At 34.9% G+C, this 72,089-nt stretch overlaps 3 protein-coding genes across 4 annotated transcripts; all 3 read right to left on the reverse strand.

Moving 5' to 3' along the window:
- Positions 1-5,647: 5,647 nt before the first annotated feature.
- On the reverse strand, positions 5,648-22,087 carry LOC110094309 (ganglioside-induced differentiation-associated protein 2). The gene is made up of 3 exons (XM_020819512.2): positions 21,670-22,087; positions 20,456-20,720; positions 5,648-5,930 (listed from the first exon to the last, which is right to left on the reverse strand). The coding sequence occupies exons 1-3, from the start codon at positions 21,926-21,928 to the stop codon at positions 5,699-5,701; spliced, it is 756 nt and encodes a 251-aa protein (XP_020675171.1). The 5' UTR covers positions 21,929-22,087; the 3' UTR covers positions 5,648-5,698.
- A 10,173-nt stretch (positions 22,088-32,260) lies between these two features.
- Positions 32,261-60,235, reverse strand: LOC110094307 (26S proteasome non-ATPase regulatory subunit 2 homolog A-like). Its single transcript, XM_020819511.2, has 25 exons — positions 60,153-60,235; positions 59,933-60,063; positions 59,697-59,797; positions 59,378-59,498; positions 59,229-59,288; positions 58,828-58,895; positions 56,196-56,238; positions 55,367-55,432; positions 55,206-55,244; positions 55,038-55,120; positions 51,757-51,871; positions 51,572-51,646; positions 51,152-51,310; positions 50,530-50,637; positions 50,334-50,441; positions 50,112-50,252; positions 49,878-49,982; positions 49,572-49,793; positions 34,818-34,931; positions 34,524-34,739; positions 33,691-33,750; positions 33,396-33,595; positions 33,164-33,272; positions 32,882-33,060; positions 32,261-32,567 (listed from the first exon to the last, which is right to left on the reverse strand). Exons 2-25 carry the CDS (start codon positions 60,038-60,040, stop codon positions 32,492-32,494), a joined length of 2,676 nt encoding a protein of 891 aa, XP_020675170.1. The 5' UTR covers positions 60,041-60,063; positions 60,153-60,235; the 3' UTR covers positions 32,261-32,491.
- Positions 60,236-66,727: 6,492 nt separating this feature from the next.
- LOC110094306 (26S proteasome non-ATPase regulatory subunit 2 homolog A) lies at positions 66,728-67,867 on the reverse strand. Of its 2 annotated transcripts, XM_020819509.2 has the most exons (5): positions 67,739-67,867; positions 67,519-67,649; positions 67,282-67,382; positions 66,966-67,086; positions 66,728-66,876 (listed from the first exon to the last, which is right to left on the reverse strand). In XM_020819509.2, the coding sequence occupies exons 2-5, from the start codon at positions 67,624-67,626 to the stop codon at positions 66,793-66,795; spliced, it is 414 nt and encodes a 137-aa protein (XP_020675168.1). In that variant the 5' UTR covers positions 67,627-67,649; positions 67,739-67,867; the 3' UTR covers positions 66,728-66,792. The 2 variants fall into 2 exon arrangements, with proteins under 2 accessions (XP_020675168.1, XP_020675169.1); XM_020819510.2 differs by having other exon boundaries at positions 67,519-67,797.
- Positions 67,868-72,089: the final 4,222 nt, after the last annotated feature.

Genomic DNA, 72,089 nt, shown 5'->3' on the forward strand with positions numbered 1-72,089 from the left:
TTTAGTGTGGATCTTCTCTTCTCTTCTGGTCACTTTTTTTAAAAAAGATTTTATCTATATATTTTGATAATTTTTCGGTTCATTTGTGCCTCTTCACTATCATGTAAGTAGATCTTTGGTGCTGTCAAGGAGAATATTTGAGCCTTGTTTTGCAACTTCCTTGTATGTATAGAAAGAGGAACTTTTATTACATCCAGTAAACGTACGCTCCTCTACGTTCGGTTTTAGATCAAAACAGCGCAATACCGAGTTTTTTTGAAAAAACTCGGTACAACTCGGTACTCGGTATTGCGCTTTTTTCGCCTAGAACCGAACGTAGAGGAGCGTACGGTTTTGCAACTTCCTTGTATGTATAGAAAGAGACCCATAATCCAGAAAAAAAAAAACATGACAATGATTCTTTATGTCTTGCAGTATAGATGTCATTAACAGCTGGAGATGATCGCCTTTTAATTATCATAATTACATTAGTGCAGTTATCCAATTTCAACTTGCATAAATGGTGACCTTTAGTAGATTTTTTTTTTTTAAAATAAAAATTAATTTGATCTTTAAATCCTTTTGAATTTAGTTATATCAATTAAACCATTGAAATCTTGATACATTTAGCTTCATTAGAAGAGCTTTCAAATAATATATTTTTTTATGATATTACTTCGCCGGTCGATCATTGGATGATGATCATCCTTGCCTAGGAACTTAAGCGTTAAAAATTTTCTCGACGACCCAAAAAATAAAGATAAAGGGCTTCGCGGAGAGGCCGGGGTAATAATTTTTGGTGCCCACATGGATAAGTGGCATTACTCGTAGAGACATAATATGAAACGAGCATATATGTGAGAAGGTTGGAGTAGCTCAGTGTTAGATAAGATTAGAGCGGGTCATCTTGGATGGTTTGGTAACATAAATTGGTATCTTTTCAATGACTAAATTAGTAGAGTAGATGTATTAGATTCAGTTTATATTAAGAAAGATAAATTTAGACCTAAAAAATTTTTGTTAGAAAATATTAGAAATGTCTTTTCTTTATTAGATTTAAATGAGAATTTGACACTTAATAAGACACAATGGAGTTAAAAGATTCATGTAGCTGATCCCACGTAGTGGGATAAAAACTTGGTATTGTTGTATCAAATAAGGGACATGATTGCTTCTAAATTTATAAAATATACACAACTCTTCATCTAGAGCTCTAAAATGAAAGAAATTGTAGAGCTCTAATAGATTAGCTCATGTCACCCATTCTAGTGTTTTCTATTCTCCCTACATAATAAACTTTTGATAATTCAGGCCATCCAACTCTGTTCAAGAGAACGATTATCCTTGTCTTATATATTTGCTTATTTTGATGATCCACCACTCTTCATTTGAAAAAGAATGTTCGAGCCACCTTATATTGCCCCCCAACTCAAAGTTTAGCCAAGTTTGGATATCTTGATTGTCTCTAATCTTTGGTTAACTTTTAATCATTCAATCACTATTCCATTTAGTAGGACTTTCTCAAGCAGCTCCATGTCTACTAACTTTCAATCATATCGCAATCCCTTATTTAAAGAGAGGGATTATGCCAATGACCTTTATCACCCATTAACTTTTGGTAGTTTAGTTTCCCTTTACTTTCAAAAGAGGGAATGCTCTACTTGGCGTCCTTTAGACCCTCCTTTTAGGGAGCTATTATTATGTGCGGACACCGGATGGTACTCCCGTCCGGTTAATCGCTCGGGTACCGGGCTTGGTATATTTTTGGGGTGACGTGGCACATTTTTATTGGTCTTCAGACACCCTCCAGACTCCTCACAGAATAAGAAATCCCTTTTAGGAGAGGGATCATCCAATTATTATCAATCAATTACAAATCTTTGCTATTTGATCCCCTTGTTCTCTTAAAGAGGGAGGGAATGTCTGGATTGGCCTTCCTTTATTCAAGACAACACCTTTGGATTTTCTTTAGTCGCTTTCAAGATCTTATTGTGACACTTTGTTGTGAATTTTAAGTCATGCCATCTTCATCTCAAAGGGAAAATGGCATCTTCATCTACTGCACCAACTTTCTTGAATCATCATCATTGGGGTAGATGCAACTAATTTTTATCTGTTTGGTATTGGTATTAGCACCATCTTCAAATTTGTAGAAGGGCAATTTTTTAAATTTCATATCTATCACTACTTGACACTATTTTAACCAGACTAAACCCTTCAAATTTTCTTTCTAAATTTATAATGTAAAAAAAAATTATCTCTCTTCCATATTTCAATTGCTTCTTTGATTTTGTATATGTGATTTATCATCCATCATCACAACAATAACATCAAATCTTTATCCCACTACGTCATCATCACTCATGCAATAAAATATTTTCTCCACCAAATCGGCTTATTCTATTAAAGAACACTTTTTTTTTTCATAATTTTGCAGTTTTAAAAGTTTCATAACCATGAAAATTGCATCTATAAAGCAATTCATCAAACTTTATATATATATGAACTATAAACAATTTTTATACATAAAAATATATACATGATAAGCACAACATTAATAAAGAAAATCTCATAATATCTTCATTGTGAATTAAGCTTAATGATAATTTTCTAAGTTCTTATCTTCTAAAAATGTACATGATTTAGAATATGTAATATTGAAATTTAATCTCTCTTAGTTAATAGTTACAATTTTCATCCAACAGATTAAAATGAGTTGTATAGGTAGCTTAATTAATTCACAAAATATTGTTGCATCACCTCACTTAATGCTCTTTTTTCTCCATAAAATTCTATCATAAATTTTAAATTTATGTTGAATATCCCAGAAGAATTTACAGTCCTTTTCACAGAAAAAAAACCTAGATGATCTCTCATTTGAAGCAAACATAAAGATCGAGTTGAGCTGAGTATTTTATTTTTAAAATTTTTTCATTTATTTTCTTATTAATTTCAAATATGATTTTAATTTTGAAATTTTATTCAAATCTAGTTTGTTCCAATTAAAATTAAACGTTAATCAAATCTAACTAACGCTTCGTTTGGGACGGCTTTTTTATTGATTCTTAAAACAACTTTTTAGTTTAAAAATTAAAATTTTATATTATAAAGTTATTTTAAGAAGCAGTAAAAAAGCCATTCCAAAGGAAACCTAATTGTATATTTGATACTAATAATTTAAGCATATAACCTAATTGCTAGTTATTATCAAATTTATAAAATTTAATAAAAAAATTAATATAATTTATTAGGTGTTATGTAAAGTATTAGATGAAATTTAAATAATAATAATAAAATATTTAAATATATCTTGCTATTTATTTAATATTTTTAACATATATATATAATAACATGCATTTTTTTAATGTATAAATCATAAAAAATTGGTATAATATAGAACAAATCATCAAATAAAATTAAGTTATGATTAAATGAGTTAGTTATTATATATTTAAAATTTTTGTTCTTAAATCACAACAACGATAAGCCTCAGGCTTTGTTTGGGACGGCTTTCTTACTATTTCTTAAAATAATTTTTTAGTACAAAAGTTAAAATTTTTATACTTGAAATCTGCTTTAAGAAGCAGTAAAAAAATCTTCCCAAGCGAAGCCTTAGGCCTCGTTTGATTAGGCTTTTTTTCTCCTTTTCCGTTTGAATACGCCGAAATAAATTAGTATTTACTGTTTGGAATCAAAGCTTAACAATAATTTCTTTTTAATAAACATCGTTTTTTCGGCGGTTACAAAATTCTTTTTGTATCTGCTTCTTCGGTCACAAAACGGAGTTTATGAAGCGAATTATGTCTTTTATAATAAAATTTCAAAAGCAGAACTCCTAAACAAACAATTTAAAATTACTTTCAAGTATTAATAAACACTTTTAAAAATATTAGTCAAACATATCTCATTATTGAAACTCCATTTTATTGAACGGCTTTTTCTCAACCTTCTTTTCTAAAACTCCTTTTTATGTAAGCATAAACCGAATCAAACGAAGCCTTAACCTCACTATGGGGGAATTTTTTTTTTCTCCATTGTGTCTTATTAAGAATCAAATTCTAATTTAAATCTAATAAAAAAAATCATTTATAATACATTCTAACCAATTCTTTTTAGATCTACCTCTACATTTCTTAATATATATCATATTTGATAAATCTATTCTTATAACTAGGTCATCGAAAGGCTAACATTTTTATGTGAAGAAATCATTTATAAGACAACTCTCTTTAATCTTATAAGCCAATGTAACTACTCCAATCTTCTTATGCATATACTTGTTTCGCATTCTATTTCTATATTAAAACCATTTATCCACCTAATCATTTTCATCTCTACAACACAACTTAATTTTATACTTAATTTTTAATAACTCAAATCTTTTAATATAATCATGACATAAATCCTTTAATATATTATATTAATTCTTAAACAACAAATAAATATATTCATAAACATGAATGAACAAGGGAGTTAATATTCAATTTTATTTATTTGTATGATAAAGTTTTAAAACTTTGTTTAAACCTATAAATAATCAAACATAAACAAATATTATATGAATGTATATCAAAATTTTCATTGAGTGTATTTATTTGCTTAGAACCCAAATGGCATAGAACATTCATGTGTAAATGGTAAACCTTCATTATCTTGCCAAAAGATAGAAAACTAAGTCCTAAATTATTGTTACTATAAATTAGGAGTGTCAAAATAAGTCGATAGGTCAGATTTGGGTCCAACCCAAATTGACACATGTTCAAACGGATTGATCCTAATCCGACCCAATTTTACAAAAGGATCAAGTTTTCCAATCCGGACCGACCGTGCGGGTTACAGGTTGAATCGACATGACACGCAAACTCGAACGCGTTGTGCAGGCAGGCGAGTGGACTACGATCTGGACTTTGGACATGATTCACGAGACAAGGGTAGGCAGACAGCAAGCAAATAGTGGTCTGCGGCATCAACCGGAGTCCAGTCCGAACAGACCAGACGTGAGGCAAACATGCAAGACCTAAGGCGCAGGAGAACGCGGGTGGTCGGCAGGTGGACTGGACGTGAGGCATAGGCATGAGGCGAAGTGGAAGAGGGTGTGAGGCAAAGCCAAGCTCAATTAGAGCAAAATTGAATGAGCCACCTCAAGCTTAACTTGCTTGCACCCCTCTTTGAACAATTGATTCTAAGATCTATTAAGGCTTCATTTGAGAGCCTTTTTTTTATTCCTTCTTAAAGTAATTTTTAGTACAAAAATTTATTGAACAAGAAATTTTATATAAAAAACAATTTAAAAATTAGCAAAAAAATTATCTCAAACAAACGGCTATCAAGATAGTCTTTAACAAATCCTGTTGGCATGCACAAAACATGAAAAAAGGAAGATCTCAAAACTGGAAATGAAGCACAATTGCAGCAGCGACAATAAATCACAGTTATATTAAAGCATGAAAATTATTTATCGTCAATAATAACCTTCATGACTTGGTCCAACTTTATGGCAAAGATTGCAGTAACAATAGTGCCATTAATCACAAGAATATAACTTATTAGAGCTTGTGTATGTCAACCTGAAGTTCTACTACTTAGATTTATTTTGACAAAAGAGATTCAAATCTCCTCGGCAATAACTTTTTAAGATCCTTACCAACCGGATTAGCCGGAATCCAGTGCTATTCACACTATGTTATCATTATTAGATTTCAAGAGAAATATTTACTAATTACATATAATCCCGGGAAGGCCATTTATCTTCATACCTTCCAAATGAAGACTCCATGGCAGGCACACCAGTTAGATGGAGAGGATCAGGCTCTATGCCATAGTCTGTTAATGGCCTGTGCTCAAGAACTTCGTCGTGACGCCGAACAAACTCGGGGATCTCAACCTGGCCTTTCTTTATGTCTTCCCACAGGTACTGTAATCGGCTTACATACTTTATTTTCCAGTATATGCTGCAAGGTTAAACATAACACATTAGAAGTCGTGGATTCAAATTGTTTATTGAATTCAACTAAGATGCTCCGCCACTCCAATTTGATAAGAAATGTAGTGTCGGACCGGTCACGCGTCCGATACGGTTGGTATACGTGTCAGACACGATAGTGTCCAAATAAAATAATAATTTGAAAAAATCGGACATGCTCCCTCCTGAACTGCATCCCGCTCCATCGTGTTCCTGCAATACAGGCGCAGGCGTAATGATTAGGGTTCCGCTATGGTGATGAGTTCCTCACTAGCGACAAGTTCTACTCCAGTGACGAGGAAGACGATCGACGACAGGCCGATTCCGCTCCAATCCTCCATTCACGATCTCGACGTGCTCAAGTGATAAGGTCAAAGACAAGAAATGGAGAGAAACTCCAGCTCCAGCCGCAGGCCCACCCATCCTTCCGTTCACGTGAAACTTCAGTGAAAATCAAATAAGGTAATACCGTGATAGAAATTTTTATTTTTCTAGGAGTTAAGTTATATACTTTTTTTTTTCTTCTAGTCAATTTTTTTGTTATAGTGTTGTTGGTGATGTAGTACCACTTCGACACATATTCCTCAGCGCATTATGTTATAACTTATAACCACTGTGAGAGTGTTCAACACATGGCACCAACTCAATGGCTAAACCTTAGATCAAACCTTTTTAGATTCTTAATTAGGTTATTTTTAGACATTTACATGACAAATGGACGTGGCAGAACTCAATCTTCATCTCTTTATGCTAAACGGTTAATACTATGGAAAATTTGATAAATGGTTTTTATTGAAACCCAAAACTGATTTGAGCTTGATTTAAATTATGATAATAACTAGACAGTTTATGTATATGTGTTTGATATTATATTAGATATTTTATGCTTAATTTTTTTGATATTATAAGCTATATAACTACTTATGATTTTGCTTTATTATTATTTTGTCATTCTTAATATTATACTTTAATTGTTTTCTTAATTTTGATGCATGATTTGTAAATTATAATATCGTATCTGTGCTGTAATTGTATCCTATATTTTTAATAATTGTCATGTCCCATGTTCGTGTCTGTGTCGCTATGTTCATAACAGTGCAACATAGATTGTCAATAGAGCAGTACATTCGAATGGAAAAATAAAAACACTGGGGGGTAATGTTATCATATATGCTAAAAGTTCCAATACTAACATCATGAATGATGATTATCGTAATTCTTGGCTTCAACATTATCGAATTAATTCAGGTGGGGGCATCTTGGCTTGATCTGATATGAAATCCGAACCAATCATTCACATATTCGTATAACAGTTTAGACCCAATTGCCAATCCAAACAATGAACCAATCCAAAATCTAATGCCAGATTAGGTCACTAAACGCTGCTGGCCTAGGCCGATTGAGATATACACATATATCATCTTATATAGATATATGAGCAACTATAAATATTTATATAATATTTCCATTTAACTATACAAACTTAGACCAATAAAATTTCTCTAATAGTCTAAATCCACTACCTTAGCTCCAATCCTTTTGTCACTTGCTTCGTCAAACCTCATTAGTTTTCCCATCTGCCAACCCCATTTGTTTTCTCTTCTTAGCAATTCAAACCAAACATCATCATTCCTTCTGTTGATTAACCAAGTAGACTGAAAGCCCCATCCAAACATCTTAACATAGGCCATGAGTCAAATTGGGTTTGAACTTGACCCTACTCAAATTATAATCCTATCTAACGGTTATTCAGACCAGATTCATGTCAAAATCACTGGATCCAAACCCAAAGTGCTGATAAGACTACGATTAGTTGGGCTTGACCACTTTATTATCAAGCAACACATGTTGATGTAAGCTCACTAAAGTTCATATATTATTGGAGCTAGGGTTATAAAAAAAGCTGTGTTCATATTTGATCGTGTTCGGTTTGATAATTAGCTTCAGTTTGACTAGTTTTAATAAGCTCATGTGTTAAACAAACCAAACACGAACAAGGCCATGTTCAATCATGTTTGGATTGATATAAGCTTAGTTATGTCTATATAAACATAAATTCATGCATACATATAAAGGAGTTGATATATACTCATATGTTTTATGTATATATGCGTGCATATGCAAGAATAGATTGTGTATGTTCATATTTACATATTTATATTTGTATGAATATATGTACATATATGTGGCTACATGTTTATTCTATAATTTATCCATTGTTTAAAATTGCACAATATGAGTCTCGCCTTGAGGCCCGCCTCTATACAATTCCAGTAAAAAACGCCTTGAGGCTTATGCCTTGAGTTTTTTTATGAGGCTTGCGCCTCAACTTGGTTGAGGCCCGCCTTGAGGTGCGCCTCGCCTCACTGGCATAAGGCTTACGCCTTATATTTTAAAACTTACATAAATCCTAAAGTAAAGCTCCGAACAAATCACACTTCGTGCACCCCCGAGTCGCAGCAACTTACTCTCAACTGCCTTAACCTCCAGCCCGTCACCTTCGCCACAACCACCACCGTCGTAGCCGCCATCAAGAATCACTTAAAAGCCGCACACCACCACCTCTAAAAATTTTAGAGTATTAATCTCAACTTTATGTTGTTGAATAATATTTATGAAAGAGAAAGATGCCTGAAATAAATGAAGAATCATATTGGGAGGCATTTGACTCCACAGGATGAAACGGGAGAGACCAATTTGTCATAATGACGACTCAAATAAAGATCCTCTCAGTGATGACAATACAGATGATTTTTTAGTTGGTGTCATCTATTTCAATCTTTTTTAGAAATTAAATGTATGTGTAGGGAAATGAGAAAGAAAGAAGTTGGAGTTGAACTTAATGTTATATGCTACTTTTATGTAGTTTCTATATTTAATAATTTTTGCTCATGTAATATTTGTATTTTAATTATATTTCATACAATTTATCACTAGCCACTTTACATCTTGTACATTTTTATGTTTCATATGTCATTGTGTTACTTCGTAGTTCAATAGAAAGATAAAGTCATCTTTTAACATATTCTTTGTGTATTATATAAAATTTTAATTTTAACAATTTTTTGCACTTACCACAATTTTTTATTTTGAGGCTCATACCTTAAAGCGCCTTGAGGCTTAACACCTCGTCTCATGAACAAAAAATGTCTCAATACCTAATTACGCAATTTTAAACATTGAATTTATCTATGACTTTCAAATAGTATTCATGTTCATGAATAGCTTGCATGAGACTCAATAAGTTAATGAATCAAACACAAATACTAGTTGGAGCTTCAATCATTCTTTGCAAAGACAGTTGAGTAAGTTTAAGAGAAATATTAAGTGGAGCTGTTATGTCTACATAGTACAGAAGAGAGAGAGAGAATAAAATAATAAAGAAAATAATAGGGGTGATATTGTTACGACCAGTCAAGCAGGACCGGTCCTACAACCGGCCCAGTAGCCAGGGGTGGACCAGCCATGGGGGGCAAAAGGGCTGAAATTTCTTCCCCCTTGTGGGGGCCAATAAACCAATTATTCCATATGTTAGTAGGAGAATTGGAAAGAAGAGTAGGAGCTTATATAGGGATTTTATTTTGTGTAAGGGTTATGTTTTCTTTGGAGTTTTATGTTGTAGTTTCTTCTGTGAGGGCTTCCTAATGGCATCTAGGTTGACTGTGAGAGACGATCTACCTCTCTAGTTGTAGATCGCTTGTATCTTTTGTTTCTTGTTGAGTTATTAATCGAAATCAACCACTATTTCCTCCAAATTCTGTTGTTTTCTGAGGATTTTCTGCTGTGATTTGCTGAAATTGACTCCAAGGTGTATCGAATTGGCATTAGAGCACTTTTTTGGGACCTATGACAACAAAGAAGGTCGAGGCGTTGGAAAGGAAGATGGAGCAAATCAAATCCAATGTGGAGAAAAAGTTCTCAACCATGGAAAGAAGGTTTACATCTATGGAAAACTGATTGGGAAAGGTGGAGGAGATATTAAGGAAGCTCATGGAGATACAATCCGGAACACCAATGGCAGTTTCGATTGCTAAACCTAACAAAGATTTGGCCGGAATTCCCTTGGCCAAATCTAAGGGAAAGGAGATCGGGAGGAGTTCGATAAGGGAGGATCGGGAGGTAAAAATTATGGTGAAAGAATATGAGATGCCACATTTGGAGCCACTTCCAAGAAGGGAAAATGGTGAATGAGTGAGATAGTTGGTGGAGCTACAGAGTTTAGAAGGAGAAAAAGATGGGGGAAGGATAAAAGCACCAGACATGGTTCATCTATTCCTACAACAGTATCGAGAGGTGTTCCAGCCAGTTCAAGGGTTGCCTTCTCTGCGAGAATACGAGCATGCTATCATTTTGAAGGAAGGACTCTCACATATCCGTGTTCATCCGTACCATTCTCCCCAACTCCAGAAGGATGAGATCGCAAAATTGATCAGAGAGATGCTGGAGGCAGGGATCATTCGACCCAGTGACAATCCATTTTTTATTCTAGTGTTTCAGCGACAATTTTCTTTGTTCCACCTTGAGGACAAATAAAAGTGAACCTAAATCCCCAACTCTAATTGTCTCTCCTCTTCTAAGATAGATTCTCCTAAAAAGATGATCAGCAAAAACTTTCTTTTTTAATTCATCGCTGACCATGTTACTTAGAGAATACTCACGTTGGATTTAAAAATTGTAGATCAAAACTTTTTAATACATTCTATAATACATGATGTTGAAAGAGAATAATTTTGGTGCTTTATTTGTTAAACGATAGTATTATATGTAAAGGATGTTGGTTTCAAAGTGCATATAAACATTTTCAGCATTTTAAATGATTTATAAATGGCACAAAAAGAAAGGCAAAAAAGCCGAAGGTAAACAATTAAGATGGAAGTGCTAGCTTTATGATTAGATAGACTTCTTCATAAAATTGCAATCTAATTTCATTGGAGCTAATCATTTTGTTAGTTTTGAGGATAAGTAAAACGGTAAATTGACAACCAAAGAATACTTTTAATCCTCTTTAGTTTATACCTTATTTTAAGTTCTTTTTTGTTTCTACCTTAGTATTACCAAAATATTTGGGTTATAATTCAGTTTTTTCCCTTCCATATTTCCCTCCCAAAAAATTATTAGAAATTTATAGAACATTCCTTGTGTTTTCATCAACCACATATAACATTCATTATCATCATTAGCCTTATCTAACAATTTGGGTTTAGCTCCCTGAATCCTCATCTTCATTTGTTCCTGTGGAGTGTTGTATAAGGAGTTAAATATATTCCTCACAAATCATTTTGAATAAATTCTAGACCAGTAATCTTAGGGCTACCACTTCTTATTAAAACCCTAACATTATTTTCATCTATTTATTTAATTAGAGCATTTTCTATCTTTCTTCATACATGCCAAAACTATTTAAGAAGTTGTTTGGTTGCACACATTTGGAATCTAATTTTAATCTAAATACAGTGTAAACTAAAGTCAATGTATTTGAAATACTTCTTGATGTTGGATTTAGGGCATGGATCAAGTGCTTAGAAGCAACAGAGAGATCATGGTGCTGTTGCATGCGGCTGCTAAGTTGGAGGTGGAGTCACAAAGAAGATAAGGAGGTGGACGTCAATGAGGGCCCAAGCACTAGTAAACAACAATGTCATAAACAAGGTTGAGGGGATGGAAAAGTTGTGTGAACACCGAGATTGCATGGCTGGCGTGAGCGAAAAGTCACATTGTCTGGCACAATGTGTTTGAAATTTGCATGAATCTGAAAAATTCCAAAAAACATAAAAGAATAAACCAGTTACCAATGTGAAACTCCTAAGAAAATACATTAAATTTATTGTACACTCAACCAAATACAAAAAAACATAAAATTCCTGCATTTGAAATGTTGTACGCTCAAAGCTGTCGACCCCTAAAATGTGTTGGATGGTAAATGTGAGGACATCTGATGAAATCAACAACCAAGTGATGTGACGTTGCACAAGTGGGTACGACGTTCCTCGAAGTTGCGCAAAATCATCCAAAACATCATCCGCTAAGAAAAATGAATATCCCCGACATATCTGAAACATCAAAATCATCAAAGAGACGCCCTCCGTGCACAACCTTAGTGGATGGTGAAAATGACGAACTACGAGTGCACTTGTAAGTGAATTTCTGCTAATAACCTTCGATTATGAAACATATTGCATCATTGTAGCCGAAATGTCAAAATTACTCAAAGAGAACTCCTATCAATCAACTCGAGCTAAATGGTCGAAAATATCAAATCACGTGTGCAATGTTACGCGTCTTGATGACCTCTGTTTGAAAAAGGAACTGAACAACCGTGTTCAGAACATCCCAAACACTAGGAAACAACAACCATATTGCCTAGGTGCCGACACGAGAAAATCGATGAAAAACCCACAGGTGCGTATGATACGAGACAAAATTAATGCGCTCAAGCGACAAAATTTCAGTGAGCAAGCCAATACGAGTTTAAATTAAATTTTTAATTATTATTATTATTATTACAAAAATTTTATTAATACATGTCTTCTTTTCTCTATATTTTTTCCTATCTTATCTTATCAAATAACAAACAAAGCAATTCATACCACCCAAAAAAAGGTTGCTATTGTAGTTTAAGTTAGTTATTTCTGAAACCAATCTGGTTAATAGCAGATTTTATTGTTTTTTTGTTCAAACAAATTATTGTTAAAATCAATGACTCAGTATTGTAATGAATTTAGCTAATGTTACAATAAAAATGTATTGCAACCAATGGCAGTAATGCTGTGACCACAAAGTATTTTGTATTTCTAATACTATAGTTTGCTGTCATAATTAATATGATTAGTAATTCCATAGTTATGACTAAACCGAGTCACATTATTACCTAAAGCAATCTGGTTAGCATTGCATACAATATGATTATTGATGCCCGAGAATTTGTTATTTTTTGCATAGAAGTGTCTGATTCAACGACAATAAAGAAAACAAGAAGAGGGTGGCGCAGAGGGGGTTTTGAATGGTGAAGGGTAAGAAGAGTGTTTGAAAAATAAATGATATACACCCCGATGCCATCTCCAGCTAGAGATCGGCGATTGCAAATGGGTTGAACCAAGGAATGGCATGAAGACAACACCAAGTTTTATTATTAACTACTTGGAGATGGGTTCTCCTAGTGTAAGATGTAGAGAAGGTTGGTATTAGGAAATTTCAAATTACCAAATAATATGTCCCACGAATAATGAAGTATTTTGGTTGAAATAGTAAAATATCAACAGGCTTTTGGAATTTTAAAGGAATTTATTTTAATATATGTAAAAGGATGGAAGAACTTTGACAAACAATTGCTAGCAATAGAGAAATAACTACTCATACAGATGATTTTTTGTAGCTACTTTTTATATAATTTAACATTTCAAGGATAAAAATCCCAAAGGATCCAGAGATTTATATCACACTTCAGGTAGGCCCGCATTTAAAATAAAAGCTCCATTTTAATCCCTCGCATAATTCTTTCATGAAAGTCATGCTCTTAACATAATCTTTAATTGAGAGAAAAATGACAAATAGTGCCCCAAATATTAGCTCTCTATTTTCTCATTAACATCTTTATGTTGATCTCATCGACATCACCTCCTCTCTCTCTCTCTCTCTCTCTCTCTCAACATTTCCTCGTGCTCCACCACCCAACCTCTTTCACTCATTCCTCCTCCCCAACTCATACAAACTCAAAAACAGCTTTGTTTGCCTCATTGCCAATCACTACCTTTTTCAATTCCCCATCGTCTACCTCATTTGTTACTCCATCGGCCACTTCCAGTCAACGACAATGATGACCCTTCATGATACCAAGTGAGAATCATGTGAAAGTAGCAACAAATCCTTCTATAAATCTTCTATTTTCAATTCATCCCTTCGCCGCTAACCACACAATTCATAATGGACACACCTACCATCACACAACTAAAGCAACATCATCACAATTCCCTGTCCCACTCGGGTCGGTATTTCGGACCCGAACCCGACCCGCTTCGGGTTCGGGTCAACCCGACATGACCCGAATGACCCGAGGGTGGGAAAATTTGCTAGTTTTCGGGTTGAAAAATGGATCAATCTCCACTTTTCGGGTCAAAACCGGGTTGAAAACGAGTTAATCTCAGGGTTCCCGGGTCAAAATAGGTTTTCGGGTAAAAAAATGTGTCAATTTCGGGTCAAAGGGTCAACCCGAACCCGACCCGTTTCGGGGACAGGTTGACCCTAACCCGGAATTTTCTGGTCGGATTCGAGTCGGGTTTTCGGGTTGTGTCAAATATTGGCATCCATACTACCTTTCAATGGTCGTCAATGGTGCATCAACATATCATAATAATGAAGCGTTGTCATTTTGAATACATACAGGATACGTGCACTTGCTCGAAACATGCTTGACACATACTGAACATACACCTACATGTCTGATTAAAAGAATTAATAAAATTAATGGACATGGGGTTCCAACACGTTTATTAAATATTAATTTCAACTTAAATATATCATATAAATAACTTAACCGATCACTTTACTTTTATTTTAAAGTATATTACTTAAATAACTTAATAGCTTGTTTAACAATAGGTTTTATTTTCCTTATTTTTATATACTTTAGCGTGATTTCTTATAATATTTATTTTTTTATTTTTCTACAAAATAATTAATTTATACAACTTCAAGCCAATTATAATCTATAATATGATGTGCCAATTTCTTTTTCCATCGAGGGAAAAGTTGTTATACATTTATTATTATATGAATTCATTTCACATTTAATTAAATTGTTTAATTATTATGCATATATTTCATTTTTACGATATATTTTATAATGATGTGTCCATTATATCTCATTTTCTATATTTACAATGATAGGTGTATCCCATGTCTATGTCTCATGCTCGTATAGATGCATCTTAGATTATCGTTCATCCGCTACTATCTTCAACGCTGCTTCATTCATCAAACAATCTTCTTCCCCAAACCCCTTTTTTCCCCACTCTTACATCATATCTTTCTTTGCATCATACCCCACAACCTCTCCATTCATACCACCTCCTCTACGCTGTCATGCCATGCTTCACCATCCTCCTCAACTTGGACATCATCATAGCGACCATGGTGATGCAAGGATTAGCATGGGTTTTATTGTGGGATGGTGGTTGGGTGTGTTGAGTGAGGTGATTAGAGCACTAGGGGATTATTCATCTGTGGCGATGAAGATGGGGAGGGAGAAGTGCATTGGAGAGGTAGGGTTTGTCAACAATAATGAGAAGAGAATGATCCAATTAGGGAAAGATGTCCCAAGAAAGCAACATTTTTCCTTCTCAAACTCTCCTCAAATCACCTTTGACCTTCTGCGACAACACTCCTCCCAAACCAATGGCAACACTTAGATTGTTGAAAAAGAACTCTTAACCCTATAACATGATAAGAAGATAAGAAGAGAAAAACTTCACCTTTACTTTATGAGATAGAACATTCTGAATAATAAATGAGCGTGGTCATAAAATTTTATATCATTCAAATTTACGTAAGAAAATTGCAGCATATGAATGTCAAACTAGCTAAAGTATATGTAAAATTAATGCCATTAATTTAAAAAAAAAAAGAAACATTGCAAAACTAGCATTTAACCACAACGATCAATTTAGGGATGTCAATTTCGGGTCACGGGTCGGGTTCGGGTGGAACCCGAAACTGACCCGGCACTATTCGGGTCAACCCGAACCCGACCCGCTTCGGGTCCGGGTCAATCCGACACGATCCGAATGACCCGTTTCCAACAAAAAATTGCTAGTTTTCGAGTCAAAAACGGGTCTATCTCCTCTTTTTCGGATAAAAAACGAGTGTATTTCCTCTTTTTAGGGTAAAAAACGGGTCAAAGGGTTGACCCGAACCCGACCCGTTTTTTGAAACGGGTCGAAATGTTGAACCCGAACCCGACCGGTTTCGATTTCGGGTTGGCCCTAACCCGAAATTTTCGGGTCAGGTTCGAGTCGGGTTTTCGGGTCGTGTCAAATATTGACACCCCTAGATCAATTTCTAAGTAAGAAGTGTTACCTACCAACATAGAGGGTTTCTAAAAGCCAAGAACCTATGCGAAAACCTTAAGGGCATAAGTGAAATTTACACATAGTTCTATTTCAAAAAAGATCCACTTGCACATGCTATTTTGAAGAACTTGACAAAAATAACGATGGAATAATTGATCTTGAACCGTGACTTATCATTACTGTGTTCTTTTTGGAAACTACTACTATAATGGTCATTTTCAACATAGCTCTCCTAAAGACACCAAACTTAAAAAAAAAGGCACCAAATGCACACACAAACATTAATTGTACTCAAGAGAGACCTAGCATTGTTCATGCTCATCTCCATCAAACCAAAATGATATATATCAATAAAATCAACTGATTAAAGAACATAAGCCATTTAAAGCTAGTTAGTTTTAAACTGATAACTATGGAATTGGAAAAATTGGGGCACGCATATCATATTTTAATCAGCAAAGAGAATTTAACTTTGCATAACTAAGCATAAACCAAACTAAATCAGCCATCCTAATGCATCATTCTCGAAATTTCAAACTAAACTTTATTCTAATACCACATTACAACAACAACAATATCAAGCCTTTACCCACTACATGGGGTCGGCTACATGAATCATTTTTCTCCATTGTGTCCTGTTAAGAGCCAAATTCTCATTTCAATTTAATAAAAATTATCATTTCTAATATTTTCTAATCAAGCATTTTTAGTTTTGCCTCTATCTTTTTTAACATAGGTCAAGTCTAATACATCTACTCTTCTAACCATGTCATGGGAAGGTCGACGTTTTATGTGTCCAAACCATCTAAAACACTCCAACCATTTCGCATATATACTCGTTTCACATAAACAGCTTTGTTTGCCTCATTGCCAATCACTACCTTTTTCAATTCCCCATCGTCTACCTCATTTGTTACTCCATCGGCCACTTCCAGTCAACGACAATGATGACCCTTCATGATACCAAGTGAGAATCATGTGAAAGTAGCAACAAATCCTTCTATAAATCTTCTATTTTCAATTCATCCCTTCGCCGCTAACCACACAATTCATAATGGACACACCTACCATCACACAACTAAAGCAACATCATCACAATTCCCTGTCCCACTCGGGTCGGTATTTCGGACCCGAACCCGACCCGCTTCGGGTTCGGGTCAACCCGACATGACCCGAATGACCCGAGGGTGGGAAAATTTGCTAGTTTTCGGGTTGAAAAATGGATCAATCTCCACTTTTCGGGTCAAAACCGGGTTGAAAACGAGTTAATCTCAGGGTTCCCGGGTCAAAATAGGTTTTCGGGTAAAAAAATGTGTCAATTTCGGGTCAAAGGGTCAACCCGAACCCGACCCGTTTCGGGGACAGGTTGACCCTAACCCGGAATTTTCTGGTCGGATTCGAGTCGGGTTTTCGGGTTGTGTCAAATATTGGCATCCATACTACCTTTCAATGGTCGTCAATGGTGCATCAACATATCATAATAATGAAGCGTTGTCATTTTGAATACATACAGGATACGTGCACTTGCTCGAAACATGCTTGACACATACTGAACATACACCTACATGTCTGATTAAAAGAATTAATAAAATTAATGGACATGGGGTTCCAACACGTTTATTAAATATTAATTTCAACTTAAATATATCATATAAATAACTTAACCGATCACTTTACTTTTATTTTAAAGTATATTACTTAAATAACTTAATAGCTTGTTTAACAATAGGTTTTATTTTCCTTATTTTTATATACTTTAGCGTGATTTCTTATAATATTTATTTTTTTATTTTTCTACAAAATAATTAATTTATACAACTTCAAGCCAATTATAATCTATAATATGATGTGCCAATTTCTTTTTCCATCGAGGGAAAAGTTGTTATACATTTATTATTATATGAATTCATTTCACATTTAATTAAATTGTTTAATTATTATGCATATATTTCATTTTTACGATATATTTTATAATGATGTGTCCATTATATCTCATTTTCTATATTTTCAATCATAGGTGTTGTCCTATGTCTATGTCCTCATTCTCGTATCGATGCGTCATAAATTATCATTCATCTGCTACCATCTTCGATGCTGCTTCATTCATCAAACAATCTTCTTCCCCAAACCCATTTCTTACCGGACAAACTCTTACGCCATATCTTTCTTTGCATCATACCCCACAACCTCTCCATTCTCACCACCTCCTCTATATCCGTCATGGCATGCTTCACCATCCTCCTCAACATGGACATCATCATAGCGACCATGATGATGCAAGGATTAGCATTGGTTTTATTGTGGGATGGCGGTTGGGTGTGTTGAGTGAGGTGATTAGAGCACTAGGGGATTATCCAAGTGTGGTGATGAAGATGGGGAGGGAGAAGAAGTGCATTGGAGAGGTAGGGTTTGTCAACAATTATGAGAACAGACAATGACCCAATTAGGCAAAGATGTCCCAAGCAAGCAACATTTCTCCTTCCGAAACTTCCCTCAAATCACCTTTGAACTCCTGCGACATCACTCCTCCCAAACCAATAGCAACACTTAGATTGTTCAAAAAGAACGCGTAACCCTATAACCTGATAAGAAGATAAGAAGAGAAAAACTTCACCTTTACTTTATCAGATAGAACATTCTGAATTATAAATGATATGAGTGTGGTCATAAAATTTTATATCATTCAAATTTACATAAGAAAATTGCAGTATATGAATGTCAAACTAGCTAAAGCAACTGTAAAATTAATGCCATTAATTAAAAACAAAAACTTTGCAAAACTAACATTTAACCACAACGATCAATTTCTAAGTAAGAAGTGTTACGTAGCAACATGGAGGGTTTCTAAAAGCCACGAACCTATGCGAAGAACAATATAAACCTTAAGGGCATAAGTGAAATTTACACATATTTCTATCTCAAAAAAGATCCACTTGCACATGCTATTTTGACGAACTTGACAAAAAAAAAAAAAAAACCTATGGAATTATTGATCTTGAACCATGGCCTATCATTACTGTGTTCTTTTTGGAAACTACTACCATAATGGTCATTTTCAACAGCGCTCTCCTAAAGGCACCAAACTAAAAAAAAAGGGCACCAAATGCACACACAAACATTAATTGTACTCAAGAGAGACCTAGCATTGTTCATGAATATCTCCATCAAACCAAAATGATATTTATCAATACAATCAACTGATTAAAGAACATAAGCTATTTAAAGCTAGTTAATTTTAAACTGATAACTAAGGAATTGGAAAAATCATATCATATTTTAATCAGCAAAGAGATTTAGCTTTGCATAACGATGCATAAACCAAACTAAATCAGCCATCCTAAAGCATTATTCTCGAAATTTCAAACTCAACTTTATTCTAATACCACATTACAACAACAACAATATTAAGCCTTTATTCCACTACGTGGGCGGCTACATGAATCCTTTTTCTCCATTGTGTTTTGTTAAGAGTCAAATTCTCATTTAAATTTAATAAAAAAATATCATTTTTAATATTTTCTAATTAAGCCTTTTTAGTTCTACCTCTATCTTTCTTAACATAGGTCAAAGTCTAATACTTCAACTCTCCTAACCGTGTCATTGAAAGGTCGACATTTTATGTGTCCAAACTATCTAAAATGCTCAAACCTTTTCACGTATAAACTCGTTTCGCATTCTATCTCTAAGAAAGAAGCCACTCATCCACCCGAGCATTCTCATCTCTGCAACACTTAATTTTATGCTTCTCTTTTAATGTCCAACATTATGTGTAATAAAGCATTGCAAGTCTCACCATCATCTTATAAAATTTTTCCTAAAATTTGAGGGGTATTTTTCTGTCACACAACAGACCCGATGCATTACTCCAGTTCAACCATCCAACTTGAATTTTACTAATAATATCCTCATCTATTTAACCATAACTTTAAACAATAGACCCGAGATATTTAAAACGTGAACTCTTATTAATGACTTGATCGTCCAAAGTCACAATCCTCCCACTAGGTCTATTACTACTAAAATTACACTCAATGTATTCGGCTTTAGATCTACTCAAACAAAAACTTTTAGAATCTAGTGTTAACGTCCATAATTCAAGTTTTCCTTCAAGTCCCTCTCTAGTCTTATCAACAAGAAGAATATCAACAACAAAAAGAGAAAAAAAAAATCATCAACAAAAAAGCATATAACATGGTACATTCTCTTGCAAATATTTAGTAAGAACATCCATGACTAAAGCAAAAAGATATGGGCTTAAAACTGATCCTTAATTCTAATACCATATTCATCAAAAATTAATTCTGTGCAAACTACACCACCAAAGCGAACTTCTCAATTATAATTGTCATCATAAATTCTATAGCATGCAGCTCAGGACAATTATTCAAAAGTAAACAGAAGTAGTATTCAAAAGCAAACAAAAAGTAGCATGGTTTCAGCAAATACTTACTCTCCACTTAAGAACAGGCGGCCAAGCGTGGCAATTGCAAGTCTAGATCGAAGGCCAGGATGAAGAAAGTAAACAACCTGAAGCCTTTCTTTATACTCAACAGGTAGATCTTCATATATCCACCTCAAGATAGACATTCCAGGATTATTATCCTCCTTTTGTACCGTAGTATGCATGTACAAAATGCAGAATGGACCATCGCGTAACTCGGCCATTAGCTTATGAAAGACATACCTCTTCAAGCGCTCCCCAGCAATAACAGTAGCTGAGGATTGAGACAAATAAAATGCTAAGCAATGAAGTTGGACAAAATTTATCAAGTAATAAACTCCCCTAACTTTCTTTTGTAAAGAATCATTGTAGAGCATGTCCAGGAATCCTCATCAGTTTATCCTATCTCAGGTGGGTTTTACCTAAACTTCATTTATATTTTGGGGGATTTACATACGTAGCACTCAAAACATTAAGTTTTACACTTAAAACTTTAAATAGCATAAAAAGTAATACCCTCTCAACCTTCCCCGTTGCAATCCAGTCACCTACGGAGAGGGAGAGGTTTGTGGCGGAGAAATCGCAACGGTGTGATTTCGACGAACAGTTGCCCCCGCCTACCAATTTTGCTCAAAACTCCCACAGTTGCTTACACCTTCTGTTACTGATTTTGTCCAGCTCCCGCAGTTGCCTCCGCCTAATCCGTGAGATCCACAGTCGCTGATACCCACTTCTTCCACCCAAAACCTCCAGCCTCCCGCCACCGTCCAACCCAGATCTTGCCAGAGTCTCCCACCGCAGGTGGCCTCTACCCCGATTCACCCATTCAAAGATAACTCAGGCCGCCTCTAGGTCCAACATCTCCGACCGCGGCAGTCCGCCTCTTCATGGTTAACGGGGTGCTAGGTTATGTAAATAATGAAGTTTCGGTGTTAAATTTGCAAACCAAAATATTTTGGATGGCATTTATGTAACTACTGGAAATGAAAAACCTAAACAACAAAACAAACCAATACTCGGATTAATCATTTGACCACAACAACTTTGCGGCATGCTCGTGCAACTTCCATCACCGAAATATGCTTAATTGTTGGAAAAATCAACAGGATGAACAATCTTCCTCTTGCCATGGGAGCAGAAACAATCCACACACAGCCCAATTAACTAGGAAACTAGTAAGCAAAAGAAAACATCTCAAAACGGAAAAGTAAAAGGCGACGTACCAGGGAAATACTTCCCGACGATTCGAAGAATACGATTCCCAGACTTATCCAAACCCTCAAATCGCAGGACCTGAAGCGCTATCAGATCGGAGAAATCCTCTTCTGAGCAGTCGTGCCACTCCTCCGGCGCCTCAGCGGCCGCGTCTTCTGCCACTCGAGCTTGACGCTCCGCCGGACTGAGGAGGGATCGAGCGTCTACGCCGAGGTCTGAAGCCAATACTACCACCGAGAAATCCTCGCCAGCGTGCCGCTCCATCATCAGTCAGTTCGCTTCGCTGTTCCTCAGCCTCTCCAAGTACGGCAATGCAATCTTCACATCCAAATATCTCCGTTACAAGGTCGCATAGCGATTACCCGCAGCGGCCTTCAGATTAATCTCGCTCGTTTGTAGCTAACGGTCTAAAGGGAGAGACTATTTGGTGCGGAGTCACTTCAATTAAATTCAGTCTGACATGTGAACAATTATTAGGTCCAGTGGCCCCATGTAGCTTTAGGTTCGGTCATCATCAAAGTCCTATATGAGGTCATGGTTGAGTACCCATTGAGTACCCATGTTTTACTTGGATGGGCTTCGCCCACGCATACCCACCCATGGTGACTTTCGGGATTTCGGACCCACTTATACCCACCCACTTTCCATGTTTTTTGAATACAGTCTGCCACGGACTGATAGCTTTGAGGCTTGTTGTCATTTGCTATGATGGCAAACTTTCAAGTCACATATCAAAATTTATCGTACTCGTATCGTGGTTAAGTGATGCAAAATACGTAGTGATGATTGCAATAGTATAAGTAAGATATACGGTGATTAACAATGTAAATCGATTTATCCTTCAATATTTAGTACACACCCATACCCACCCATAAGGTCATGGGCGTACCCATACCCATTGGGTATGGGTGGGTACATGGGTGGGTGTGGGTATGGGTACCCAATGCAGGGCTCTGGTCATCATTGAGATCGTGCCACGTGTTCTTATTTTTTATCGCGCGGCCCAACGACTTGCCCCGGAACGGAACCCGAGAATGCTATGTTCGCTTATTGCTAGGTATTACTTTGTATTTGCTCGGTATTGCTCGGTATTGTTTGGCAATAACGAGAAATACCGCTCTGTGAAGACCAATACCGAGCAATACAGAGCAATGCCGAGTTTTTCTAGAAAACTCGGTATTGCTCGGTATTTGTATTCACATAATGGTATTTCTCGTTATTGCCGAGCAAAATCGACAAATACCTAGCAATACCTAACAATACCGGGTTGTCATGGATTTAAAAAAAAGCACGTGCGACATACCCACTATTCGCCGGGTCGGGTCCGCGGTTTTGTGCCTGCTACGTAGCGCGTTCTCAGCGCTTGCAGAACGTAGCTCTACGTCCGGTCACCGGATCAAATAAAAGTTCCTGACATGCAGCGTAGACACGCAAATGTTTAATTGGATTTTAAAAAAAATTATGTCACTGATCCGATTTGGCCTATAATTTTTTACTTTTTTTAAGAAAGATATAAAATTTGACGCTCCATTTAAAAAAAAAAAAAAAGCTGTAAAACTCTCATATCTAAATATTTAAACCTTTTGATTCCTGCTCGTACAGGAAAAATAAGGAACACTGTTGCAATGCTCACCAAGATGAAATGCTCATAGGACACAAAAGGCTGAAAGGAGATAGGCAAAGGTTCAGAAATAGAAAGTTAAATTAATTGGAATTGTTGCAAATTTGAACTTATCGGTAAACTTCTACCACATCCCAAGTTGTTTTAAGGTATCCAAAGTTTTATAATTTTTCAAAGTTATAAAATAAAGCACATCAATTCTCAGTGCAAGAGCATACAACGGCATAGAAAAAGCAAAAGAGCATTGCGCATTTGCGACTACACATTTACTGCATATTGCAAATGTGCTAATGCTGTTTTTTCACTGCATTTTCACTTTGCTTTGATGGGGCTTTCATTGTGCTTTTGTTATCCTTTTACTATGCTTTTGCTAATATTTCACAACAAATTTACTGCGCTTTAAATATGCTTTCGCTATGCTTTGCAGATCTAAATAGAAGTGAAAGCACAATGAAAGCGCATTGAAATACGTAGTGATGATTGCAATAGTATAAGTAAGATATACGGTGATTAACAATGTAAATCGATTTATCCCTCAATATTTAATACACACACATACCCATCCATAAGATCATGGGCGTACCCATACCCACCCATATTCATTGTGTAAGGGTGGGTACATGGGTGGGTGTGGGTATGGGTACCCAATGCAGGGCTCTGGTCATCATTGAGATTGCGCCACGTGTTCTTATTTTTTATCGCGCGGCCCGACGACTTGCCCCGGAACGGAACCCGGGAATGCTATGTTCGCTTATTGCTAGGTATTACTTAGTATTTGCTCGGTATTGCTCGGTATTGTTAGGTATTGCTTGGCAATAACAAGAAATACCGCTCTGTGAAGATCAATACCGAGCAATACAGAGCAATGCCGAGTTTTTCTAGAAAAATCGGTATTGCTCGGTATTTGTCTTCACATAATGATATTTCTCATTATTGCCGAGCAAAATCGACAAATACCTAGCAATACCTAACAATACCGGGTTGTCATGGATTTAAAAAAAGCACGTGCGACATACCCACTATTCGTCGGGTCGGGTCCGCGGTTTTGTGCCTGCTACGTGGCGCGTTCTCAGCGCTTGCCGAACGTAGCTCTACGTCCGGTCACTGGATCAAATAAAAGTTCCTGACATGCAGCGTAGACAAGCAAATGTTTAATTGGATTTAAAAAAAAAATTATGTCACTGATCCGATTTGGCCTATAATTTTTTACTTTTTTTAAGAAAGATATAAAATTTGACGCTCCATTTTAAAAAAAATAGCTGTAAAACTCTCATATCTAAATATTTAAACCTTTTGATTCCTGCTCGTACAGGAAAAAATAAGGAACACTATTGCAATGCTCACCAAGATGAAATGCTCATAGGACACAAAGGCTGAAAGGAGATAGGCAAAGGTTCAGAAATAGAAAGTTAAATTAATTGGAATTGTTGCAAATTTGAACTTATCGGTAAACTTCTATCACATCCCAAGTTGTTTTAAGGTTTCCAAAGTTTTATAATTTTTTAAAGTTATAAAATAAAGCACATCAATTCTCAGTGCAAGAGCATACAGCTGCATAGAAAAAGCAAAAGAGCATTTCGCATTTGTGAATACGCATTTACTGCAGATTGCAAATGTGCTCATGCTGTTTTTTCACAGTATTTTCACTATTCTTTGATGGCGCTTTCATTGCGCTTTTGTTGTCCTTTTACTATGTTTTTTGCTAATTTTTCACAACAAATTCACTGTGCTTTAAATATGTTTTCACTATGCTTTGTAGATCTAAATAGAAGTGAAAGCACAGTGAAAGCGCAATGAAAGCATATTTAAAGTGCACCAAAAGCATAGTGAAAGCTAGGGGTGTCAATATTTGACACGACATGAAAACCCGACCCGGAAAATCCGGGTTGGACCCGACCCGATTTTAAAACTGGTTTCCGGTTCTTGGATTCGACCCGTTTGAAAAACGGGTCGGGTTCGGGTTGACCCGACGGGTTTCCGGGTCAACCCACGAACCCGTTTGTTGTGTGGGCAGCTGAGCAGCGAGCGCGGGTTGCCGGGTTGGCGGGTTGCAAGAGCATACGACTGCCCGAACCCTGCCCGCTCAGCTGCCCGCACGATAAAGCCTTCCAGCGCACGCTGCCGCGCCTGCTAATGCCGGCGCCCCGCACCCGAGGCAGCTCGCGCGGGCAGGGTTCGGGCAGTCGTATGCTCTGTCTGCTCTATTTAAACGGCCCGAACCCTGCCCGCTCACCTACGCGCGCACCCGCGCTCGCCACTCGCCCGCGCGTTTCCAGTCCCGTGTCTGGTCAGGTCAACCTGACAACCCGCCGAATCGGGTCCGGGTTTGAATTTCCGACCCGTTTATCAACCCGGGTCGGGTTAGGGTCGACCCGTTTGAACCCGGATCTGTTCCGGGTCCAACCCGAACCCGACACGTGACCCGAAATAGACACCCCTAGTGAAAGCGTCGCGAAATCGTAATAGAAGCGCAACAAAAACATAGTGAGAGCATAATGAAAACACGGCTGATGTGTAGTTCTATCATTTTAGTGTGCTTTTGTTTTACTTTCACTAGGCTTTAATGAGCTTTCACTCTACTTTTGTTATACTTCTGTTGTGCTTTTGCTGAATTTTTATTGTGCTTTACTTCGTTTTATAATTTGTATATAAAGATAAGAAAATAGCATATTATGCTTATTACAGTTATACTCATAATATTGGCTTTAGTGTGCATAAGAATCATTATAGATTTACATTTACTGATCAAATTTCATAATCATAAAATCCAATGACTTCGTATGTTCAAAAGTTGATTTGAAGAAGAAATTTGATCTAAATTCTCAATTGAAATATCAAAAATTTGATCTAAATTCTCATCTTTAGTTATGTTTGCAGTTGATTGGAAATTGGAATGTGAAAAAAATTTATTGAATCACACAATCATGAATTGGTTAGGCCAGAAGACTAACGCCTCTTGAGATTATGCAGGAATATTGATGATGAGAAAACTTCAATTCTGAAATTAATGACATAAGCGGGGATAAGAATCGTTGATGCATTCTCCTATCTTATAGAGGAAGTTGTATGAATTTAGAATGTTAGATTTTCTAAGAAGGATACATACAACTTTATTTTGAATGAGAAAAGAACAAAAATTGAATTTGGGAACAGTAATTCTTTGATTCAATTATTTAAAGATCATATAGTTGATCACAATATGCTCGCATGGGACGTACAAATTGATGAATTTGATATATATATATATATATATATTCGGTTGATGGTATGGGTAGGATATATTATGACTGTTTTGGATATGTGAATTTTGATACTTTATTTCATGTAGTAACATTTTTTCCACTATGTATTACTTCAGTCATGGTAGTAAGATTTTATTCTAGTAAAGTAGTGAAAAATGATCTAAAATGCATCAAAGCACAATGAATTTTAGTGAAATAATTAACTACGCTTTCATTGTGTTTTTGCTGCACTTTCATTGAGATTTTATTGCGCTTTGGTTATAAGTGTTCAAAATAATTTAATTTTATAAGAAAAAATTTCCAAACTATAAGTGTTTTCAAAATTATTTAAAATTGTAAGGAAAATTTTCTGGAAAATGACTTAATGAATATATATATACATTCATTGTAGTAAAATTATTTTTTTTCCTTCAGCTCGTGTTAGTAATGTTTTTACACTATGTATTATATCAATTAATGCTAGATCATGGTAGTAAGTTTTTACGCTAGTAAAATAGTGAAAGAGTATCTTAAGCACAGCGATAGTGTAGCAAAAGCGTAGCTAAAGTATAGTGATAGCGCAACAAAAGCGTAGTTAAAGGAAGTGAATTTCAGTGAAATAATTAACTACACTTTTGTTGTGCTTTCATTATGCTTTGACTATGCTTTTATTGCACTTTGGCTATAAGTGTTCAATATGATTTATTTTTATAATGAAAAATTTTAAAATTATATGTGTTGTCAAAATTATTTAAAATTGTAAGGAAATTTTTTGGGAAATGACAAATATATGTATTAAACTTAATACTTGAATTACATTCATTGTAATAAAATTAGTTTTTTTTTTAATTCAATTCATGCTAGTAATATTTTTAGTCTATATATTACTTCAGTTCACGCTAGAAATATTTTTAGAGTATTTGTTAGTTCAAATTATGGTAGTTAGTTTTTATGCTAGAATAGCAAAGAAATAGTATCAAAATTGCAATGATAGCCAGTAGCAGAGACATGGTTATTTATCTGCGGGGTCACAAATTTCTAATTTGAAAATTAATCTTAAGCTTTCTCATTCGAGCTTGAAATTGACATTAGGATTTTATTTTATTTTTTAAATATCTAACTTAAGGTTTTAAAAAGTAGAGAAAGGGGGGGGGGCAATATGTTCTCCCCTAATCACTACAGAAAAATTGTCAATTACTGACGATTTTTTCCAGCAGTTAGCATTAATTTTCCAACATTTTTGAAAATTACCAGCGATTTATAAACTGTCGGTATAAAGCGCATAGGAAACGATTTCATGTGGTTAATTTTACCGGCAGCTTTATGGCGGCATAAATAGCTGGTAATTTTTTGCGGTCATAACACCAGTGACCGCCAGTTAATTACTAGCGGTATACCAACCATCTCAAACGCTGATTTTATCGACGATCAAGCCACCGATAAACTGACTATATTTACCAGCGACTATATTAAAATTCTGACGGTTAAAATAATAAGCAACCGGTATCAAAGTTTTCGACGGCCAAACCGCTGAAAACCTGTAGCATTTTCAAAAAAAATGACAGCCCCCTCTATTTACTCCAATTTTTACAATATCTACACAAAATTCAAAACATATATAACATATAAGGGCAACACGCCACTACAATCAACCCATAAATGGAGTCCAAAGTCAACATATATAATATTCAATAGTAAAACATAATCAACAAATCAAAATCCATAATAAGTAGAAACAAATGTTTAAATAAAGAAAAATGCATATGTTCTACAATAAACATAACATATGGAACCCATAATAAGATGTTCAGAATACACTAAAAAGTTCATCAAACAAATAACAACGCTAATCATCCTTCGTGTCCTTGATGTCTTGTGATTCATGTGTCGGGTCTTACTCTTTCTTGTTTTAATTTTCATCTCTATAGGATCGCAACTCTATATATTTCTGTCTAAACACAAGTAATAACTCTTGCATACATATCCTTCTTAATGACTTGAATATAAACATTATTATCCCCTTTCTTTTCTATAACTCTCCATAGCGTTTCTCTTGAAACTTTATCATATACTTTCATTAAATCAATAAATATCATGTGTAGATCCTCCTTATTCTCTATATACTTCTCCACCAATCAAAATAAAAAAAGTATAGCTTCCATAGTTGACCTACCATACATAAATCCAAATTGATTTTGTGAAACATTGGCATCACGCCGCAATCTATGCTCCATAATTCTCTCCCACAATTTTAAAGTATGACATATTAGTAAAAGAAAAAAAATGGAAACCTTCGGTTCGAGGTGTTCCCAGAGTGCTCGATCGACGGGTTTCGGCAGTAGAGTGCAGACATAATCGGCAGTCAAAGTGAGGGTGAGATGTCAGTCTGAGTTAGGGTGTCGACGGCCGAATTTCTACGTAGGCAGTCGGAGGCGCGATCGCGAGTGCGAGAGTCTAAAGAAAAGAATATGCGAACAAATGAGGAGGAAGGCTCGGTTTGGCCAATATTAGGTCGATTTCTGGCTGTTTTCCGACATTAAAAAAATTATTTAACACCGGCAGCTTGGCTGTCGGTAAAGGAGCTACGAAAAAAGAAAATTGCCTGCCTACCTAAGGGTTATTATACCACCGATAATTCTAGTGGTGTATTATTAAACACCGCCATATAAATCGCCGGTTAATACCGGCTGTCAGACAGCCAGTTTAATCGCTAGTAATTCCGGCAGTTATATGACCATCGGTAAACACTGATTTTCCTATAGTGAATTAATCAATGAATACAAAATTAAATGATTAAGTGATATAATATAATTAAAAATACAAAATGTACATAATTAATCAATGAATTATGAGTGGATACAAAATTTACATTTTATTCCTTCTTTGAAAGGAAGAGAGTGTAGGCGAATTCTGCCCTAAATTTGGCATTTTATCTTGTCAATTTTTATATCATGTCAAATCCACTTTCCTTTGAAGAATAATTTTTTTTTTCATATATTTGCAAACAAATATTTCGTAATTAACATTATTCGTCTGGCTTAGAAGTCCACATATGTATATTATATTTTGTTATATTGGTTTCTAAGGATTCTTTCATGTCATTGTATATGTTCTTTTATCTGAACAAAATTAAGAATAAATATTAGTTCATTGGCCCCATATCAAGAAAAGAATTAACATACTATAATGCTCTAACATACGACTCCTGAAAGCATTTGCTTATGTTGCAGATTGGGTAAGGAATCATAAAATTTTCATACTTTCTCCTTCAACCTGCCTACAAGAAGCGTCCAATGCTTATTATTGATGATATGTTGAATTAAAAAATTTCTTTCCTTCACCTAATCATGTGAAAGCGCAATAGTAAATGCAAAAGGAAAGAACAGTGAAAAGGACTATTAAAAAATTTACTAATATATTTTAAAGCTATGCAACCTAGTTTTAAAAACATGAAAAATCGATATACGAACTGATACTATGAAAACAAAAACACAGCTAAAGCACACTTAAAGTGAAGTGAAAATGAGGCTAAAATGAACAAAAATAACTCATAAATTTTAAACTTATGTAGCCAGTTTTTAAAATACAAAAAAAGTTAATATGTAGGAAAAAGCGCAGCAAGTTCTTGTACATGTTTGTAAATGAAACGAATTTTTGCAAAGTCTGAAATGTCCGAGGGATTAGAAGATAAGCGTCTAGAATAATGAACGAGAGAGCTTGAGCAATGAAAAATGTCAGGTGAAAAGTAAAATAACCTAGCTTTGATGTCTTTTGAACTCTTACGAATTTAGATTTTTTGGGTCGGGCCAGGTCAGGTCGGGCGTGCTAGCAAGCCATAAATATTAAACAATTTCTTATTGAACATCCACTTGTCTCCTCCACATGTCATGATTTAATTGGAGTCGGGATGCAGAGCCCCATCCAGACCGCACCAAATAATTTCTCGTCGAAAGGAGAAATTATTATGTGTAGAGTCCGGACGTAACTCTGCGTCCATAAGTCAATAAAATCATGATATGTGGATTGCCTGTGTCGAGGAAGAGAAGTTGAAGCTAACTTGTCAGCCCGATCGACCTGAATTTTTTGTGTCTTGTCAGTCCGACCGACCAATCCAGAGTCCAGGTAAAAAAGTAAAAATGACTTCCATGATGGAAGTAAAAGGAGCTATGGGGGGCGTTGGGATTATCATTAAGTGGTTCAAGGTGGTCTTGATTTTTCATCTTATAAAAGGGGAGACCAACCATCATGAAGGTGGGAAGTGACTTTGATGGAGACAAAATATATCAAACTTACCAGCGATGGAAGGAATTGGTCATGTTGGCAATATCAAGCATTGACAGTGTTTGCAACATCAAACATCAATGTTGTTACATTAGCTTTAGTAGCAATGATGGATGCCATTGTTTTGTATTGATGTGGGTTCGTCTTTTTTGACAATCGTGGGGCATTGACTTGGGTGGCGATGATGACTTTTTCATGGCAAAAAATGTTAACTTTAATGGTAATGGAGGGTTTTAGCCTCGAACATCTACCTCAAAGATGATAAGCATTTGGTGATAATGGGTATAGCTTTAGATTCTTTAAAACTTGCAAGCTTTGATCATGCTGGTAACATTGAGCGTTAACGTTATTGTCAACATCAGGTATCATTGTTATTTGCTACGAGGAACATTAACCTTATTGGTTGTCACAAATCACAATCCTTTGTGTTGATGATGGTGATTATCCATTTTGGCGATATAGGCATTGATTTTCATAATGATGGTGGCTTGTTGGTGGTAACAAACATTAGCTTTGGTGGTGATGGAGGGCGTTGGCCTTGGTAGCAATGCGTAATCTTAGACTCATAAAATCCATCTCCTTGAGATATTTATTTTGACTTTAATTATAAAAGATTCAAATATATTTGATCCCCTTGAATATTTTTGAGAAATGTTTAACTTTGCTTCAAATATTTGAATAGTTCCACTTATGCCTGAATTAAGGAATTGAGATGGGCCCATTTCATTAAGATGCCCTAATACAAAAGAACAAGGAGAACAAAAAAAGAATAAGAAAGATGAATGCAAGAGAGGCAGAGAAATAAGACTTAAGGATCATACATGGAACCATGTTAAATTAGCATATGAAGCTCAAGAAGATGAAAAACACATTTTGAATGACAAAAAATCACATCACCAAACATAAGTTTATAGATTTAAGAATGATATGAAAACTGCAATTTTTTCTTCATTTGTAACAGGTTTTGCCCACAATCTTTTCACTGTTTTTTTTTTTTTAATTATATTAGAAAACTTTTATAGAAAACAGTAGGAAAACGGTCTCAAAAGAGCCTTAACCTTCCAAATTTCTCATTAGTAATATTAAGGGGTTATTTGCTTTGAAGTAAATACGGGATAAAGCATTTCAAATGTTAACGCCTTATTCAAAGTAAAAGAAACACAAAATAATTTCAAAATTCAAACACATCATATAAATCACTTATGATGTATACAAAATCTAATGAGTTTAATCTATTTTTGAATGCAACACAAGCCATCACCACCTATCATCCCCAGCCCCCAGCCTACCAAGTACTGATAGGCTTTAACTTATATTTATTTTACTTCAAATTAAATACAAAAAAAATTCTCCTTTATTTATTTTACATTCAATCAAATAATTCTAAAATATTTCAAATATTATATTTAAATTCCAATGTTACTTATTTATACGTACAATATCAAAATAAAGTTGACAAAAACTCATACAACGAAGGGAAAAAATTATATATCCTGCAAGCCACATTTGATGCCAAAGTAAACCAATGTTACATATCCAAATAAGCAAAATTTATGGCTTTCAATACAATGCCCGGTTTACATGAAATTCTCATTTCTTTGAATGAGAAATGAGTCTCCGGAAGTAGTCATCTGCTATAGAAAAAATCACAGAAATAAACTGAGAAGAAGAAAACTAGCCGTTAGATACATTACTGTCTTAATTTTCTTAATGATCATCTTGGTACTCAGGGTTCTCCTTCAAGATAACAAAACCTTCCAAAACTGGAGTAAGAGGAATGTACCTGAACATAAAGCACCATTTAGAAGCCAAAAATGTGAAATCATTCTGATAAAACATTATATTTGATAAGCATTTACACAAAGACTAAGGCTTCATTTGGGATGCTTTCTTAGTGCTTCTTAAAGCAACTTTTTAGTATAAAAATTAATTTTTTTTTTACAAGAAAGCTGTTTTAAGAAACAGTAAAAAAGCCGTCCCAAACAAAGCCTAAAGAACTTGTATACGACACTTCATATAAATTAATGATCTATTAGGGGGGTTTTAGAAGAATTAGAAAGATAAACTTTTATGAATTATAAGGGAAAGAAAATTTACTTCTCAGTTGCTAGCTCTGCTCGTTCCCCGGCTGCGAGCAGCACCGGAGTTGAATGCGTCTGGAATCCGGTGATAGTCTTAGGCCGTCCTGCTTGACCAACCACATCAACTGCCTGCCCAACTCGCACCGTGACGGATAGGGGCTTCAGGTTTTCATCAACAGTCATTAACATCCTTGGCTGCAAAACAAGAAAAGAAAATACCAATATCATGAACTCCAACAAAAATATAGATGATGTAATAATGGAAATGAACAATGACAGTAAGCTTTATAATACATACATGCATAGCCAGGGCAAGGATGTAGAACATATAGTGATACTTCCCCAAGATGACTGATTTCATATCAAGACAAGCATGCAAGACTGTCACTATTCCAGCAAGTGCCGTCCTGTAATTAAGAATGGTTAGATATAAAAATAAAAAAAAAATAAAAAATAAAAATATATATAAAAAAAATGGTTAGATATCTTTTTCCTGAATATGATAAAATAATATTGAGGGAGTTGCTCACGGCGACAAAAGAAACCGATCTGAATGATAAGGAGATAGAGTCAGTAATCCCTTCCCAAGGTGCACAAGACCTTGAGCTATCCTTACGCAGAATAGGTGGCCAGCTTCTTTGTAGTAATAGCTTGAAAGATTTCTGAGCATGCTAGCTATTCTTGCGTTATTGGTTCCGGCACCTATCAAGCCCAAGGATATAATCGCTGCCTGCAGAGAAGTATTAGATTTGGGATTGACTGAAAGCGATGTATTTAGATTCGGGAGTAAATATACAATGAATTTAAATAAATTTTAGTAGATACCATAGAAACATCAGTATCTGCATCATGACTCAGTCGGCTTAATGTGTCCATGACATTAACCTGATCCAAAGGAAGCATGAAGGAGAAAAACAATTACGTTAACCATTTCAAATAAAAAAATGCTTGTGGCTATTGGAGTTGCTGCAGGTAGAATATGGATTGCTAGCTGCTAGAAGGAACAATTGTTTCGGGGGTTAACCTTGAACCAACCAAACCGGCTCAGGAAGGGCCGGTTCCGTTTTACAGGAGGTAGAGGTAGAGAGAGAGAGAGGGCGGCTAATGCATAAGGAAGGGAATTTGAATTTGGTTTATGTTAGGAAGCTTTTTATTAGAAAAAATTGTATTTAAAGAGCATGGGAGGCTAGGGTTAGGGCATGTATGATTTGAGTTGTTATCTTGGAGTCTTTTTGGTGTCTTGGGCTCTAGATCCACAATCTAGAGATTGGGAGAGACGATCCTCCTCTCAGGATCTCTAATTGAAGATCAATTGTATCTTGTTTGGAGTTTGTTTTGCTTTGATTCTACTATTGTAATCTATCATTTTTAGATTGATTTCATCCAAAATTTTCTTATTTTCTGGCTGTTTTGACCAATTATTGCTAGGGTTGCTTGCAAACTCAAGTATTTCCTCTTGGATTACTTGCGAACTCAAGTATTTCATATCACAAATCTGAAATGTAATTGTCAATCGTAAAATGAAAATAATTGTCTCCGGTGGCATGAAGCATGAAGGGTAGTTTTCGTCTTGATGGTACATTTACAACTAGTCTGATAGCGAGGGCATGTATTAAAATTGATAAGCCAATGTGCGTAAGGATAAAAATGAGAAGTACCTTAGGATTCGATATGCATAAAATACCAAGGGCTAAAGGTACAGCCCGCCTGATATTCTGCTCACCATACTGTAGAAGATGCTCAAGAGATCTAATAGACATTTCAAGTCCCAATTCTTCTGCCATTGCCACCAAAGCAATACCAAGAACTGCAGGCCCCTGATGCACCTCACCCTTGTCAAGATGTTGAGCACAATAGCCCAATAACTTTTGAACCTGCAATAAATATTATTTAGCAGTTGAAGTTACTGTATCAATATTCCAGATATAGGCATTCAGGCTCAGAAAGAAGACCTTCAGTACATTCCCTGTCCCAGCATAAGCCAAGGATAAAAGAATAACATCACAATATTTCCGAATCTTTTCATTGAACGTTTTGGAGACCTCTGCAGTAGCCTCAACGCTATCCTGCATAGAACAAGAGTACCATAAATCACATGCTAGTCCAAACAAAAAGCCCGATAATCAATAGCCAACAGATAGAAAATAAAACTATTGGAGAAAGAGAATTGAATTGGTACATGTTATCCATTAATCATTACAGTAGAATAAAAGAAAATTACCAAAACATTATTAGCAAAGCAGAAAGAAACTGCAGGTTCCATAAATTCTAAAGACTCCCAACAAGGAAAATGAAAATACAAATATTCATCTAAGAAATGAAAGAAATATCAGAAGAAGAGAGGAAGCAAGAAATAATCAGAAACTTGATCAACCAATAAAGGGATATAACATGTAGTAGCATTCGATCAAATCATAAAGTCATACTATTATAATAAAGCTGTTTTGAAAGTGAATGAAATCTAATATAATTTATAAGATGCTTCATGCAAAGAAAAAACAGAGAATCATAAATTAATAATTATCAATCAATCCAAAAACTCAATTGCTATAAAGAAAGCGAATAATAGTAATCTTTAAACCAATTAATAATGAAATGAACATAAATACATAATCATCTAGGAATTCTAACAAGAATTTGGAAGCAAATAAAATCATCGAGCTAATGAATTATTTTCTATGAAATCAGATTTCTAACATATCACTTTTCGATAAAATCAAGGATTAAACAAGCTAATAACAAACAATGTAGAAGAAATAGACAATGAACAAATTTATTGAAGTAGAGAAAAACTAGCTGTCACACTAGTAAAGGATATAACTTCACCAAAATCAAGTAATCAGACTTATACCTCATTCAAACAAACCATATATCCAACTGGAATCGCAATTTTAAAAAAATAAAAACTAGAAGAGAATTACATGATTCATACCATTATTTATAGACTCCTGGTGATCCAAAGCCACCCAAACAACACTATAATAGGATCCGTCAAACACAATGAGCACGCCAGCACATAGTGAGGTTCTTAATCAAAATTCCTGTTTTTGGAGCCAAAAACAATTAAAGCTTCATCCACAAGATGAACTAGGCAAATTTACAATAAGAATATGATGCTTTCTTGAATCCTCAATATCTTTCTTTGGCTCTGCAACTCATAGAATCCCTCTAAAAACCCTCTCTCTAAACTCTCTAATCCTAAAAGATAATAGTTTTCGATGTCAATCTTCAATTTCCTTCTTGTCCGATCTCCCTAATTCCTAGGGCATCACTTTATAATAATGGGTTATTTTCTGCTGCATTAGCGCCCACTTCAATGAAATTTTTGATATAATATTTCATCATTACAAGTTGTGAGGTGGAATTAATTGTGGAACCGACTTTGCGGACCCATGAAGCCAAGATGGCATAGCAACTGCTTGACAACAATCTTATATCTATCATGAATGTGCTCAACTTTTGGGCAACTATCACCAAGATATTTAATTAGCTCCTCTCGGCATCGACTTCTCTCTGCAGCATCTCAATCTTCTCGAGATTTCCCTCAACAACATCACAAATCTCTTGGGAATCAAATCCTAATCTTTTAAGTACTCCTAACTTATCCACCCTGCGTCATCTCAACAAGTCAAATAATTTCCTGATAATATGCCTCATCTTTAGGAGGCAATTAACTACCGAGAATCAAGCTATAGGAGAGGAAATAACTTCTTTTTTTTTAAGTTTATCATTTCACTTCGGAGGTCGTATGTTCTTATTGATTGATAAAACACCTGGAGCTTCAACAGAGCATCGTGGAATGCTTCAAAAATTGGTCTTTAGTTAATTATCTCAATATAGCAATACATCATTGAGCCGAAATAAGATTTATTTCATGCTGTCATCCAACATTGTAGGTTTTGAATGGCTTCAAATATATCCAACATATAATAGATCTCTATATAGGTGAGAAAAGCTAACTAGTATATGTAGTCGCTGAACTTCTTAGAACTTTAAATGGGCCAATTGCTTATATCTTTTGACTTTCCTTCAATCTCCACTTATTGATGTGAAACCACACAAGGTCATCTTTAAATTTCTTCTATACTTTGTGCATCATGTCAGCAGTTGTGGTACTAATGAGCTTGGCAAGTTGTGCTCTACCTCAAAGTGCATTTTCTAATTCCTTCTAAAACTCTCTAAGCTCTTCTGAGAACTCCACCTCTATTTCAAGGGTTATTGATTCTTTTGAAAACTCTCAAGACAAAAGGAATTTAAGGCAAGCATCATGAAGCATGGAGCTCAATTATGAAACTATTTAAAGTATTGTTGAATGCAAATTGGATAAACATCATGCTTTCATTACATGTCTTTAAGTGTAAAAGGTGCATGACAGTCGTATTTATCATCTCCATTTGGACATCAATTTGTAGAAGAGAAGTTGTGCTTTTCTCTTCAGAGTAGTATCCATTATAGCTCATGTTGATTTCCAAAAACTATTTAAAAAGTGGAAATCCCTATTTTGAGACAATTGAGATTGACAAACCAAAATGCACTCAAATATTCTTTAAAAAGAGATGCAGCTGCTTTTTCTCCCGTTATACTTTGTTACATGCAATGTGTATTACATCAAGAATCTATCCAAAACAAACAAAAACATAGTTATGACTAATAAGAATCGATGAAAGTCCTCCTCGGAAGTCTATAGAGATACTTTCCCATGACCCAGTCGGCATAGGTAAAGAGATGTATGATCTCTGCTTCATGTTCAAAGGCTTTGAAGTACAACAAAGTTATGTGCAGCTTCTTAAAAAATTCAGCTACATCAAGATGCATTCAAGGTCAATACACAGCTCTGCAGGTTTTGAAGTGTTTTCATCACCTCAAAAAGTCTGACCACTTTATAATTGTGTGATTCTGTAATCCCCTTGACTCGATCATCTTTTGGGATACATAATTAATTTTCCTTGTAAATAATCATTATGATTGTTCATCCTTGTTTTTGGGATTCCTCCAGAATATCTTGGAAATCTTCATCAAACTTGTATTGGTTAGCATACTGATGCAATCTCGTTTCTAAAACAAGTAGGAGAAACTAGGAATGCAATTGACAACGCTCCCTTTCAATATAACATACACATATACAAATATTAGAAACTAAGTAGGAAATGAAATTTAGAAAATTGATAAGAATGCACACAAAATAACCAACAACAACAACATCAAGCCTTTATCCCACTACGTGGGGTCGGCAACACGAATCCTTTTTCTCCATTGTGTCCTATTAAAGGCCAAATTCTCGTTTAAATCTAACAAAGAAAGGTCATTCCTAATATTTTCTAACCAGGTCTTTTTAGTTCTGCCTCTACTTTCTTAACATAAGTCAAATCTAATACCTCTACTCTCCTAACCGGGTCATTGGAAGGCCGCCGTTTTATGTGACCAAACCATCTAAGGCTATGTGACCAAACCATCTAAGGCGACTCTCTCTAATCTTATCTTCTACTGGAGCTACTCCAACCTTTTCACGTATATGCTCATTTCGTATCCTATCTCTAAGGGTAAAGCCACTCATCAACCTGAGCATCCTCATCTCTGCCACACTTAACTTAATATTATGATTCTCTTTTAATGGCCAACATTCAGCACCATAAAGCATTGCAGGCCTCACTACCATCTTATAGAATTTTTCCCTTAAGTTTGAGGGGTACTTTTCTGTCACACAACAAGCCCGATGCATTCCTCCACTTCAACCATCCAACTTGAATTCTTCTAATAATATCCCCATCTATTTCACCATCACTTTGAACAATATATCCAAGATATCTAAAACGTGTACTCTTATTAATGACTTGATCGCCCAAAGTCACAATCTCCTCACTAGGTCTATTACTACTAAAATTACACTCCATATATTCCGTTTTAGATCTACTCAAGCGAAAACCTTTAGTCTCTAATGTTGACCTAGACCTCCATAATTCAAGTTTACTTTCAACTCCCTCTCTAGTCTTATCAACAAGAAGAATATCATCAGCAACAAGCATACACCAAGGTACATCCTCTTGCAAATGTCTAGTGAGAACATCCATGACAAAAGCAAAAAGATATGGGCTTAAGGCGGATCCTTGATGTAACCCAACCGAAATAGGAAAATAATTGGTCAAACCACCTTGTGTTTGAACACAAGTAATCGCTCCTTCATACATATCTTTAATGATTTGAATATAAGCATTATTAATACTTTCTTTTCAAGACCTCTCCATAGCACTTCTCTTGGAACTTTATCATATGCTTTTTCTAAATCAATAAATATCATATGTAGATCCTCCTTATTTTCTCTATATTTCTACATATAGAGAAAATATGGAATCAATAAATATCATATGTAGATTCTGTAATCCCCTTCACTCGATCATCTATTGGGATACATAATTAATTTTCCTTGTAAATAATCATAATGATTGTTCATCCTTGTTTTTGGGATTCCTCTAGAATGTCTTGGAAATCTTCATCAAACTTGTATTGGTTAGCATACTGATGCAATCTCGGTTCTAAAACAAGTAGGAGAAACTAGGAATGTAATTGACAACGCTCCCTTTCAATATAACATACATATACACAAATATTAGAAACTTAGGAAACGAAATTTAGAAAATTGATAAGAAGGCACACAAAATAACCAAAAAACTAAATTAAAATACCCTCAAAACAACCATGTAAGGTCACATCATATGCAAATCACGTAAATAGAGAATGGTGCTCAAAATAAAAATTAAAGCAGTGGTTCAACACAAAAATTATGATCCAACTCAAGTTGACACTTCTCCGACAGATACCATCAAACGATGCAGGTGACAATGCTCCCTTACACACACAATATTTGGAGAAGAAAGATATAAGTGGAAGGAAAACTGTGGAGAGAATATTAGATAGAAGACCGAGACTAAATAGAATAAGGAAGGTAGAAGAAGATAGCTCGCAAGCTACATAACCCGCAGGTTTCAATGTGATTACACCAACAACAATAACAACCCCTTAGTTAAGAGTTCAATTACTTGTTTGCGGAGTTCTTCATGTTCTGTAGGACTCATACGATAGTGAGGCAAGGGGGGTATAGTGGCTCCAAGTACGAGATCAATATGATGTTGAATATCTCTTAGAGGAGGCAAGGAATTAAGTAAATCTTCAAGAGTAACGTCTTCATATTCATTGATTAAAGGTTGAATTTCTTCATAATTTTTTTATTTACTTTAGTCTCTTTTCCTATCACAAGATAGATCGCTTCAGAGTTTTTGAGTTCATTTGAATTGAGAAGCAGTTCAGGAGTGGGTGACTTTGAGATCGTGTGGACATATTTTGTGGGAGCATTGTCAATTGCATTCCTAGTGTTCTCCTACTTGTTTTAGAACATAGATTGCATCACATACTCATGTCAAGAAGATTGTAGGTGCGTAGGTCATGAGAGCATATATGTCACCTTATTTTACACTCCATTCTTGAACTAAATGACCAAATTAAATTTCAACAAAAAAGTCATCCACTTCATGTATTGCACTTCGTGAATATTTAACTACTTGGCTGTCTGGTAGTAATGAAGTGGCTTGTGGTTCCTAAGAACTACAATCTTTCTCATGTCAATAAGGTCATCAGTGCTTCCCTACTTGGTCAACTGTGAAAAGTTTCTAATTGTGCATAAAATAGATTTTTCTTGGCACCTTTTAGTAACTCAGAAAAATGCGTTATAGGTCTCCCTTCAAATGTGAAAAGTTTCTAATGGCGCATAAAATAAGAATCTCATCAAGTGCATATATAAAACAACAAACTTGAATTCAAACTATAATTATGGATCCATCATAGCTAAAACACGTGCCTCACTTATCCTCCTTTGTAGAAGTATAAATATGTTCTCATGCTTCATCTCCCAATATAATTTATTATTAGCCTTCTTCGTATAATGTGATCGTGTCACTAGCGCAAAAAATTTTTTAAATAAACTTTCTTATGTATTAGCACACCATTATGAAACTTCGCATATAAATCATGTTCTACAACTGAGGGCCGCAATATATGATGGTTTTGATCTTCTTGGGGTCAATCTTAATCTCCATGCCACCAACTTCAAAACCCAAAAAGATTAAGACCTTCAAGCTCAAGAGGAGTTCATTTTTCTTTAAGAGGCCAAATATCTTTCACGAGTCCGAGATATTCCTCTCATGTTCAACTGTAGATACAAATGTTGTCAAGGTAGCCAATCACAATATCCTCCATTAATAACATCAAAATATCACTCAAGAAACACATAAACATCATCTATGCATTTCAAAGACTAAATGACATCATCCAATCAAACAAGCCATGCTTAGTTTGAACAAAATTTTCCAAGTATCTTTTAGATCAATTTGTGTGGCCTGCTGAGCTATTATAGCACACTGTAGTTTTGCTTCTAGCTTTAAAAATTTGGAAAAGGGAAGGAGTTTGTTGATTAGCAGTTCATGATCATATCTGAGTTTATAAGTATCGATATGTTTTGATTTTTGTAAACTTATAGCTACTTTATTATTTAGTTTTATAGTTTTTTTATAGCCATATATTATAGTTTATACATTTTGATGAAATGAAAGAAATTTTATGGATGAGTTTATTTTCAATACTTAGATGTTTTAGTAACTTTGTAGTCTATTAACTTTTTTAAAATGAATCTTGAATGATAATTTAAAATATTGCAAAACTAAATCTTGGGATTTTTCTATCACAACTCAACACGATAAGAATCCTGGTCGGGTTGGGTTGTGACAGATAACCCTTGCTCTTGTTGATAGTATACCTCATGCCATCCTTGTAGAAAGTAATTATTCTCAAGAAGTTTTGCACATTTCCATCATACTATTCTTCTCTCAAGAAGGTTTGCACATTTCCATCAAAATTTTTCAATCAAAAAAATTACAGGATGAAGCATTGGTATGCATTTACAGTACACTTCACTTGTTTAATCAACACTATATCCAAAGAATGATAACCCTTGCTCTTTTTGATATATCCTGATGTTGGGCATAAAGGATTCTAAGATAGATTAATTCCATGCTCCATGACTCATTAAGGAGGCAACCCTCTCAATGCTCGAAGAGGCTCTTTAAAGTTTTCCACCAATTGTTGCACTCTCAGTCCTCATTTCCTAAGTGACAGTATTTAGTAATTTCCTTTTTCTTCCTCTCAACTATTCTTCTTCATATCTTCTTAAGAAGCTTTGCACATTCCATCAAGATTTTTCAATCAAACAAATTGCAGGATGAAAAAGTGGTATGCATTTATAGTCCACTTCACTTATCCAATCAACACTATATCCAAGGAGTGATAACCCTAGCTCTTTTTTTTTTTAACCCTAGCTCTTGTTGATAATATACCTCATGCCATCCTTAAAGAGAGTAATTCTTCTCAAGAAGGCTTCCACATTTCCATCATGCTATTCTTCTTCGTATCTTCTCAAGAAGTTTGCACATTTTCATCAAGATTTTACAATCAAACAAATTACGGGATGAAAAATTGATATGCATTTACAATCCACTTCACTTGTCCAATCAACACTATATCCAAAGAGTGATAGCACTTGCTCTTTTTGATATATCCCGATGCTGGGCAAAGTGGAGTCTAAGATAGATTAATTACATGCTCCATGACTCATTAAGGAGGCAACCCTCTAAACACTCGAAAAAGCTCTTAGTAGTCTTCCACCAATTGTTGCACTCTCGATCCTCATTTCCTAAGTGACAATATTTAATAATTTTCCTTTTTCTTCCTCTCAACTATTCTTCTTCTTATCTTCTCAAGAAGGGTTGCACATTTCCATCAAGATTTTTCAATCAAACAAATTACAGGATAAAACATTGTTATGCATTTATAGTTCACTTCACTTGTCCAATCAACACTATATCCAAAGTGATAATGCTTGCTCTTGTTGATAGTATACATCATGCCATCCTTGAAGAGAATATTATTTTATTCTTCAATAGAAAATAGCATCTTGGTTTCATGGATATGGGCTTGGAAAGATGAGTAAGCATATATCTAGAGGAGCCACTTCACACATCACCTCATCAATGAAATTTCAAGTAATGACAAAGTGAATACAACATTATTGATTAATTAGCATCAAGTCCTACATCAATCCGAGTAAAAAAGATATAGGTGAAAGCCATCTTAACCCAACCATCTGAATAGGCGTCTAGACTAATTGAGCTCAAATTCTTTAGACTATATGAGCTGAATTAACCACTTCCAACTTGAAGGTGAAAAGTTCCTTAAACTCATTAAAGATGTGTTTGTATTTCGTGCTTTCCCTTTTAGCAAAACCATCAAGAAAAAGCTCTAATTCTATTGACTCAACCAATCTAATGTTCAATCCCAGTGCACTGCAACATCCACCTTCATTCCCTTGCCATCATTCTTGAACTTCTCCTAGAAAAGTTCCAAATGAAGTTTCCAAAACTTTATAACTAGAGGGTTTGTTGCCTAGATTCTTGTTCTTTATCTTCATTGTCATAATAAATATACTTTCCTAATTGTTCTTTGACAAGGAAGAGTAGTTCATTGTAGATGTTCTAATGCATCCTAGTAGTGTACTTCGTCAACAAAAAGGCAACTTCTAATGATGAACCAACATTAGAGTTCATCTCTTGAACACTATTTTGTAATATTGCATGTTTGTTTTTAACATTGTCGAAACCAATGCCACTGCCTCCATATTTCTTCTTCTTACCCCATAGGGTAGAATGCTTACCAAAGTAATATTGTTAATTACCCCTAAGTTATGTTTTGTCACCTGTGCCATAGATGAACATTTCACCACATCAACATGTGTTTGGCGAGTTTGAGATGAGCAAACGAAACATTCTCTTGGGGAATACCCATAGCGATTGAAACAAGCTTTAAGTTTATACGCCAAAATGTCGAGCTTCTGTGCATCAATAAGAACATCAAAATTAGGGGAATATTATTTGGATGTTAACATAAGCTCAATTCTATCTAAATTGCATCATTAATTTTATTATTATTTTATGGATATGATGGAGCAACCACAAGCTCTCATACCTATTTGATGGAGGACAAACTCAGGGTTAGGCTAACCTAATGCAACTAATATGATGCGTAGTATGCCTTCAAGCAAAGATAAATTGAGGATTAACGGATACTATTTACCAATCAAATTAATAACTCACTTCTCGTAATTATCCAAGAATTTAATTGGGAATTTTAAAATCAACAACAACAACAACAACAAAATCAAGCCTTTATCACACTACGTGGGGTCGACTACATGAATCCTTTTTTTCCATTGTGTCCTATTAAGAGTCAAATTCTCATCTAAATTTATTAAAGAAAGATCATTTCTAATATTTTATAACCAAGTCTTTTTAGGTCAACCTCTAGTTCTACCATTCTTAACATAAGCCAAATCTAATACATCTACTCTCCTAATCGAGTCATCAGAAGGCCGCCATTTTATGTGACCAAATCATCAAAGGCAATTCTCTCTAATCTTATCTACCACTAGAGCTACTTCAACCTTTTCATATATACATATATACATATGCTCGTTTCGTATCCTATCTTTAAGTGTAAATCCACTCATCCACTCGAGCATCCTCATCTCGAAAACACTTAACTTAATATTATACTTCTCTTTTAATGGCCAACATTTTGTACCATAAAGCATTGCAGATCTCAACACCATCTTATAGAATTTTCCCTTAAGTTTGAAGGGAACTTTTCTATCACACAACAAGCCTGATAAGTTCCTCCACTTCAACCATCCAACTTAAATTCTACTAATAATATTCCTATCTATTTCACAATCACTCTAAACAACATAGCCAATATATCTAAAACGTGTACTCTTATTAATGACTTGATCACCAAAGTCACAATCCCCCCACTTGATCTATTACTCTTAAAATTACAATCCATGTATTCAGTTTTAGATCTACTTAAACAAAAATATTTAAATCTAAGGTTGACCTCCATAATTTAAGTTTACTTTCAACTTGCTCTATAGTCTTATTAACAAGAAGAATATCATCAGCAAAAAGCATACAACAGGGTACATCCTCTTACAAATGTCTATTAAGAACATCCATGACTAAAGCAAAAAGATATGGGCTTAAAGTTGATGATTGATGTAATCCAACGAAAATAGGAAAATAATTGGCCAAATCATCTTGTGTTTGAACACAAGTAACAACTCCTGCATACATATCTTTAATGACTTGAATATAAACATTATTAACCCCTTTCTTTTCTAGAACTCTCCATAACACTTCTCTTCGAACTTTATTATATGCTTTAAATAAATCAATAAATATAATATGTAATCCTCCTTATTCTCTCTATATAGCTTCATGAAACCTCTCAATAAATGTATAGCTTCCATAGTGACCTACCCAACATGAATCCAAATTGATTTTGAGAAAACATTAATATCATGTCGTAACATATACTCCATAACTCTCTTCCATAGTTTTAAAGTATGACACATTAACTAAATTCCTCTATAATTCGCACAATCTTGTGCATCACCTTTATTCTTAAAAATCGGAATCAACACACTAAATCTCCACTCATCTAACATCTTTTTAATCTTTAAAATAATATTAAAATGTTTAATAATCCAAGAAATCCTTTCATCTACTGGGCATTTCCACAGCTCTATTGGAATATCACCAGGTCCAACAACTTTTTCATACTTCATTTTCTTTAAAGCCTCTCTCCAACTTCAGTTTTACTAATACGCCGATAAAAATAAAATTCTCTATTTTCATTTAAGGTGTTAAGATTACTAAAGTCAATCATATTCTCATGATCTTCATTGAAAAGCTTAGCAAAATATCTCATCCACCTTTTTGCTGAATATCCTCTTCTAATAAAAGCATTTATTGATCTTCATCATTAATACACTTCACTAGAACAAAATCCTTACTACTCATATCCCTTTATTTGATTAACTTATACATATATCTTTTGCCCTCCTTAGTATCTAACATATTATATAAATCATTAAAAGCTAAAATCATAGCATTGCATATTGTTTTCTTAGACCCCTTACAGACCTCTTTATATCTTTCCCAATTTTTAGAGTTTTACATCTAAAGCACTTTTTATAACAAAGCTTCTTATTTTTTAGCTTTTCTTACAGATTTTAATTCTGCCACCAACTATTTTTACTATCATGATATTTTATTTTTGATACTCCAAGTACATCCTTTGCAACATTCTTAATATCACTAGCTACTTTTTCCACATAACATTAACTTCCTCATGCACAAACAAAAATTTAAAATCTAGAATCTTACTCTCAAATATATATTTGTTAATGTTCTTTAAATACTGCATTTTACTTTACTTTTCATATTCTGCATATTTCATCTTAAAGCCCAAAATTAATAAGCGATGTTGGGCACATAAACTTTCACTCGAAATAACTTTGTAATCTAAACCATAAATTTTTGTTATAAGAATTTAATCAACAAACAAAAAAATTAATTTTCATGTTTTATTGTGTCACTTTTATTCAAAATTAAGAGATCCAACATATAACAAATTAAGTTGGAAAAATAAATGAACAAAGCAACTTAGTAGAGAATAACCAAGCCTCATGTTAGTGCAAAGAGCTACTTCCCCTCGAAACAAGTGGTCCAAACTTATATCATACTCAAAGTAATTGATGTAGGCAAAGGGGGCGGGGACGCGGTTTGAAGGGGGGGGGGGCGGGGGGGGGGGGGTCAAATAAGTTGAGTTGAAAATTTTGTAAGTTTCTACTAGAATCAGCTCATTAATGAGCTTCTAATAATTTTTCAGCTCATAATTTGGTTTTAATTTGGTTCATTCCCCATTACCTTTGGTTCTTCTTCCCATGGCAGGTTTTTCCCCTTCCCTCTATCCCTTTGGTTTTTCCTCTGGTTGTCTGTTCCGCCTCCCCTGGCTGTTGTTCCGTCTCCCTTGCTGGGTGCTGGTTCCGGTCCCCTTTGTGCCCCTTCAGTTTCTCCCCTGAATGCTTATCTCGTGGTTGTTTTTCTCTATTTTATGTGTAGCCTTTTTGGATGTTGTTTTGGAATAAATTTTGGGTTTTTAGGTGGCAGTTTGGTTCTTGTTTTTGTCCAGATTCATGGCTTTGATTATTCGATTTTTGGGAGCCTTAAATGCTGCCTTTTTTTCCAAGAGTTTCTCTTGTTTTTGCTGGCTGTTTTGGACAACTATTTTATGTGTCTTTTGGGCTTCTTTTTACCTATTTATAAGGAGTTTGTGGTTGTTTTAAAGAGATTATTTGCGAGGATGTTATGATGTAATTTTTGGAACAAAACCTGAGGGTTTTTCTTTGGGAATAACTTGCTAGCTATGTTCTTCATCTCTTTTCCTCTCAACAGCTTGCGAGCTATATTTTGTCTCGAGCTTCTTATCTCCTCTCCGCAAGTTCAACACCATCAGTATCTTTCTTCTCAATCCAAGAAAGCAACTTTAGGTGTTGTTTATGTTTATGTTTGTGTTTGTAAGTGTCAAAAGTTGTAAGTGTCTTTTTCTTATAAAAGTAAAGTTGAATTTTGTTTTAAATGTCGTATTTTGTCTAACTTTTGAGTATTTCATGTAATTTTCTATTTCCTAGGAAGAGTTTCTCGTGCTAGCAAAAATTAGATTTTTCCTAATTTTTGCTTGCATCAATTTGGTATCAGAGCAAGTTGTCGAGTGAGCCTTGGTGAGTCATAATAATTGTTGTGTGAGCCTAGGTTTGTGTCTTCCTTAGTTGTTTCGTGACTTTTTTTTAAGTGTTTAGAAAAATGAAAAATCACAAAAAATAGAGTCAATCGTGAAAGAAAATCAGCCAGTCGATCCTACATTTGAAACTCCAATGGACAGATGGGTTCCGACATAAGGAAGTTCAACAAACCCACTTCAAATGAGTTATACAAATTACAGATGAAATTGCATATGAGTACGAAAAATTATATGAAGAAAAAGAAACTGTTGGAAAACCAATTCAAGCAAGAACGAGAAAAAATCCTGAAGAAATATGCGACAAAGATTGAAGAATTGGATTCGAAGTCTACATCTCATCGAGGAAAATTTAAAGCAACCTCATCGGGAGATGAGTATTTTCAACCGGAGGAAAATTGATGTAGGAAAAAGGGGGGGGGGGGTTCAAACTAGGTTGAGTTGAAAATTTTGTAAGTTTCTACTAGAGTCAGCTCATTAATGAGCTTCTACTAATTTTTCAGCTCATAATTTTGTTTTAATTTGGTTCATTCCCCATTAACTTTGGTTCTTTTTCCCATGGCCGTTTTTTTCTCGTTCCCTGTGTCCCTTTGGTTTTCCCTATGGTTGCTTGTTCCGCCTCCCCTGGTTGCCTGTTCCGCCTCCCCTGGCTGCTATTCCGCCTTACTTCGCTATTGTTCCGTCTCCCTTGCTGGGTGCTAGTTCTGGTCCCCTTTGTGCCCCTTCATTTTCTCCCCTGGGTGCTTATCCCGTGGCTATTTTTTCCTGTTTTATGTGTGGCGGTGCTGTTTTGGAATAAATTTTGGACTTTTAGGTGGCTGTTTGGTTCCTGTTTCTGCCTAAATTCATGGCTTTGATTATTCGGTTTTTGGGAGCCTTAAATGTTGCCTTTTTTCCAAGAGTTTCTCCTGTTTTTGTTGGCTGTTTTGGACTGCTATTTTAGGTGTCTTTTGGGCTTCTTTTTGCCTATTTATAGGGAGTTTGTGGCTGTTTTAAAGAGATTATTTGAGAGGGTGTTATGATGTAATTTTTGGAACAAAACCTGAGGGTTTTTCTTTGGAAATAGCTTGCGAGCTATGTCCTCCATCTCTTCTCCTCTCTATAGTCTACGAGCTATATTTCTGTCTCGGACTTCTTATCTCCTTCTCTCCACAAGTTCGACGCCATCAATATCTTTCTTCTCAATCCAAGAAAGCAACTTTAGGTGTTGTTTATGTTTGTGTTTGTAAGTGTCTTTCTATTATAAAAGTAAAGTTGTATTTTGTTTTAAATGCCGTATTTTGTCTAACTTTTGAATATTTCATGTAATTTTCTATTTCTTAGGAAGTGTTTCTCTTTCTTGCAAAAATTAGATTTTTCCTAATTTTTGCTTGCATCAGTAATCATATGTCAAACTTGCAACAACAATACAAGTTAATAGATGAAGTTGGCATAAAAATATAAAATCAATCACAATATTTTAAATTAACCATAAATTAATTTTAAAATTCCACAAAACAAATTATCCAAATTAAATTCAAAAACCAAAAGCAAAACAAAGTTACCGTCTTTCACATGTCCAGAACCACACAAAAATCACCTTAAACAATGCCAAGGGTCAGGATATGCATAGAAATCCTGCATGCCACTTCCTCCTTTTAATAAACAACAATAAGTCCAAAATCATCAATCTAAAGCAGAATACGTCGCACATTTCATACAAAAAGCTTGTTCCGCACATCCAGCACGTCTCACAACAAAAACAAGCTGCATAATTAGCCAAAGCCATCCTTCTTTTTTTTAATGAATAATGCCAAAGAACCACAGCATTAGAAGTTCAGGAAATTTCTGCTATGATTACCAATCTAAAACTATTTATTTTAAGTTTTCATCCTGTTTTTCATTTTCTACCTCTAAATTTCCTAACACCCAAACATCTCAAATCAACTACTGGAATTGGCACAGAAATTGATGTCATTCCATAAGCTTACCTGCTTGCCAAGGTATAGAAGACCAAGAGCTACAGGAAGGAGGCGGGTAAGGGGTTCACTCAATTCAGATTCACTACGCTCCATTATTGCCAAAATGATTGTTTGAGCAATATATTCATTGCAGGAACCAACATGAACGAGCCCCAGAGTGATCGCAGAAAATACAAGGACCTCAAGAGGTGACTTTGAATCTCCCAGAATGGTAGTAAGGCGAACTCTCAACTGGCATTACAGATGACTGATCAGCCAACGCAAAAATTATTAAAAACATGAATATATTTTTAAAGGGATATGAAGGAATTCTACTTCATCTTTGTTTGTCCCAGCATATGCAATCCCCAGGCCCAAAATTGCCCCAATTCTGATAATTGTATCATCTTTTTCAATGAAATCACCTAGAAGGGCCAATGCCTGCAAAGAGTAATTCACAAAGAAGAACCAAGCGGTAATGGGTTGCATAAGGAAAAATAGTGGTAATATAAGGTAAGACCCAAGGGAGAATAGCTTGCATAGGTCATTGCACATTTGAAAATAACATACAGGATCACAATCATTCCGGATACCACAGTTGACAATACCAACGCCAAGCAAAGCCCCAGCAACAACATGATTATCATTGCTGTGAAGAAACTTGTCGATTTGTGCAAGGCCAGAGTCAACATCCCACAACAAAATCATCCCCTACAGGTAATACGAACATAAGTTTCAGATGAAATCTTAAAATGTATAAACTACTGCAAAAAAGAAACACGCAAATAATACCAGACTTGCAGCTGCACTGGCTTTTCCATGATCCTTATTTTTAAATAGCCAGCTAGGCGAAGAAGTTCCACTTGAGGTGGGCTCGGAGGGGACGGTCATCAATTTATCCTGTGGAAATAAATGAGATACACCATATAGATGGAAATTAAAGTGAAACCGTTCCAGCAAGGTCATGCACTATTCTACTGGTTCTTACCTGGCCAAATCCTGCATTCACAAATGCATTCACAAAAGTGGCAGCCAAATTCTGTCGGGCAGAGTCAAGGCTGGAACTCGCACTGGCTCGACCATCAATCAAATGTGCCTAACAGAAAAAGATATGTAAATCACTGAAATTTACAGCACTCCTAAGAATTAAAACATGAGCTTCTGAACATGCAAAACAGGCATGCTACTTCAAGTATTTCACATCACAAGCAGTGGCTTCTTAATAATAAGCATGAAATAGGTTAGTGCAAGAAACTCCAATTTGACAGTGACAGCGTCCTTTATAACTAGTACCTGACTTTTTTAAAACAAACAAAAAACACAATATCAGCAGCATGCAATTTCTTTAAGTATGCATTCAACCAGAACAACTATGAATCACACCGTCCATTGAGAATTAGAAACGAGTGCAATCGTCTTTAACATGTATATTAAAAATGGAAAGCTCTATCAGCCAATGCAACATGGTCATTTCCTTGCAAAAGATAAAATTTACATCTTCAACAAGCATAGAAATAACCTACCATTTTTTTTTTTTTCATTAAATAACCTACAATCTTATAATGCAGGTACCACATAAAAGTACATGAAAATAGAGGCAATTATTATACCTTATATATGTCTTCTGGGGATTTAGGCTCCATGACCTCGATATCACGAGCAAGAGTAAGATAACCTTCACTTAATTTGGCATTGTTTGCTATATCCTGCAAGACCTCTCTTTCCTCTTCATCTGGAACCCATTCTTCATCTAGCTCCAGTGCAATACCCTAATTTTGACAACCGTGAAAGCAAAAGTTTAGAAGCCATCAAAAGATAGCACGCATAAAATAAATGAAACAAATCCGGCAAGTGCAGGAAATAAATATTGATGAGCACAATAGAAATGACAAGCATGAACACTAGCCCATCTGACTACATCTCACCATTTCAATTTAACTAAATATATTACCGACAGCACCCTATGGTAAAATTTTACAATGATGAATTATTTTAATTACTAATAAAATAGTTATTTTGAGCATACTTACATGATGCGCACAAATGTAAGAGAATTGCTTCTTCAATAAGGGGTCATTTGTAGATGTAAATATTTGCTTGACGTACTGCACATTAAGAAAACAAGTACGTTGGGAATAAGCAGACTGATACCAAGCGCTATCTTTACAGGTATAGAGCATGACAAAGCAAATGAATGGACACATAGATGTTAAACCTGAATGTTATCCAGGAGAAGTGCGATCCGAAGAGAGCTCGCAAGATCTTCAAACTTCATATAAATTGTATATGCTATATCAAGTGCCAAAATGTCATCTGGGCTTGGGAGGTAGCTGCACGTTTAACATAGTCAAAGAAAATACATATTCAGGTTAGATAGTGCTCATCCACATAGATACAAAATCTTCTGCATATGTAGAATTATACAAAATTTTATTAAACTGGGAAAGATATCAAACTTAATCAAATCATCCACGCAACTATAGTTGTAGTTTCACTGAATACTGACAGCCCCATATAACTCTTAATTACACTGATAGAGACTATAATGTTCCTATTTTTATGTTTTATCCTTCTCATGTTTTCTTTTAAGTCGCTGGGATCTAGTGTAGCTGCTAGAAAAGAAGGAACATGCAGCGAAATCTATGATAAACATCTGAAATGTAGAATGTTAAAATATGATCAAGATATCTACATATGCACCATTTCAAGTTCATCAACATCAACATCAAGCCTTTATCCCATTAAGTGGAGTCAGTTAAATGAATCTTTTTTCTACAATGTGTCATGTTAAGAGTCAAATCCTCATTTAAATCTAATAAAAAAGGTTATTTTGAATATTTTATAACCAAGGCTTTTTAGGTCTACCTCTACCTTTCTTAACATAGGCCAAATTTAAGACATCAACTCTCCTAACTGGGTCATCAGAAGACCGATGTTTTATGTAACCAAACAATCTAAGGCGACTCTCTAATTTTATCTGTCATTAGAGCTACTCCAACCTTTTCATGTATATACTCGTTTGACATTCTATCTATAAGAGTAAAGCCACTCATCCACCCGAGCATCTTCATCTCTACAATACTTAACTTAATTTTATGCTTCTCTTTTAATGGCTAACATTATGTGCCATAAAGCATTACTGGTCTCACCAACATCCTTTAAATTTTTCCTTAAGTTTGAGGGGTAATTTTTTATCACACAACATGCCTGATGCATTCTTCCAATTCAACCATCCAACTAGAATTCTACTAATAATATCTCCATATATTTCACCATCATTTTGAGCAATAAACCCAAGATATCTAAAACGTGTGTTCTTATTAATGACTTGATCACCCAAAGTCACAATCCCACTACTAGAACTACCACTACTAAAATTATAGTCTATGTATTTGGTTTTAGATCAACTCAAACAAAAATCTTTAGAATAAGGTTGACCTCTATAATTCAAGTTTTCCTTCAACTTCCACTATAGTTTTATCAACGAGAAGAATATCATCAGCAAAAAGTATTAACAATGGTACATCCTCTTGCAAATGTCTAGTAAGAACAACCGTGACAAAAGCAAAAGGATATAGTTTTAAACCGATCCTTAATGTGATCCAACTGAAATAGAAAAATACTTGGTCATACCACCTTGTGTTTGAACAAGAAATAGCTATTGCATACATATCCTTAATGACTTATATATAAGCATTATTAACCCCTTTCTTTTCTAGAACTCTCCAGAACACTTCTTTTGGAACTTTGTCATATTCTTTCTCTAAATCAATAAATATCATATGTAGATCCTCCTCATTCTCTCTATACTTCTCTATTAAATCTCTCAATAAATGTATAGCTTCCATAGTGTACCTAACCGGCATGAATCCAAATTAATTTTGAAAAAACATTAGTATCACGTCATAACATATGCTAAATAACTATATCCCATAGTTTTAAAGTATGATACATTAACTTAATTCATCTATAATTCACACACTCTTGTGCATCACCATTATTCTTGAAAAAATAATCAACACACAATCCTCCACTTTAAAGCCTCTTTGACGGACTTCAGTTTTACTAATACACTGACAAAAACAAAAAAAAATTATTTTCATTTAGGGTGCTAAAGTCACTAAAATCAATCATATTCTCACAACCTTCATGAAAAGCTTATCAAAATATCTCATCCACCTTTGTTGAATACCTTTTCTAATAAAAACACTTTTTGATCTTCATTCTTAATGCACTTCACTTGAGCTAAATTATTATTTCTCCTTATCTCTTTGTTTGGCTAACTTACACATAAATCTTTCGTCATCTTTAGTATCTAATCTATCATATAAATCATTAAAAGCTAATTTATTTGCATTGCATATTGTTTTCTTAAACTCCTTACGAGCCTCTTTCTATTTTCCCAATTTTTAAAGCTTTTACAACTAAATTAAATTTCTAACAAAGCTTTTTATTTTTTTATCTTTTCTTGTACATTTTGATTTCACCATCAACTATTTTTACTATAATGATTTTTTTTCTTTTGCTAATCCAAACACAACTTTTGCAACATTCTTAATTTCACAAGTTACTTTTTCCCATAACATTAGTTTCGTCATGCACAGTCAAAATCTTAAGAATTTGAATTTTACTATCAAAATATTTTTATAAGTGTTCTTTAAATGTTTCTTTTAATCATAAGACAACATATTACTTTATTTGTCACATTTTATCCTTCATCTTAAAATACAAAACTAATAAACAATGCTAGATACATTTTTTTTAAACAATGCTAGTTACATAAACTTTCACTCGGAATAACTTTAAAATCTTTGCAATTTCAACGATCTATTTTTCTTAGAAGAAAATAATCAATTTGAGTTTTAGTACATCTATTCTTATAAGTGATGAGATGCTCATCTCTTTTCTTAAATAAGGTATTACCGATTACAAAATCAAAAGCTGGCGCAAAATCTAATATGGTCCTATGACCTTCATTCATAACTCTAACACACATAGTTACCATGAATATTTTAAGATCTTCTACCTCTTTACCAACATGTCCTTTAAATCTCCTCCAATTGAGACATAAATTCAAGATCAGGTTGCCCGAATCATAGTAACAGAATTTTAAAAAACAATGATTGGAGATGCAACATAACTAATTTAATCTTTCACTTGATCAAATCTAAAAAAACAATATCAGGTGTAGCTGCCAACAAAGCCATAGATTTCACATAATACAATTAACTTCTAACGGTAATCTTGATATATAATTCCATCATAAGGTTTTATTGAACTGTGGTGATTAAGACCGTTTTCGTAACACATCGATATGAAGCTAAATGATGCCCAAGTTAATAAGCCTAATTTGGTTAACAAATAAAAAACCAAGCAACAGATAACGTACTCAACAATTCAAAGAGTTCCAAACAGTGGTTATCATTGTTCAATTTATACACAAGTAATAAAGAAACATGATTCAAGATAATTTTGCGTTTCAACCAATGCACTAACCTGGAAGAACTAGTAAGGTATAAGCATGTTCTCTTGTAATTAGTGGAGTCAACATGTTCAACCAATAGATCGAGGTCTTCAACCTGGATTCAAAAAGAGATGCTCGGTATTTATGCTTATGGCACTAGTAAGTAAAAGGCATGCAATGTGAATAAGTTAGTTAGATGCCTCCATCAGAAGATCCACAGCTTCTGGCTCAGCATTGTGCTGCAAATGATTTATGGAAAAGTTGTAAATTAGAACTCAAGAAACAGGTATGCAACATGCATCCATGCCACAAATTTGTGGTACTGAAAAGACTACCATAAAATATTACGAATGGAGCATACCTTCATGTGAAAAGCAACAATTTGTTGTACAAGCTCCATAAGCGCATCTATGGGCAGGTCATCGTACTGCATTAAGCAAAATCCAACCATTGGATCTACTAATTTAGTAATATTAAAATGGAAGAAAGAGAAGTACAAAGAATTCAAAGCAGATTTAATTAACAAGACTCATGAGTCAATCAGGACAAGAGAAACTACATGTAAATGATCTCTACGGATCTTAAATGAGAATGAATTACACGCATTGAAGCAATAATCTCAATATTCCAATAGGCTGGCTGAAAGGGGAAAGAAAATTTTGCTTATCCGTGTTCGTGTGGTATTAAATACAGAAAGAGCCTTAGTAGGAAACAGCATTAACGCAAAAAAAAAAAAAAAATCATTCGATCATTGAGAGAAAAAACTGTAGAGGCTTCAATTCTTTAAGTACATAACAAAAAATGCATTATATTTTCAATTTAAGCTGACCGTAGATGTACAAGGGGCAGGCAGAACAATGGTTATAATGCTGAAAAAAGACTCTCAACACACAGCAAACTTAATAGTCACTTCCAAAAAAAGATGATTTCATGTGATTCAATATTAATGAGTTAGATAAATATGGCGAGTTTAGTTAAACTAGAAATATGCAAACTAATCTATAAATGAGTTAAATTTTCAATAACACCAACAAAAAGGAAACAAAACATGGCAACCAGAAAGGCTTCAAGACACAAGACGTCAAGTCCAAAATGCTAAATGCAACAAGTAAGAACTAGTACATATAATCAAAAAACGAAAACATGACTCGCAATTCTCAGCTATCAAGCTTTTAGAAGTTCAGGCCTACCTGACGCTTGGCAAACTCTTGTGAAATTTCTCCAGCAAGATTCCTATTTCACCAATTAAAAAAATAATCAGAAAGGAAATGAAAACAGGCAAGTATTGCAATATAAAATCATTGGAAATTTTGTGCATGTAAGACAAGAAAACAAGCAAGAATAGCAAATTATCATTAAGAAGGATCCCCATTGGTGTTATTTTTTGTGCTACCCCAAGGATAATACCATTTAAAAATATATATAGAATTGAAAAATACTGACCGGACATGCAAAGATGAGAGTGTATATCATAAGTTATAATTGACTTATCAGCAATTTGACAATAAAAAAACTTGTGTGGTTCCATCTAATAGCTTGCTAAACGATTTACAAGTTAAATGGTTGAGTAGGAATCATAGTGATGATGAACTTGTGCATTTGGGTTGTTTGGAGCTTTCGCAACTTGACGTGAAGCTCAAGATGAACAATTCAAGAAGATGCAAGCATGGGCGGATGCAGTATGGGGGCACTAGGGGGTAATAATACAATAGAAATTATGAAAAGCAATAACTTACTAACTTTGCAATAAGCCAAAAAGTAAAATTTGTTTTTATTGAATTTAATTGTAAACTTTTTCCCAAATTTTGTTTATTGATTTGAATATTAATATTTGAAAAGTAATTTTAGTTTTACTTGAATAGAAGGTACATTTGCTATAATTTCATCCAAAATAGGAATGAGATTTCCCTCCTCTGTTTCAGGTTTTAATTACATTTTGAAATCGCGTAGGATATTTCTGTAGACTAGCCTATGGAAAAGATGGTGGAAGATGTGAGTACTTGGGTGGGGGTAATTTAGACAATTTATTTTTTGGAACCGGAGTTTGAAACGGAATAAGCAGATATCAACTAACTTTTATAACCGATAAAAAACGACGTTACGTGAAAAGGAATTATACGGAAGTTGTTCTTCCAAATATTTAAAATAACTGATTTTGACTTATTGAACCTCAAAACAAAGATATTAAGTGGAATCAAACAAGGCCTTAGAAGACCTACAATGACATTTTTGAAGAGGGTATTAAAGTATAGGCTTAGAAATCATGTTTGCATCAAATAATTAATTTGATTTATAGTAGGATCAACCACTTCGGTTAATTAAAAATTATAAAGAATGAAGAAATAATTACACATGGTCTTGATTTATCCTGAAATGCAATCTGACCAGGTACCATGAGACTGGTTTAGACTGGCTTGCATTCAAGAGAAAATGAACGACAAAGGTTTTGAAATTATTACAGTTTATATAAGATAGGGCATTAACTTATTTGCACTTTCTGCATTCCAAAGGTACAAAACTTGTATAAGGAAACTCATCAAGCAGAACTCCAATAGTTGGGATGCAACAAACGATGATTAGGGTTGTAAGTGAACAAATGCATTTGATGAACAGCTCAAACTTCACTTAATCAATACTCATTCAAGTCATTAAAATTAGTAATTGAACAAGTTTGAATATTTTTTAAAATCTTGAATGTTAAATGAACTAAGCTTGAACACTATCCAACTTATTTATTTAAATTCAGGAACTTATTTATTGTTCAACAAATAACTTATTAAAGGCTTACTAGCTAAATAATGGTCTGTATAATATTCAACTAAATTTTTTTGGATGCAACTCATTCAAATTACTTATTTAATGTTACTAAATTATTATTTTTTTATTATGTCAGGTTACCTTTTGTCTCTCATACTTTCATTTTTCATGTACCATTCGATACTTTAGCCACTTTCAATCTCCATAATCCAGCTGCCTAAGGTCACAAGATTTGAGCTTATATAAGCATGCCATTAGGATTATGCTAAGAATCAAAGCCTTCAAAGATGATTACATATTCTTCATCTCATATTAGAAGCAGTTAAAGTGTTGATGCAAGCCTGAGAGCATTCCAACTTAGCCATCGATGCATCTTCTCCCATAAGCCTATGTTAGAATCAGAGCAAACATGTACGAGAATCGAAGTTGAACACGTTTTTATCTTGACAACTTTCTTACAACTAGTATGTCATCTTAGCTCTCAATGCACCTTCTACAAAATGTCATCAACTCATAAGGATTCACCAACCTATTGATGTTTAATATTTCTTCTCAATCCTTATTTCTTTTTAGTCCTGCCACTATCTTATTTAACTATTGATTGTTTAATTAGTAACGACTAGTTAGATGATAATTTTAAATTTATTGAATTTTTTTGTTCATTTATACCTATAAAATTATTTGTTTATATGATAACAAAATGGAAATCCATTTAATACATATTTGTTGAGCTTGTTTATTAACTCATATAAGAACTCGTACAATTAATTTTTGCAAACCAAGTACAAGTCAAGCCCGATCATAGACAATTCTAAACAAACCAAGTAAGAACAGATATGTGAGAGCTTGGCTCAAGCTCTTATCAAACTTGAAGGACTTATAATGAACAAGCCAAGTCTATTCCTTGATATGCTCGACTCGATTATAACCCTAATGAAGATGATGTTGATTCAAGTATATAAAGAAAAAACTAAGAAAAAAGGTGCATGCTTTTCTTAAATAATTCAATTTCTTTTACATTTCATATAAAGTAAACACAGATGTTGTTTCCAAGAAATAACTTACCGTACATATTCATGGCCCCATGAACCAATGTCTCCTTCAGAACCCAACAATCTGTACTTCAAACTCTCCTATAAGAGAAATATGTGAAAAAAAAGACAAACTCATCACAATAAGGACATCTTATAAAGCCAAGAGCATATAATGGCAAAAACTATGGGAGATAATATATATATATGCAGATGCATGATTCAGAAATTGCTAGACTGTAGTGTCATAGGATGATAAAATAATGTTGCCATACTTGTGCATGGACAACCTAATGTGAAACTCATGAGGTTACAACCAAGAATGCGGCCAACCTCCCAGTTTTATGATAACACAACAATTTTGTGGACAGCTCAATGAACATCTTAACGAAAATAAATGCTAAATGGTGATCATGGAATATTTAGTAATCTAACCCTTTCTCCTTCAGCAGCCATGGTCAATGCCAACACTGAGAGTATGTCTGCTAGGTACTTCTGCAATACAACAAACTCAGCAAGCAATGAGAATATTATCAATAATGAAAGATAGCATAAGGCACAGTTGCCCATAAAATTTTTAAAACCTTTAGGTCAGAATCAATCATTGTTTCAAAGTACGCCTTCAATTTTCCATAATGTGGACGAAGAAACTTCAGAGGCTTAGGAACAGATGTCATTGAGCTTGTTGCTGACCGAATTTCTTGTCTACGAACAAAAGGAAAGGGAAAATAAAAGAACGGCACCAACTAGTTAAAAGAGGATTTAACGAGAATGGACAAGATTCTTACAAACTTCCACGTTAAACTAAAATCCAAATACGGCATTGGAAATTATTTCTTCTGAGTTATATACTAGTCTAACAGTAAACGAGATTAACGCCCTAATTCAACCCAATAAAAATACCTCATGCTCTCTAGTGCGAGCCTCTGAACGCCGGGATTATCATCCTGCACGCGTTCGACATACAGCTCCAGCTGCTGCTTCAGGGCCAGGTCCTCATCAGACTGAACAGCTCAGAACAACCGTCAGTGTTAGCATCGATTAAAGCAAATCGGAGTCTACGATTCTTACTTGCGCTAGGCGCAACGTAAAGAAAAAAAAATTCATGGAATTAGAAAAAGGATTAGCAAGGGAGTCACCAGATCTTCATCCTTCTTATCCTCCTTCTTCTTCTTTAGATCCTTAGGCGGGGGTTTTGATGCCTGCTCCGGAGCCGTGGAGCTGCTAGGGTTTTGATCGGCGGTCATGGCTTTGCAGAGTCTCAATTGATCTACCAAAGAAGAAATTATTGAGATAATAGACAGGCCCGAGTGTGCGAAAATAAAATCTAACAAGCAGATGAGCGGCGAGGCGCGGTACCACAGTAATCAAAGAGAGATTAGAGAGAGCGGGGCTGGGAAGGCGAACAAAGGACTGGGTAAAGGAGGGGGTGTCAAATAGTGTCATCTTCGGATACAACCCCATTTTGGTCAGGCAGATTTTGATCCGATTCGAATCCATTTTGGTTAGGATTAACCCGACCCGACCCATAAGCAATCGACTCGATGCGAGTTGTTAGTTTAGACTTTGGACCTCTGGTCGATCGAAAGTAACAGGGACGACAGGAGCTTGCTTGTTTAACCAAATCTCGTAAATCCGTCAAAAGCTTTCTTCCGTTTGCATGTTTATTTAGCCAAATCCCGGAAATCTGTCAACGGGAGCTTGCTTATTCAGTCAACTCCCATAAATCCGTCGACGGCAACGAGAGTTTCTTTCGTTCACGGGCTTATTCAACCAAATCCGTCAACCATGATAGCAACCATTCCGTCAACGGGAGTTTCTTGTACTTTCTATACCCAAGCGCTGTTTTAAATAGATCTCATATTGTACATGTATTTTTAGATAATATTTAGAAAAATCATTTTTGAGATTTAGTCTTCCACTTTAAATTGTATTCAGTAATAGCTCTATGTTATATAAATTGAAAGTTTAATTTTTCTCAGCACTTCTTCAACTGAATCTTAGGATCAGTCTTTTGTTCTTGTCATGATCGGTCATGATATAACCTATGTGATATCGATCATATCAAGTTAAGTCGTGACAACTATTTTATATTTTATGGAATACAGGTATAATTATAAGAGTGTGCACACACGTAATTTTTTCATCTATGTGTATGATATGCCTAAAAAACAAGATAATATTGAATTCTTTAGTAGATCTCGCATAGTTTAGTGAGCATGAGTTGCTCATTATTATACTTACATGTCATTTTAGGAAAGGGTAGGCCCCAACTTATTAGAAAAAATGTTGATAAAGTTAAAGTTCATATTGGAGGTATATTTATAATTAGAGATATATTCTCTTCACAATCAAATTATTTATTTATATATGTGAGTTGATATAAGAGAAATTATACTAAATTTCAAAAAAAAAAAAAAAACAATAAAAAAATGTGACATATTATATCTTTTATGATCAATAAGTCTTTTCTTTAATGTCAATGTTATAAAGTCCTTTCTTTGTAACAACAACTCAGTTTTATTTTCCATCAGCATTCGGACTATAAATACTTTTGTGTCAAGGCCGTAATTATGATTTGTTATCTAAAATTTATTTTGAAGAGATTTTTTCTTTAATATTTATAAACACAAAGCTTTTCATTCACACAACTAAACAACACATTAAGAAGGGGCTTAAAAAATAATCATAATACAATTTGTATCAACCAAATCTATCCATCCCCATGATTTTCAATATAATATACTGATAATACTAGACATAGCTTAGATGATTGTCTTAACAGAAACCGCCAACTTCTACTCAACCTGAGTCTTACGCCTCCCTATAATAACATACATAGGTAAAGTATGGAAGAGCAACAACAACTAAGTAGGCTACTTGAAACCTATTATAATATTCAATACAAGAAAGGAAAAAAGCAACATGTATGCCAGCGTAATATCACATGAAAGTAAAAAACATGATTCGAGTAAACAAACATGATATGCCAACATACCACGTGTCACCCACCACAACTTAGCTCATGTGGGGGGAGCTCGGCTGGGCAAAGCCCAGGTCCCGGGCTTGAATCCCATGGGTGGCCATGACAGTCTTAAGTGTTGGCCTGGACAAATTGGTGTGGGTTGCCTGCTAGGTCAATTGGGGTTTACTTGCTGCTTTGCGGAGTGGTTCCTCGTCACAAAAAAAAACCCACGTGTCGCATCTGTCAAGCACATAGTTAATATTAAAACTATGGCTAACAACATATATGTGTCAAAATCAACAAGAAGCATATGTGTCAAAAGCAATATTAAGCACTTCCATTAATATGATATCAAGAATACAAAAGTATAACAAGAAATAATATTTTTTTATTTTAAATATTTGATAATATTCTTTACACCCCTTATACCATCATTTATTCATATTTCATCTTTGCCTCTTATACCTTCACTTGTTTACATATGTTCAAATGTATTGTACGTATAGATGAATAATTATATAATCACAAAGGCCATTGTACCTTCACTTTAATGTGGATAAAATATAGCTAACCAACCACTTACATTTTTTTTTTTTTTTTTTTTTTTTTTTTATTTTTTTTTTTTTTTTTTTTGCATAGACATCTATTTCAAAAACACTAGCAAAAAAATATCAACAATTTTGACATATAACAATATTAGATAACATGTTAAAAAAGTTTATAAAAAATTTTCTATGTATGATATAAGGGGGGTAAATTAGTTTACAAAAGTCAACAGTTATACATCACAAGCTTATTTATATGCTACATCCACAACATCTAAAATCACTTATTTTCTATAAGAATTTCTATTGGATTCTATACATTCACTAAAATATATAATATGGTTCACAAAATAGACACCAAAAGATTTAAAAAAAAAAAAACAGCTTTTACAAAGGTGTGCTAATTTCTTAAGGAAGACAAATCACATGCCAATAAGATTTTCATATTTGCATTATTACAATGCTCATTAAAATAGGTAAAAATATATAAAATATAGTTGAAATGGCCTAAAATGTGATGAAGATGGTTTATAAATTGAACATAAAAGAAATCTAAAAATTTAATTGAATACACTAACGTCGAGATCAACACATCATAATTCTCTCTTAACTAAACTCATAATAACAAATGGCAAATAATTCATGTAGGTGATTTGATTGTTAACTATCTTTCATTGGACTAGCAAAAAACAAGTTAATGTCATCATTCAACAACAACAACAACAACAACAAATTATAGCACAAGCAATCAAAATGCATCAATTTCTTCCATTGCCCTTTTTAAAGTCAAGGCTTCGTTTGAGACAACTTTCTTAATTATTTCTAAAATAGCTTCCTAATATAAAATTTCTAATTCAAAAATTTTTTTGTATTAAAAAGTAGCTTTTAAAAGTAGTATGAAAGTTGTCCCAAACAAAACATAAAAATCAACTTGGAGATTTAAAATTAACAAACTTATCTAATGTCATCATTCCATTTTTCTTATACTAAATGCAAGAAAATTGAAATAGCAATTTCTGATATGTGCTTACGATGAAAGAAATCAAATGGAACATATTAAAAATTAAATAAATCTTCTTTCATTTTTATTTGATTTAAGGACAATGTTGTTATAAAATGATAAGAAACATGAATTTCCTTGACCAAAAATACTTAACCAACATTTAGTATTTATATATCATCAAAAAATAATGATGATCAAGCACGAATCTTGAGGCAAATTTGAGTTGGAAACTTTCAAAATGAAATCTGGGATCATACGAACTTTGATTTTAGGAAACTTATAATCGAGTTGAACGTCTTGAAAAGATGAACCCAATCACACTAAATTCGACCCAATCGAGCCAGAATGGGTCTAAATTGAAGACCTGAAGTGCATTTGGAAGGTTCAAACCATAAATTGGATGACCAAACAATTCTACATGTGACATGCTTATAATAAAATCGAGCGGCTCGACGAGAGGAATCCAACGAGCCAAGATTGCCAAATTTTGGTATCATTAAGACACTCAAATACTCAATAAATGATTCACGATCATGAGAGTCGATATGTCGGTCCATTCAAAACACTCCCAACATGCCCTTGATTTTCTCCTTATTTACTAGTCATGTCACTCCCAAAAAATTATAAATAAACCCCCTTATTCTTCATTGAGTGGGACCAAGAAGAAAGAGAGGAAAAGAAGAAAAATCAAAGTTCTCTTACCACCAGACTCTTCCTCGCCTACCACCCGGCTAGGGCTGTCAATATTGGACCCGACCCTAAAACCAGACCCGAACCCGAAGCGGGTCGGGTTCGGGTTGACACGGAAACCCGAGAATGACCCGAAAAATGACTGCCCCTCATTGCCTGTCCCGGCTGCCCTATCTGCCCGCTGCCCCATGTTGCCTGCCCCGACTGCCCACTCCCCGCGTTGCGTGCTCTGGTTGCCCATGTAACCGTGTGGTGATGTGGTCTACGTCGAATCACATCGGGCCAAGGGTCGCGTCACTGCCTGTGCTGCTACGCGTGATGTACGTTGCCTGCTCGAGTCATGTCGATGCCTGCAAGAATTGCCTGCACCGCTGCCCCCTGGTGGGCCGCTGCCGTGTCTTGTTGTCGGAAAATGCTGGAGGACCTAACCCAAAGCGGGTCGGGTCGGGTTGACCCGAACCCAAACCGGGACGGATCCGGGTCTGAAAAATTGACCTGTTTATAAAAATGGGTTAGGTTGACCCGAACCCGAATAGTATCGTGTCAGTTTCGGGTTCGACCCGAACCCGACCCGTGATCCAAAATTGACACCCCTACACTCGACCACCAAAAGTCGTTGGATTTTTGTCAGACTTCCGCCCGGCCATTAATTGTCATTGAAATTCCGCTTGACCACCAGCTTTCGCCAAACTTTCATCTAGCCACCAACTGATGCGGGTTTTATGCCCAACCACCAATTGATGCCGGATTTATACTCGACCACCAATTGTTGTCGGACATCCACTCGGCCACCAACTAATGTCGGATTTATGCCCGGCCACCGACCATCACAGGACTTTCACAACCACCAGTTGTCATTGGACTTCTGCCTGACCACCAACTGATGTCTAATTTATGCCCTGCCACCGACCATCGTCAGACTTTCGCAGAATTTATGTCTGGCCACAAAAAGTCACCCAGTTATGATCTTTCTGACATCCATCTCCCACCAACTACAATCCTTAAGACCAACGTCGTCTGACTAAGGTCTTTCCAACCTCCATCTCCCACTAATTACAGTCCTTTCGACCACCTTCATCGGACTACGGCCTTTTAGACCTCTACCATCCATTGACTACGGTCCTTATGAACACCATCGCTCGACTATTGTTTATCCAACCTCTGTCTCCTGTTGACTATATTCCTTCCAACCACGTCACCAGATTATGATCTTTCTAACCTCCGTCACATACTGACTATGATCTATCCGACCACCATCTCCAGACTTTGGTCTCTCCAACCGCCATCGCCCAGTTACGACCTTTTTGACCTCTGTAGCCCGTCGATTAAGGTTCATGAGACCACCATCATTCACCAACTATGGTCGTGCTGACCAAACGAACATGTCACTGATTATTCCAACTCTCACTATGTAATGCACATTATATGTTGTATATTTGTTGCATCGAGCCAAGACCTTCTCCACAAGGAAGGGTCTCATTTGTAATTAATTATAAATACTAGTTGTTTCATTTAAACTGGGTAAGGCCTCATGATTTTTCCCCTTTTTATGGGTTTGCACGTAAAAACTCTGGTGGCTCTTATAAACGTTGCGCCACTCACTTTTATCTGATTATGTGTTGGATCTTCATACAAAGAGAAGACGTTAAATTTTATATTCTCTACAGCCGCTAATACTCCAAGATGCAACAAGTATGTATTTGCAGCCATTGAGATAATACACATATGTTATATGTGTCTTCAAATGATCTTATGAGCATAAATGTATATTCATTCTCTTGTGCTAAAATGAAACATAAAAGAATCTCAAGGAAGGATAAATGGATTTGGTCCTAAGGAATCTCTCAGTTGTGAGTAGGTTTCTTTCACATAAAATATAACCAATGATTTTAGGCCAATTAGGCTTATAAATTATATTTATAGTCAAATCTGGCTTTTTTACAGTAATATTGAATGTTTAACTACTTCTTCGTCGTTCCTCTTGTTTATTTGTGTATCTTTATGGGAAGACCAATTTTGGTCTACCCATTGAAGCCTTTAATCTTAAAATATGTAAGTATTCAACATTATAAAGATAACCAATTCAATTCTTGATTCTCTATTTGGTGGAGCTTGTATGGTTAATTACTATTGAATATTTATGACTTATAGTTATAATCTGGTATATGCTTTGGTATATCATTTGAATGATTGTTTGCATTGCTTATCCTAATAAAGTCATGTTTTAGATGTTTTGTAATGATATTTTGTTGGTTTGAATATAATTGTAGATTAATTAAACCCATCAGCTAATCATTTCCAATTTTAACAGGCAAAAACCGCTCCATTGAAGGATGCTAATCTATCAGATATCTGCATTGGAACTTCAGCTGCACCTACTTACTTGCCTGCTCACTATTTTGAAACTAAGGACTCAAATGGCAATACTCGAAGCTTCAATCTCATTGATGGTGGACTTGCAGCAAATAATCCAGTAAGTTTATTTCTCACCAGTTCAAAGAAAAATATATAAAACTATATAAATTTGTATAAATATATATATATATATATATATATATATATATATATATATTATTTATAAGCCCAAACATTTATGCAGATGCATGATTCAGGAATTGCTAGACTTTAGTGTAATAGGATGATAAAATAATATTGCCATACTTGTGCATGGACAACCTAATGTGAAACTCATGAGGTTACAACAAAGAATTCTGCCAACCTCCCAATTTTATGATAACAAAACAATTTTGTGGACAGCTCAATGAACATCTTAACGAAATAAATGCTAAATGGTGATCATGGAATATTTAGTAATCCAACCCTTTCTCCTTCAGCAGCCATGGTCAATGCCAACACTGAGAGTATGTCTGCTAGGTACTTCTGCAATACAACAAACTCAGCAAGCAATGAGAATATTATCAATAATGAAAGATAGCATAAGGCACAGTTGCCCATAAAATTTTTAAAACCTTTAGGTCAGAATCAATCATTGTTTCAAAGTACGCCTTCAATTTTCCATAATGTGGACGAAGAAACTTCAGAGGCTTAGGAACAGATGTCATTGAGCTTGTTGCTGACCGAATTTCTTGTCTACGAACAAAAGGAAAGGAAAAAATAAAAGAACGGCGCCAACTAGTTAAAAGAGGATTCAACGAGAATGGACAAGATTCCAAACTTCCACGATAAACTAAAATCCAAATACGGCATTGGAAATTATTTCTTCTGAGTTATATACTAGTCTAACTGTAAATAAGACTAACGCCCTGTATCAACCCAATAAAATACCTCATGCTCTCTAGTGCGAGCCTCTGAACGCCGGGATTTTCATCCTGCACGCGTTCGACATACAGCTCCAGCTGCTGCTTCAGAGCCAGGTCCTCATCAGACTGAACAGCTCAGAACAACGTCAGTGTTAGCATCGATTAAAGCAAATCGGAGCCGACGATTCTTACTTGCGCTAGGCGCAACGTCAAGAAAAAAAAAATTTATGGAATTAGAAAAAGGATTAGCCAAGGGAGTCACCAGATCTTCATCCTTCTTATCTTCCTTCTTCTTCTTTAGATCCTTAGGCGGGGGTTTTGATGCCTGCTCCGGAGCAGTGGAGCTGCTAGGGTTTTGATCGGCGGTCATGGCTTTGCAGAGTCACAATTGATCTACCAAAGAAGAAATTATTGAGATGATAGACAGGCCCGAGTGAGCGGAAATAAAATCTAACAAGCAGCTGAGCGGCGAGGGGCTGTACCACAGTAATCAAAGAGAGATTAGAGAGAGCGGGGCTGGGAAGGCGAAGAAAGGACTGGGTAAATGATACGGAGTAGGGGTTGTCAAATAGTTTTTTTTTTTTTTTTTTTTAAAGAGGTGTCAAATAGTGTCCATCTTCGGATACAACCCCATTTTGATTTGATTGGGATCCATTTTGGTTAGGATCAACCCGACCCAACTCATAAGCAATCGACTCGATGTGAGTTGCTAGTTTAGACTTTGGACCTCTGTTCGTTCGAAAGTAACCGTGACGATAGGAGCTTGCTTGTTCAGTCAAATCCCGTAAACCCATCGAAAGCTTTCTTCTGTTTGCACATTTATTTAGCCAAATCCCAGAAATCCGTGACGGGAGCTTGCTTATTCAACCAATTCCTGTAAAATCCGTCGACGGCAAATGGAGTTTCTTTCATTCGCGCACTTATTCAACCAAATCCGTCAATGGCGACGACAACCATTCTGTCTACAGGAGTTTCTTGTACTTTATATACCCAAGTACTGTTGTAATACATGTATTTTTGGATGATATATAGAAAAATCATTTTTGAGATTTTAGACTTTCACTTTATATTGTATTCAGTAATAGCTTTGTGTTATATAAATTGAAAGTTTAATTTTTCTCAGCACTTCTTCAATTGAAACTTAGGATCAATTTTTTGTTCGTGTCATGATCGGGCACGATATGACCTTTTTTTTTTTTTTGGCACGATACAACCTATGTGATATCGGATCATATCAAGTTAGGTCATGACAACTATTTTATATTTTATGCAATAAAGGTAGAATTATAAGAGTGTGCACACACATACGTAATTTCTCCATCTATGTGTATGATATGCCTAAAGAACATGTGAATATTGAATTCTTTAGTAGATCTCGCATAGTTTAGTGAGCATGAGTTGCTCATTATTGTTACTTACATGTCATTTTAGAACAGGGTAGACCCCAACTTAGTTAAAAAAAGGTTGATAAAGTTAAAGTTCATATTGGAGGTATATTTATATTTAGAGATATATTCTCTTGACAATCCAATTATTTATTTATATACGTGAGTTGATATGAGAGAAATTATACTAAATTGTTGTAACTCTTTTGATGACATGAATTAAATAAGTGAATGTAATAACATGATTTATTATCTAAGATTTATTTTAAAGAGATTTTTTTCTTTAATATTTATAAACACAAAGCTTTTCATTCACACAACTAAACTACAAAATAAAAAGTGGCAAAAATAATAATCATGATAAAATTTCTCTCAACAAATCTATCCATAATAGATCGATAATAATAGACATAGCTTATATGATTGTCGTAATAGAAACCACCAACTTCTACTCAACCTGGGTCTTACCCCTCCCTATAATAACATACATGGGTAAAGTATGGGCGAGCAACTAGAATTAAGTAGGCTACTTGAAACATATTATAATATTCAATACAAGAAAGGAAAAAAAGCAACATATATGCCAACGTAATATCACATGAAAGTAAAAACATGATTTGAGTAAACAAACATGATACATCAACATACCACGTGTCACCCACCATGGCTTAGCTCATGTGGGGGGAGCTCGACTGGGCAAAGCCCAGGTCCCGGGCTCGAATCCCATGGGTGGCCATAACAGCCTTAAGTGTTGGCCCGAGTAAATTGGTGTGGATTGCCTGCTAGGCCGACCGGGGTTTACTCACCGCTTTGCGAAGTGGTTCCTCGTCAAAAAAAAAATCACGTTTCACATCTGTCAAGCAGATAGTTAATAGTAAAACTATGACTAACAACATATATGTGTCAAAATTAACAGGAAGCATATGTGTCAAAAGCATTAGTAATAAGCATTTCCATTAATATGATATCAGGAATACAAAAGTATAATAAGAAATACTAATTTTTTATTTTAAATATTTCATAATATTCTTTACACCCTTATACCGCCGGTTATTCATATTTCATATTTACCTCTTATACCTTCACTTGTTTACATATGTTCAAATATATTGTACACATAAACGAATAATTATATAATCGCAAAGGCCATTGTACCTTCACTTTAATGTAGATAAAATATAGCTAACCAACCACTTGTATTTTCCTTCTTTTTTTTCATTAGACATCTATTTCAAAAACACGGCAAAAAAAATATCAAAAATTTTGACATATAACAATATTAGTTAACATGTTAAAAAAGTTTATAAAAATTTTCTATGTATGATTTAAGGGGAGTAAATTAGTTTACAAAAGTCAACAGTTATACATCACAAGCTTATTTATATGCTACATCCACAACATCTAAAATCACTTATTTTCTATAAGAATTTCTATTGGATTCTATACATTAACTAAAATATATAATATGGTTCACTAAATAGACACCAAAAGATTAAAAAAATCAGCTTTTACAAAGGTGTGCTAATTTCTTAAGGAACACAAGTCACATGCCAATATGATTTTCATATTTGCATTCTTACAATGCTCATTAAAATAGGTAAAAATATATAAAATATAGTTGAAATGCTCTAAAATATGATGAAGATGGTTTATAAATTGAACATAAAAGAAATCGAAAAATTTAATTGAATACACTAAGGTCGAGATCAAAACATCATAATTCTCTCTTAACTAAACCCATGATAACAAATGGCAAATAATTCATGTAGGTGATTTGATTGTTAACTAGCTTTCATTGGAATAGCAAAAAACAAGTTAATGTCATCATTCAACAACAAATTATAGCACAAACAATCAAAATGCATCAATTTCTTCCATTGCCCCTTTTAAAGTCAAGGATTCGTTTGAGACAACTTTCTTAATTATTTCTAAAACAGCTTTTTAATATAAAATTTCTAATTCAAAAAATTTTTTGTATTAAAAAGTAGCTTTTAAAAGTAGTATGAAAGTTGTCCCAAACAAACATAAAAATCAACATGCCCTTAATTTTCTCCTTATTTACTAGTCATGTCACTCCCAAAAAATTATAAATAAACCCCCTTATTTTTCATTAAGGGGGACCAAGAAGGAAGAGAGGAAAAGAGGAAAAATTAGAGTTCTCTTACCACCAGACTCTTCCTCTCCTACCACCCGGCTAGGGCTGTCAATATTGGACCCGACCCGAAAACCTGACTTGAACCCAAAGCGGGTCGGGTTCGGGTTGACCTGGAAACCCGAGAATGACCCGAAAAATGGCTGCCCATCATTGCCTGCCCCGGCTGCCCTGTTTGCCCGCTGCCCCGTGTTGCGGATCTATGGCTTATGATTTTGATGATAGCAAATATTCTTTTTCTCTACGACTGCCTTATCTACTGACATTTTAGGTACACACGATTAGACTATAATTTGGAATCAACTCAAGATTTGGTAGACTAGGTCTGAGTCAATTTTTACACTTTTTCCTTTCTTGAGTCTATTGTATTTGGTGTGGCTCCTGATGCTTTGTAACTTGAAAGATTTTCTGATTGTTCCCTAGAGTTTATTGTTTTTGGTAACATCGTCCGGGACGATATTTATATCGGCCTGGATGATCTGTTCAAAAATAGAAACCCTAATTAGGGCATCCTCATTAAGGCAGCCGTCATATATTAATCGGCCTGGACGATACCTATATCGGCCAGGACGATAAGCTCAATTCAGAAACAATCAACCGCCATAATCAGATTAGGTATTCTTTATTTTAGGAAATCGGCCATGACGATATACACATCGTCCAGGACGATCTAACTCAATTATGTCTAATTTGATCTGGTATCTTTGAAAAGCATTAATGGCTGATTGATACGATCACATCGTCCGGGATGATCGTAGGATCGGCCGGGACGATGTCCTAGACGATTTACAACGGCCAGCATTGATTCCGAACGATGATAAGGATGTTTGAAATCGGTTTTAAACTAATCGTCCGGGACGATTGTGAGATCGGTCAGGACGATGTAACTAATTTTCTTCTGATCGTCCCAAATCGTCCCGGGCTGATGAGCTTAATTTGTATTAATCGTACAAGATGATATTGATATCGTCCTGGACGATAATGTCGGTAACTTGCATTAATGAGCTCGTTTTTAGCTCTTCTATTTAAGCTATGACAAGGTGTAAGTGTCCTTGGCAGCCATTATAGCTTCGTTCTTGTGGGGGAAACTTAAAGAGAAAGCTTGAAAGGGAGTGAGGAACTAGTGAAGTCTGAGAGAGGGAGAAGATCCTGTGAGGGGGGACTCAAGGGAGTGTGGAGGGGGATTCCACACGATTGCTCTGGCAGGCTTTCACCTTAATACCGTCGGATTCAAGGCTTGTCTCGAGGGAAGTTCACCAAAGAAGAAGATCTCTTTGGTGTCAAAGGACTCGGCGA

Source organism: Dendrobium catenatum, unplaced genomic scaffold, assembly GCF_001605985.2.
Source record: "Dendrobium catenatum unplaced genomic scaffold, ASM160598v2 fragScaff_scaffold_290, whole genome shotgun sequence".
NCBI lineage: Eukaryota > Viridiplantae > Streptophyta > Magnoliopsida > Asparagales > Orchidaceae > Dendrobium > Dendrobium catenatum.

Excerpts from the sequence above, each read along its gene's own strand:
- LOC110094306 (XM_020819509.2), bottom strand. The coding sequence starts at position 67,626 with ATGACCGCCGATCAAAACCCTAGCAGCTCCACTGCTCCGGAGCAGGCA. Across the intron at positions 67,087-67,281 it reads CTCGCACTAGAGAGCATGAG|ACAAGAAATTCGGTCAGCAA; the intron begins GTATTTTATTGG and ends TTTTGTTCGTAG. Across the intron at positions 66,877-66,965 it reads TGATTGATTCTGACCTAAAG|AAGTACCTAGCAGACATACT; the intron begins GTTTTAAAAATT and ends GTTGTATTGCAG.
- LOC110094309 (XM_020819512.2), bottom strand. The coding sequence starts at position 21,928 with ATGATGGAGCGGCACGCTGGCGAGGATTTCTCGGTGGTAGTATTGGCT. Across the intron at positions 20,721-21,669 it reads CGTCGGGAAGTATTTCCCTG|CTACTGTTATTGCTGGGGAG; the intron begins GTACGTCGCCTT and ends CTCAATCCTCAG. Across the intron at positions 5,931-20,455 it reads CGCCTGTTCTTAAGTGGAGA|CATATACTGGAAAATAAAGT; the intron begins GTAAGTATTTGC and ends TTAACCTTGCAG.
- LOC110094307 (XM_020819511.2), bottom strand. The coding sequence starts at position 60,040 with ATGACCGCCGATCAAAACCCTAGCAGCTCCACGGCTCCGGAGCAGGCA. Across the intron at positions 34,932-49,571 it reads TTCTATACCTTGGCAAGCAG|GATAGCGTTGAGGCTACTGC; the intron begins GTAAGCTTATGG and ends TGTTCTATGCAG. Across the intron at positions 33,751-34,523 it reads TATGCATATCGAATCCTAAG|GTTAATGTCATGGACACATT; the intron begins GTACTTCTCATT and ends CCTTTGGATCAG.